The 72,089-nt window shown below is 43.5% G+C and overlaps 2 protein-coding genes across 3 annotated transcripts in view; both read left to right on the top strand.

Moving 5' to 3' along the window:
- The window catches only part of DEPDC1 (DEP domain containing 1), an 18,630-nt gene extending 12,863 nt beyond the window's left edge, over window positions 1-5,767 (top strand). For both annotated transcript variants that reach the window (XM_053592629.1, XM_053592631.1), the window contains 4 exons: window positions 1-103; window positions 1,870-2,046; window positions 3,319-3,504; window positions 4,139-5,767. The exon at window positions 1-103 is cut by the window's left edge and continues 70 nt beyond it. In XM_053592629.1, the coding sequence (XP_053448604.1) occupies window positions 1-103; window positions 1,870-2,046; window positions 3,319-3,504; window positions 4,139-4,279 (607 nt within the window). In that variant the 3' untranslated portion in view covers window positions 4,280-5,767. The remainder of the gene's footprint in view (window positions 104-1,869; window positions 2,047-3,318; window positions 3,505-4,138) is intronic.
- A 20,140-nt stretch (window positions 5,768-25,907) lies between these two features.
- On the top strand, window positions 25,908-49,746 carry RPE65 (retinoid isomerohydrolase RPE65). The gene is made up of 14 exons (XM_053591535.1): window positions 25,908-25,982; window positions 27,477-27,559; window positions 28,887-29,037; window positions 30,744-30,851; window positions 30,956-31,097; window positions 33,415-33,562; window positions 35,443-35,524; window positions 35,746-35,878; window positions 35,987-36,126; window positions 37,092-37,221; window positions 48,081-48,195; window positions 48,286-48,380; window positions 48,493-48,604; window positions 49,263-49,746. Exons 1-14 carry the CDS (start codon window positions 25,972-25,974, stop codon window positions 49,412-49,414), a joined length of 1,602 nt encoding a protein of 533 aa, XP_053447510.1. The 5' UTR covers window positions 25,908-25,971; the 3' UTR covers window positions 49,415-49,746.
- Window positions 49,747-72,089: the final 22,343 nt, after the last annotated feature.

The following is a 72,089-nucleotide window of genomic DNA, read 5'->3' as shown; positions in this document are numbered from 1 at the left end:
ACCAAATCGTAGGAAGCTTCAGCTTTTAATGCGTATGATTTCCCGAATGAGTCAAAATGTGGATCTGCCTAAACTCCATGACGCAATGGGTACAAGGTCACTGGTAAGTTGAATTCTCATTGAAAGAACAAGTCATGGTTCATGAACAAAAAAGAAAAACTAAACCATGTAAAAGTACTACGCGGGTGGTGCCCTGGTTAGGAAGGCTCCTGACCTCTGACCTCTCCTACCAGCACTGACCCTTTGTGCAGTGTGCTAGCGTTCCACTTCTCGGTGTTAATCTTAACGGAGACTTTGCCCCTTACTCATCCTCTGGCACTTCAGTAAGTGGCCAGATAATCAGACGGTGCCATGTTGCCTTGTGCCGACTCCATCCATGGGGAAGGGAAGGAGATGCAGGTGCCGTTGACAACTTAAGGACACTAACTGCAGAAGCAGAGAACTAATGGGACGTCCTACAGTCAGCTAGAGTGTTTTGGAGAGCAGGCTGGTGGGAGTGGGTCCATGTGGGCAGTTTTAGGAGGCACTGCTGCCAAGCAGCCTCAGCCTTAACTGGCAAGAGGTTCTGTGACAGGGACCTGGAGCATGCCTCATTCTCCACTGATTATCAAGGACAGGACGAGAGACCAACACAGAAGGAGAATTCGTCTTCAATTGTTATGGCGCTATTGAAAAACATAGGAAATTTATAGGGGAAGATGTTTAGAGAGAAGAGTGGGAAAGTACTGATTTTCATTTTGAACTTTTTGGATTTGAAGTAATAGGACATCCAAGTGAAACTGATCCAACCAATGGGGGAAATGTGAGCCTGGTGAGAAAGGTCAGGTCAGAAGGCTCCTGTGTTGAGTCATCTAAATGGAGATGACAGTTAAAGCTGTGAGAGCAGGTGAGCTCTTCAAGGCTGAGAAGGTAGGAAAAAAGCAAAAAGCTGAGGACTGAGCCTTAGAAGGAGATAGGAAAACCTGTCTGATATATAAGAATAAAACTGAAATATTTCACTTCTGTAGCTATTTTAATCATCTACTATGTATGAAATACTTAAAATAGATTTCTGATATTCTTAATTATTTTAGAATGAGGAGTGTGTGTGTGTTATAGTTAGTGGCTCATATGGATATGAACCAGAGTAATGAGTTTTGAAACAAAATTTATCCCAGGATTTGAAGACTCATTGTGATGGGATTTAAAAATCAGTGTATTAAATTGCTGTTTGAAGATTAATAAAATAAGCATTAGAAACTGTTTTCCTAAGTTTCAAAAGGTAATGATGCCAACTTTGCAGCCACGTTTGAGTGCAGGCACTCTGTATGTTATACGGGTCTACAGAAGAACCTCCACGGTGACCCCTCCCTAAGGTGACCACCTCTCCAGGGTACCAGACAGCAGCATGCGTGTGCGTGTCCAGCAGGCCCAGGTCCTGACCGCCTCTGCACGTGACCAGTCTGTTATAATCCCTCAGGTGGTCAATTTACGGAGGTTCTACTATGTTCTCCTGGTTTGTATTTTTTGTGGGATTCATATAATGTAATAAGTTATTGTTCTCCAATAATCTTTAAGCTCAAGTATCTATGTTGTGTTAATAGGACCTGTGGTAGTTTACTGATAAAACTGTGGCAAAATTAAAGAAAAACCTAAGTCTTTTTAAAACCTTTAGAATCATATTAAGGAAATACTTCATAAAGGACTTAAGCACAATAGAATCCTTACCTTTCTAACAGTATAAATTATTATCCTCATTTTTAAGCTGAAGTCTGCTTATCATTTTATCTCAATACTTCACATAATGCTGCCTGAAAATTGCTGATATTCCAAAATATACATATAAGAAACCTTAGGTTTTTATATTCATATCTTTTAATGTGTCTCTAGATGATACACACTTTTTCTCGGTGTGTGCTGTGCTGTGCTGAAGAAGTGGATCTTGATGAGCTTCTGGCTGCAAGATTAGTTTCTTTCTTAATGGATCATCATCAGGAAATTCTTCAAGTACCCTCTTACTTACAGACTGCTGTGGAGAAACATCTTGACTACTTAAAAAAGGGACATGTAAGTGTTGTGAGTCTTAAAGTTCTCTGCAAGTCAGATGCAAGTGGAAAACTCTGGAACTAGCTTAATCAAAAAGGGCGACTTTATCAGCTCATGTAAACAGCCTGTGAAGGTCAGGAATGCAGACAGATAGATCATGGTCTTAAATAGCTGGAAGACTTCTTGTCTACCCCTCCATCACCTGTTTCCCTTTTGCTCCTGTGTTTGACAATGGCTCCTCCCTACAATAAGGATTCACAATCTTCCATCTGTAATTCAAGGCAAAGAGCTCTCTGTCCATTTCTAACTTGGAAAGTTTTAAGTACAGACCCTTGACTGGCCCCATCAAGGTTGAATGGATATCCTTTGGGAAGTGGAGAGTCAGTAGAATGGAGGGAGGATCCTTCTCTGTCTCTGCAGAGATTAGAGGAGAATTTGTTCTTTGAAAAAGGTGAGAGTAGAGGGGTAAGTGGGAAGAAAGTGTGGGAGCAGCAGGAGGAGAGGGCCACCTCCAACCCTGCAGCTGTGTTGGGGTTCTCCCTGTACATGCCCTTCTGCCGTCGCCCTGGGTTGCTGGAATTTAGACCGTCCCCGACAATTTCTGTCTTTTATCAACGGATGTCATTGGCTCTGCCTGTGCCTCTAGGCCTCGAATCCAGTATGTGAGAACTAGAAGTGTTCGGGTCCGGGAATGTCCTGGTCGTCTGCTAGAGGCAAAGTGGACATAAATTCACAAGATTAGTATTTTAGGATGAATTAAAATTAAAATGGCACTTAATTTGCTGTTGTATAGTTAGAAGAATAAAATAACTTGCTGAAGGCTACAGAGCTTGTTAGTAACTGGTGTGGAGCTGGGATTTAAATCTTACTGGTTTATTACTGCTCTCCTGCATAATCCGTAGATTTCTTTTTTTTTTTTTAGAGACAGAGTCTCACTTTGTCACCCTCGGTAGAGTGCTGTGGCGTCACACAACTCACAGCAACCTCCAACTCCTGGGCTTAGGCGATTCTCTTGCCTCAGCCTCCCAAAGTAGCTGGGACTACAGGTACCCACCACAATGCTCAGCTTTTTTTTTTGTTGCAGTTTGGCTGGGGCCGGATTTAAACCCACCACCCTCTGTATATGGGGCGGGCGCCCTACTCACTGAGCCACTGGCGCTACCCAATCTGTAGATTTCTTAATGTGCTGAATATTTGATAGCAAAATAATAGGTAGTCGATGTCATCAAAAACACTTAGCTGTGTAAGAACATAACTGGAATTAACAGACTGGAGTCTTTTTGGTCACTACAGATTAAAAATCCTGGAGACGGACAAGTCACTCCTTTGCCAGTTTACTCATACTGTGAGCAGATAAGTGCTCAGGAGTTTGATGAACAGAAAGTTTCTACCTCTCAAGCTGCAATTGCAGAACTCTTAGAAACTATTATTAAAAACAAGAATTTACCTCTAAAGGAGAAAAGAAAAAAACTAAAACAGGTAAAAGAATTAACAAGTTTTCAATCATGTAAATATTTTTTAAAACACTGTTCCTGGTTGTTTCACATACATTAAACTGCTTCCAAATACTTGTCTGCCTGATTTTACTCATCCTGAATTTTAAAATAACAATAATAATAGTAATAGATACTCATCATTACTGCCTGTGTTTTGTATAATTATAGCATAGATTAGCCTGGGAAAGCAATTATAAAATTGGATTATAAGATATATGTTTGACTCAACACTATCCTTTAGAATTTTTAGCTCTAAAAACCCAGCTGACTTGAGATTCTAGAAATCCAATTCCAGTCTAGGACACTCAGATGTAAACTAGACTACATCCTTGCAACCTTCATAGACTTTACCAGTGGGAAAGGAGATGATCTGGAACTGAGGGGGGGTTAGCAGCAGAAGAGGCTCCTGGAATGGCAAGGCTAGCCGCGATCTAAGCGATTGTATAGCGTACTTTGATGTAAGAAAATAGAGACGGAGAGGTGAGGATAGAATTAAAGCATTCTCATTTCTATAATACTTCTTTGAGAAGGCACTGAATTCTAATAAAATGTTAAGCACTGGCTTCAGCTGGGGAAATAATTTTGAATACTCTCTAATTCCTTACCTCATTTTTCAGTTTCAGAAGGAATATCCCTTGATATATCGGAAAAGATTTCCAACTACAGAGAGCGAAGCAGCACTTTTTGGTGACAAGCCTGCAATCAAGCAGCCAATGTTGAACTTAAGGAAGCCGAAGTTCCGGAGTTTGAGATACTAGTGGAGTTAAAGTCTGTTGCCCTCAGGGGGCTCTGGCGAATGGGACTGTGTCTGAGAATCCAGCTACTAGCAGCAAGTCCCTTACTAGCAGGGCTTTCCACATAAACACGTTGTGTAGGGAGGTGCCAAAGTGGGTTCTCAACGTGAGGTTGCTAAGAAGCTCCTGGATCTCCTCCTGGACCCTAACTGACCGCACACAGCAGTGGTGATGCCAAATGCTTCAACTGGACACCATCTTCTGTTTTTAACAGAGCCAGAAGGAAAAGTTATCATGATGTGTAGTACAATTGTATTTACTTGAATTTTGAAAATTGAGCTCTATCCGTCAAGATTAAGCTGTAATTCTCTTTTTAAAAGAAGACTTACCTGTCTGTATGCGTGCAAGTTCATAGATAATCAGCCAGGGACTAGCTGTTCAGGGTCACCTCTTAGTTTCCAAGTGTAAGGATGTGAAGAACACAAGAAAGCCCAGGGAGTTAATCTCACCTGCTAAATATCGCACTCCTTTGCATGTTTTCCTGTCTGCTTTTGATCTATTTATATATGCATGAATTTTTAAAATGTACATATAAGATTTTGGTTTTGCCTTAAACATTATCTTAGCTGTTTCAGTCAGTCATTTGTTCAATATATTTTGAGAATTATTATTTTGTTTTGTGGCAGTTTTTTTGTTTTGTTTTGGCCGGGGCCGGGTTTGAACCCCCCACCTCCGGTATACGAGGCCAGCACCCTACTCTCTGAGCCACAGGTGCTGCCCCTTATTCAATAGATTTTGAATTCTTATTTTCATAATCAACTAGAAGGTGGTGATTTAAAAAGGATAAGGCAATCATGTGTTCACTTAAAAGATATTTATTTAGCACCTGCTGTGTGCCTTTCATCATTCCAAATATGTGGAGATAATGATGAATAAAACAGAAAATATCTTCCCTTATTTATTTTCTAATCAAGGGAGATACGCTTATCTGATGCTTAAAATAACAATACACTCACTGAAGCTGAGACACAAGGAACCCTTCGGCTGAAGACTTACTTCTGTGATTATGGCGTCCTCTCTAGCCTAGCAGTTTTTAACTGGTACACATTAGAATCACCTGGGGAGTTTTAAACAGTCTGTATGCCCACGGACTACCTTTTTTGATATCTATTCCATAAGTGTAAAGAAATATATAATGTCTGGAAAGTAACAAACTCTTTTAATATTTAATGACTTCTGATTTTTAAATGTAATTTCATAGTCTCAGCCTATACAATGACAATATTCCATTTAATCTTATTTTTTATAAACGTGGACAAATTATAAATACTACCTTCAGCCCAGAAACCCTGACTATAAAATTATTAGGCCAAATTAGTATTCTATCTAAGGTGTTTGTATGCAAAAACTTTTCCTGTTTGAAGGTATGTGATAATGTGAATTATATTACAAATTGAGATTAAAAATACTGCAAGTTTGTAACAATTTTTGTATTTATTGACATTAAATATATAAATATAAAGACAGTAAACTTTCATTTTCACTAGTGTGCATGTGATTGAGATTACAAAATACTTGGTTTAACACTTGAACAACGGGAACTCTGAGTCAGGTTTGCAACCTCCTGTGCTCTTAGCCAGTTAGAGACCTCAGATAAGTCAGCTTCTCTAAGCCCCTGTTTTCTTATCCGTAGAATAAAGATTACAACAGTACCCCTCTTTTAAGACGGTTGTGAGGATTAAGTATGATAATGCATGTGAAAGGTTCAGCACGGCGTCTGGCATAGAATGAGCACTCTAAATAGTAGCTATTGTTACTGGAATCTTAGCAAAAATGTAGTCCTCTCAATTGCTTTGACACATGAACCAAAACAAATTATGAAGAGTTGATGAAGCTTAGTAAGCTGTTTTTAGTTTTGAGACAAAGATTCTTGTACATAGTGGTTGAATGTTTTTGATCTAGTAGTGAGGGGAACTTTGATGAGGAAAGAAAGAGTGGGTATCTTCAGAAGCCATGTGCACATGGGGCCCAGTGTGCGAGTACGGACGGCTGAGCCCAGGCTGGGCATGGACAGAGTACCTTCTAACAAGAAAAGCAGAATATCTTAAGTCCAAATGCAGATGGTTGGACTGGTAAATTCAGTGTTAATTGCATGTAGAAATTATTCTGATTGCTTTTGCGTTCTCAGGACGTAAGAATCAAATTCAACTGCGGAGAATAAAGGGCAGTGGGAAGGAGATGGATTTAGAGAGAGGATGGGAAATAGTCTGGCCAGCTGGGGATGCCCAGGCTCCACAAGATCAGATGATGCCTGGTTATTTATAAATTGTAATTCTCTTCACAGAAATTATTTACTATCCCCAGTATTTAGTGCTAATTGGAGAAAAAGAAGATGAGCCTTCCAATTACACCACATTATTGCCTGAAGCCAGTTTACAGGTGAAGGAACCAAAATAAAGCCCAGTGGTCTCGGCGTTCAGAAAAGAGAATAAAAACAAACCCGGAGGTTTGTTGTCAAAGATCTCCTAGAGGTCTTTGCTGAGAATTAATTGGCCTGGTATGAAAGTAATGAGTAGTAATTAATGAGACCAAGAGAAGACTGACCGGGAATCTGTCAGCCAAAGGGTCCCTGGACTGCACAGCTGGGAATAATTCACATCCCCCAGCTGGAACGGAGAGACCGTGTGACATGGGACACTGGGTGGCATCCTCCAAAGAGCGGTGCTTTACTAGCAGGACAAAATTAGTTCTAGAACAAACATTCTATAGATTTACCCTAACATCTTAAAGGCAAACCTTAAAATGTTCAAATTATTCTTCAAATAACCTACTGTATGCCCAAAGTTTCACATTCAAGAAATGAAACAAAATCCAGCATCCAGCTATGTAAACACCACAGTGTTGAGCATCCAGTTAGAAATAACCATGAAAGGAAAAATCTAACCCACAGCCAGGGGAAAATGAATCAATAGAGATACTGGAATAAAAAGACAGCTTTTAGAAGAGTTATAAATTATTATAAATATACTCCAGGATGGAAAGGAAATCAGGAACGTAGTAATATAAATAAAAGATCCAAATAGAAATTTAAGAGATTAAAAATACACTATCCAAAGTGAAAAAAATTAATAAAAATTAAGCTTATAAGCAAATTAGATACAGCAGAAGAAAAATTCTGTGAATTTGGGAACAGCAACAGAAACCAAAGTACAGAAAAAAAAATGAACAGAGCCTCATCTGTGTAAAAGTCTGAAGCTGAATAATGTGCAATTGGGCAATTGGAGGCTGAAAAGAAAGAGGGAGGGCACAAGATTATTGACTAGAATAATAGCAGATTTTTCCAGGTGTGGCCAAGAGCGCAAACACACAGAAGCTCAAGTAACTCGAGCAAAAGAAACACAAAAGCACGCAAGGCAAGCACAATCAACTTGCTGAAAAATAGGGAGAAAAATCTTAAAAAGCAGCCAGAGGAAAAAACTTATACAAAAGAAAAGAATGAAGGTAGATTTATTATCAAAATCTGTGCAAACCAGAAAACCATCAGAAATCATCCTGGAGATTCGCTCTCGGCCGGGAGTTGGTGCCGTCTTCTCAGGACTATGCCGGTGTCACGGCTGTAGGTAGTGTTCCTCACAATACTGAGACAAGTGTTTGTGTTTAGGAGATTTGCTTGGGAACAACACTGGTAAGGGAGTGATGAAGGCGGGGTGGGGCAGAGTAAGAATTTGAACTGCAGTGCAGCTGTGTGAGAGGCCGCAGCTGGTCCCCCGGGCTCCAGAGCAGGGACGACCTTTCAGAATGGTCCCAGTTAAGGAATGGGGCTGGTTTTTGCACCTTCCTGTGAGCCAGTCTCCGGGTGTGAGCTGATCCTGGGGAGTAGATGTAACCTTGGGGAAGGCCAAGCACCGTTCCTAAAGAGAAGTGCAGCCAAAATTTCTGACTCAACACTAAGCGTGGATCTGTGGGAACACCCCTTATTCACCACAACACCCCTAGCAGTAAAACAAACAGGAAAGGGTCCATGTTAATATGCGAGGGACCAAGGAATGACAACAATAGTTTTGGTTATTTTTTAGTTAAGTATTTATTGATTGGTTCTTATTTAAAAGTAATATTTATTTATTATAGATGATTTATAAATGAAAAAAGTTTAAATCTATGATCTTAACATCCAGATACAACCATATGCAAATCTTGGAGTATTTGGTCTCTAGAACTTTGACTCTGAACTACCCAAGAAAAAGTAGCTCTCCTTTTGTCTGCCGAGCTTATATGAGTAGCTAGAGAACAGAAATAACTTACCTTAAAAATTCACAGGATAACACCAAAACTTCAGAGATAAAAGCCCTGCCTGCTGGTCGCCAGCAACAGCTGCTGGCTTTTGTGCTCAGGTGTCTCCATTAGCTTTCGGATTTATAGCCTGGAAATTCCTAAGCCCACATCAGTCTTCAGACCTCACCAGTCTTGATCTGTCTTCTGACTCCCAAGAGGTCTGGTTTGTCAGACAGCACCTTATGCTTAAGCAAAGACACCAAATCTCTTCATTTTCCCAGCGTGAATTGACACTCATGAGTCTGAACCCTCAGAACCACCTTCCACTGCTGGAGTTCTGATCACACTCACTGCTCAGCAAGGTGACAATTAGATGTCAATATCAAATATAAGTTGGAAGAAATCACACACAATTTATAAATCGCTTGAATGTTGGTTGAAATTTAACTCTGGGAATCGGTTATGGACAGTTGCTGAAGTAATTATTTTTTAAGAAGCTGCTGAAGTTGGATTTTAGAGACTCGCGGGCAGCAGTGCCCTCTGCAGGCCTCCCCGACCAAGCTCTTTTTAGCCTGTGCAGGGATTTGACTCTACTAAATATTTATGGCTTTGTAATGTCAAATACAGTGACATTAATCACACGTTTTAAAAGGGTGAATTTGCAGGTAGAGATCCCTATCAGGAATCTTTTAACTGCTAAGCTCCTATTAACTGTCATATCCATATTCATAATAAAAATATTAAACATAACATACGGGATACAGAATATCCACGAAATGAGCATAGATATTGGGTCCTACAGAACTGAGTCCTAATCGTGGCTCCATAACTTTACAGCTGTGAGAGACCTTACAGATTTTAGGACTCTCTCAGGAATACAGTCTTCTCAAAGTCTGGGAATGGCACTCTCTTTAGGACATGAAGAGCTCCCGGGAGACCTAACGTGGGTAGTGGCTAGAACAGAATGTGCCGATAGCACACCCTCAACTAATAATAGTTCCCTTTGCCTTAAAATTAAAATTAAATATCTCAAGGCCACTTGTTTCTTTTGTACTTAGTAAGTTTAAGAACTGTAAGTATACCATTCCCTTTTGGAGAAAATAAAGTTTGAAGGAACTGTCTTCCCAGGAGATTTATTATTCAGCCTATCCTGTCTCTTTTCACTCTGATCTCCTTTAAAATTTAAATAAATGTGTTGATACCTGCAGAGAATATGTCTGCAAGATATTTATAAGATATCGGTAAATAGTGGCTGCTGAATTTTAGAGATATAAGGAGTCTTATGTCTTAATATTAAAATACGTATATATATATAGCCTTGATACTGTTTTAATTTCAATCTTGTACATTACTTTTTAAAAATGAAGACTAATAAATTTTTAATTTATACAAATTAGCATATTTCTAATACATTAAAAATAATAAGTGTAAACACCTAGAAAAGGAAAATATGTGAGATTACCTTTATATTAAAAAAGGATGACAATTACCCGTCCTCTTCCAATCTGTGCTTCTGAGTAAAACAAGACAGAAAAGAAAGTGTTTAACTGAGCAAAATAGATTTTGAATAAACTTTTGCTGAAATTACATTACACTACATATACTCTTAGGGGAATTTGTATACAGTTTTCCTCAAAACTGATAAAAGAACCAACTGCCTACAACCCTCTCAGGAAGCAGGGGCTGAGCTCTACACATTCAGCTGCCAGCTCTGCATTATGTAGCAAGCAGTGATTTCTACCTCTGCAGAGTTTTCTACAAAGCACTTTTTACCTTGGGGAGCGGGGAGTTCACCATTAATGTGAAAGCTAACCTTGGTGAATACTACAAGATGAAATCCTTACCTCTCTAACAAAACATGTAAAACAGGGAATACGCATTCATCATGCTATGAAGTCCAGGGTGGGCTAGAGATGAACAGTAAAGCTGCACTCTCACAAAGATATAGGCTACAATCATCAATAATTAGTCATTTTACCTTATGTTTCCAGAGACTTCTCAATCAAATTAATTAACCTTTGTTAACAGCTGCTGTTCTTGCACATTATTCATAGTAGTAGCGGCCAATTTCTGCCACCCTGCAGCAGACTAAATCAGACTGCTTCCTTAGGACTTAGCCAGCACCACCTTCTTTGCTAAGTGGCTTTCCTCCTCTGCGTGGTCCCCAAAGCCCCTGTGTCTGTGTCCATGACTGAACTTAGCTCATTTTGTTTATGTGCCTGACTCCGTCCCCTGAACCAGGAGCTCCCAGGGAGCAGGAATTGCCTTGTTCATTTTTGTTCTCTGCAATACCCATTGCAGTGCCTAGCATATACTCAGGAGTTACACACGGGATGTTAGATGAAATAAATGGGAGGGTGGAGCCGTGACACACTGGTGCGTGAAAGCCTGTAGGTGGGGAAACTAGCAAATATTTCTGAGACGTCCTCTTCTACAATGCCTGTGATTTTCACAAAACCTATCAGGAGTGCAAATGACTCTTCAGAAGGAAATAGAGTCAATTCGCATTATGCACAATTCCATATTTGCAAATTTGCCTACTTGAAACTCATCGGCAGCCCTCCAATCCACAGCCACACCCAGAGAGGTGTAATATTTGAGTCGCCCAACCTGCACATTTCCAGCTACGGTCAAACAGGGTGACACTTTGCCATTTTGTTTCAGCTCTCCTACTGTAAACAAGTGTCCTTTGGGGATTTGTTAGCGCCACATTTTTCACATTTTCTGCTTTTTGTTTCACTGTTTAAAATGGCCACCAAGCCCAGGGTGAAGGTGCTGTTTCCTGTTGCCTCAGAGATCACGCATGTGTCAGATAAACTTCCTCAGACGAGAGTGATTGTGCTGTTGGCTGTGAGCTCAGTGCGAGTGAATAAACAATATATATTAACTAATGTGTCTTTAAATAGAAATACACATAAAACAAGGCTACATACTGATTGGTTGATTAAAATATTAGACTTACAGGAATCTAATCCTGGGTTTCCACTAGGAACAAAGGTTCCATATTAACTAACGCAATGCTAGTGGTGATTTCAAAGAACATAACTGCTGCAAATAATGAGAATTAATTATATTGGCATAAATTTACGAAATGGTGAAGGTGCCATGGTTGATTTTCTCCAATCTGTTTCTGTACAGTAGAACCACTGTAACAGACTGGTCGACCTACAGAGGTGTCAGTATGAGGAACAAGGCCTGCTGTAGTGATATGTACAGGTGTTAATCACGTCTCCCTTGGGAGGTGGTCGGCTATGGAGGCTCTACTGTATTTCCAGATTTGTAATTAATAAATTATAAATTTATTAATGATAAATATAAATACTTAATTTATATTAATGATATAAATGAGCATGTGCTGATTTTATTACAAGAGTAAAAGTTTTCAAAGTAGATGCATTATTGGAGATAGTTGACATGAGTAAAAAGCAATCATTTTGCAGTCAGATCAGGATTTGAGTTACTGCCCTGCCATTGACTAGCTATGTTACTTGGGAAAAATGGTTTAACTCTTCATAGCCTATTTCTCTGTTTGTAAAACAGGAATAACACGAGTGTCTTGGGGAATGATCCTGAGTATTAGAATACATTTTAGAAATTACCCTAAAAAAAAAAAAAAAAAGAAATTACCCAGCTCAGTATCTGGCATAGAATGGGTACTCAATAAAAATGAATCGATCAGCATTATTAACTTTCTCCTAGGATTAAACCATGGAAGACCAAGCCTCAGAGGTCTTTGCAAAATCATGGTTTTTTATCCCACTTGTTATTCCCATTCACAACCACAATTTTTACAGATTCAATGTCTCACCTTCTGTTCACTTGTGTTCATTCTATCAACCGTTTGAGTGTTTATGATGCGCATGAATTAATCCAGTGGTGAACAAAACAGGCAAGGTTCCTGCCTCTGGTGTCTTACATTGTATAATTTTGGCCTCGGGAGGAGAATTATAATAATTTTGACTCCACTTGTATACTCCTTTGAATACTGAAACGTGATATCAGAACCATTAATTAACAATAAACCATAGCCTATTCTAGACAGTGCTTCTTTTATGATCAAGCCTCATCGGATATTTGCTCCAGTGCCCCCACCTGTTTGTCCTTAGACTATTTTCATCTGTGTGGCTTCAGAGCTCCTGATTCTCCTTCTCACCATAACTCTGTAAAACCTGCTCCCCACGCTCTCTTCTTTCGAAAGTTGATGATAATCTCTCTCTGACAACCTGGGAGGATTACCATAGCCACACATTTATACCATAGGTTAGTACCTTGATCCATCTCTCAGACAAGTTTGATTAGGCTGGTTTAACTCGGACATAATTAATGATAGAATTTATGCTTTCATAACCAAACTGCACGATGGAAGTTCCACCTGACACCCAGAAGGGCAGGGTGGCCATGTGTTTCTGTGTCTCTCCGCCTTCCAGTCGTGACCCATCCACCCGTGCTGCCCCATCCCTCAGTGCAGGACACATGAAGTGCCACGCCCTGTGTGGCCATTGCTGTCCAAGAGGCAGACAAATAATCCATCCACAGATGGTCAGTGTCCCCTGGTCAGTGTCCCCTGGTCAGTGTTCCCTGGTCAGTGTCCCCTGGTCAGTGTCCCCTGGTCAGGGCCCCCGGTCAGCGCCCCTGGTCAGTACCCTCTGGCCCCCCTAACAGAACAGTTTGCTCCCTCACCCATGGGCTGCAGCCCTTTGCATCCTTCTATTTTGTCTCTTCTCAGTTTTTGTGTTACGTTCAGTTTCTCCGCCTATCATTCCCAAGTCCTCCTCTACAGCTTCTCTTCTTCAGCTTCAGCTCTCAACCATGTTGCAGAGACTATTTACCTCTGGGAAGCAATCTTAGTTTGCCCCCCAAAATCCCCTCCCCGTCCAAGGGCCTCTTCTCTAGCACACCCCAGATCCTGGGAATAGGATACAGTAGGTAGCTTTGCTTAGCTGCAGAACATCCTGGGCCACATGCACAGCAGGGATCAGAGCCAGCCCTTCAAAACTCCCACACCCCACCCAGAGGAGCAGAAGCGTCTGGAGCATCAGGCTCTGCGGGCTCCTCGAGGCCACTGCCCGCAGTCAACGATCTTAGCTCATCTTCCCGGCTCTGCCCGCGGTCAGTGGTCTCAGCTCCTATTCCTGACTCTGCTCTTCCCACTCAGCAAATACACCTACTTCCCACCAAACTTTCTTAACAACTCCGGGGAAAAACTCCTTCAACTTGTCCTCCTTCCCTCCTTTCTCTCCTCCATAGCTAACAGATAATCAATGTCAGTGACACTTGTTCATTTACCGTTCCTTAAGCCACCGCTGTACACGGGGTGCCATGCTCAGTGAGGACATGCTTGCTGTTCTCAGAGCATTTTTGATTAATGGAGCAGGACAGACCGCACGTGGTGTGACGGTGTGGATAGCAGAGGTGGCCCAGCGTCTCTGAGAGTGGTTGGGAAAGTACCACTTCTCAGACAGAAGAGGCCCTCGCTGAGGATTCTGCCAGACATGGGGTCCAGGGATGTAGAGAATGGATTTGGGGGAGCAGGGCCTCCCAGACAGATGCAAATTGGGGTGGGGGTGAGAAATAGCAGATGTGCTCTGAGGGGGAGAGTGACCGAAGAAGGGCAGGACTGCTGGACCTCGCATTGCAGCGGGGAGTGCAGAGAGACAGGGCTGGAATGAAGAAGCTCACAGAAGTGTCTCTGCATCTATCCGAGAGCTCAGACCTGATCCTATAAAGATGAACTTTATTGAAGTTCATAAAGTTTCTGTAACCTTGTGACAGGTTGAATAACGGGCCCCCAAGTCAGCCCCCATCCCAATGCCCTAAACCTTTCATATGTTACACTACGTGATAAAAGAGGGCTTTGCAGATGTGCTTAAAGTAAGGATCTGGGGATGAGATGATCCTGGATTATCTGGGCTGACTCTACATAATCACAAGTGTCCTTACAAGAGGAGGCAGGAGGGTCAGAATCAAAGGGACGAGCCGTGCAGATGCAGGCAGAGGTCGGAGAGGAGAGAAGCTGCTTGTGCTCATGGCTGCAAAGACAAGGCAGGGCCCAGGGCCCCAGGCCGAGGAGCACAGCAGCCTTCGGAGGCTTTAGAAACTGGAAAGGGCAAGGGAACAGCTTCTCCCCCAGAGAAGGAACCAGCCCTTTTAGACATCTGCCCTCTAGACCTATTAGATACACTTGTAGCGGGTGGTAATTCTGTCACAGCAACAGTTGGAGACGCGCACCCTCGCTGGGAGCAGGAGTTTTTGTTTAGTTGATCTGTTTAGTTGTTTAGTTGATTGCCCCAGTGCCCAGGAAGTGTCTGGCATGTGGAAGGTCCTCAGCAGGCATTCGTGGGGCAGGGAAGCCCAGGAGACTCACAAGGAGGCACCTCAGGGGAAGGAGGCCTCAGTGCGTGGAAGATGCTGTACATCCCCACCACGTGGGCGTGATGTGCCTGCCCAACAGCACTCAGGCTCACGTGCCAGGGCGCACCTGCAGACACAGGACAAATAGGACCCATCTTTCTGCATGAACTTTTGGAGACGAAAATGTACTTATCTAAACATGCTATTTTATGTGGTAGGGTATTTTTAGGAAACGTCAAAGAAATTTTGTTCCTCAGGCAGTGGCCTCTGGTTATGCCCTTAGACATGGAGAACATTTTGGGGGGTGGATGGAGACCCACTTGAGTGCTGCTAATGATGGGAGCCCCCTACCCCGTCATGGGTCATGTGGGACTGCTCTCCTGAGCACTCGAGGTGGCATTCTCACACTCTCTCTCTCTCTAGACAGAGTCTCTCTCTGTTGTCCCAGGCTACAGTGCTATGGAGTCAAAGCTCTCAGCAACCTCAAATTCCCAGGTTAAGAAGATACTCCTGCCTCAAACTCCAGAGTAGCTGGAACTACAGGCACCTGCCACAACACCCAGCTAATTGTTTTATTTTTAGTAAAGACAGGGTCTGGATCTTACTCAGGCTGGTCTCAAACTCCTGAACTCAAGGCATCCACTCGCCTCCTTCTTCCAGAGTGCTGGGATTACAGACGTGAGCCACGGCGCCCAGCCTAGAGTTCTCTTCTTGCGAGCATTTCTGAGCACTTTTCTTGGCTGCATTTCCCAAATCAATCACATTTGCTGTGGTTCTGCTGTTTCATTACTTTATGAATCCAGGTTTACAATTGCTTATGTGACCTTTCCAAACCACTTAACCTTTTTGGGTCTCAGTTTCCATAAACTGAAGAGTTTCCACTGAGAGATTTGTAAGGCCCAAAGTTTAAAATTCTAGGATAGTGTATTCTACAGAATGAGCCAACTGCCAGTAGGCAGCTCAGAGCAGCAAATAAGCAAGAATCGATCACTTAATTAACCCTGAATGTCTGTCCCTTGTCTTTAGTTATAGTTTTTATCGGGAAGTTATTTTTCCACTAAACAACCATCCCCGATTTAGAGGCTGGAAACAGTGACCATTTATGTAGCTCACTGTTCTACAGGTCGCCAATTTTATCTTGACTCAGAAGGACAGGTTTTCTGGTCTGGGCTGATACAGAGTACCCTCAACTGGGAGATTCATCTCGGAGTCATTCTCCAGCAGGCAGCCAGGGCTTTTTCTCAAGGCAAAGCGCTGAGAGACAGAGTGAGTTGGGCAAGGCCTACCGAAAATTCAGCCAGGAAATGGCTCATTATCCCATCTACTGTGTTCTCTGGTCACCAGCCCAGCCCAGATTCAAGGATTTGAAAAACCAGGCTCCATCTCTTGGTAGGAGGAGTTGCCAAGACACGTTGCAGAGAGCATGGAAATGGGGAGAATATAAATCAGGGCCACCATAGTCACCTGTCTTCTACAGAGTCTAATGATTATTTTTTTACCCCTAGCATCACACCTGTTCTCATTCTTAACTGACGATAATAACAGTAGCTAACGATTTACTGAACGTTTGTTGCCAGGCACTGTTCTGCACACTTTACATTAACAATTCATGTTTTTTACAAGAACACTTTGAGGTAAGTACAATTATTATTGCTACATTACAATGAGGAAACTGAGGCACAAGAAGGTTAAAATAATTTATCAGGTCCTTTCCACCAGGAAACCAAAGGCAACCAAAGGTGCCCTCTGTGATTCTGACGAGAGTTTAGTAGCTAGCCAGGCTCATCTGAGAGCACCACCCCCGGCAGAGCTCCCCCCACACCTGAGGCATTTCCTGCCCACAAGATTCAGAGACTGTGCACTCGAGAAAATGAGGTTGTCCTCACATTATTAAAGACATATTTGTACATTTACTATCGCAGACAATGACAAAAAAAAAATCTGTACATCTTTAATGGAAAGCATTTCTCTGTTTAAGATTTCCTCCCTGCGGACCCATCTTATCTTAATTCCAGCAATATGGACCAAGCAACAGTGACAACAGGCAGTGGGATGCGAGGACCCACCCGGACTTGTAGTTTGACAGAAGAAAGTGAGCCTCAGCTGGATAGCTCTGGAGGAGGCTCCAACCAGGGGTTCTAGAGCAGTGACCCTGCCCTCAAAGCCGCTAACATCACTCAGTGACCTCGCCTTGGAAGCACACTCCAACCAGTAAGACCAAGATCCTCCGCCTTCACGTCTGACCTGCTTCTGTCCAGATCTTGCCTTTTAAACGTTTCTGTCCTGACGCAGCCGGCCACGCTCCACCATGCCTGCCTTGTCTGGGATCCCACACTGTATCACAGTATTTCTCAGCCCCGCCTAAGGATCAGAGTCTTCAGACGGAGAAGCTGTATCTCTAACGAGCAGCTCTGATGATTCTTATGACCACGTAGGTTTGGTAAATGCTGCCATATCTCTTAACTGGATTGATTTTAACTATAGTCTAATTCTGATTGGCTTGAGTCCTAAAAGCCAGATTCATGAAAATCAGCTCCCATGGGGAGAAGGAAACTTTGCCTGGGACTCCCGCTGGGCATTCTGTTTCAGAGTTTGTTATCACCCAACCGGGAGGCCAGACCTAGACCCCCACCCTGCTAATGACAAGTGATGTGGAAAAGCGCTATCTTACATTCGTAGGGGGTATATGTGGACTGTTGGAAATAAACATTCTCTGGTGAGGAAGAAAGAATAAGACTAACAAATACCAAAAACTAATATTTTAATAGCTTGAAATCTAGCTGCTATTTTCTGTAACCCCACCATTCCAATTTTGACTGACTTGAAAGTGAAAATAATGAGCCTCCCTCAGGCTTTTATGAACAGGTCAGATAATGAACAGTTTTGAAGTTTAATTTCCCAACATGTAAAATAGGAAGTTTGGACTAGATTATCTTATGCTCCTTTAAAGATAAGAATCTTGGATTCTAAGAGTCAGTTTAGTCCAACAAAATACAATAAAACACTGGTATGACTGAAGTGTTTATTGAGTTGACTGCAGTTTTACTCTGCTGATCAGTTAATTTAATAGAGACCAGTAAGTCCATTTACTTCTGTAAACCCAGCTAATGGTTCAAATTTGGATCTGGGGAGGGAGGAGGACGGAACCCCTTATCATCCCTTCAATCTACTACTTTTCTTCCCAGAACTGGTGAAAGGGTCAGTGGTCCAATGATTGGTTGAAATAGTTTTCACCAGTTCCAAAGTAGAGACATTTCTTGAATGCCCTTCAGAAAAGCGAGGGCCACCCTATTTTTTCTACCCCATGTCAAATTTTAACTTTACCAATTCTTTTTTTTTGCAGATTTTGGCCAGGGCTGGGTTTGAACCCACCACCTCTGGCATATGGGGCCAGTGCCCTACTCCTTTGAGCCACAGGCGCCGCCCAACTTTACCAATTCTTTCAAATCCACTAGAATCTGCTAATTATGAATTTTGCAGCCACAATAATCTGAGGTAGGTCTTTTGAATATTATGTTAAAAATGTAACTTCAGTGCAATTAAAACATTTCTAAATCTAGTTGTTAAAAGAATTCCTACTTAAAAGAAACATCTTTAATTAATAAATGCCAAACATAATACTTTAGGTACTCAAAACTTGTTTTCACAAAAAATAATGAAATAGGAATTTGACTCAACAGTAAATGATTCAGACAAAAAAATGAAATAAAAGTATTCATTTAGAAGTATGAACTCCACAGATGAAAGTGTGCTTTAAGGCCAAGATTCTTTGGATAAGTTCCTCAGCTGCACACAGCTGGGCAGATATGATTAACTTAGCTAGAGAAAGATTATGAGGGATTTATAGTGGTAAAAAAAAATTGCTAGCAAATCTGATTAAATGTAAATTTCTGCATTTACGGATTGAAGCTGAGAAAAGGCCTGGTAGCAGTTTCATGGGCAATTCCACAGCTTTAACGAACATTTTTGTGCCATTATCAGCAGCTGCAAACTCATCAGCACAGCTCACGTGGTGAGCTATTGGAGAGAACTAATCTGCACCCCGCCCCCAACACACACACACACACACACACACACACACACACACGGCTTTTTTTTTTCATATGCAAGATAAGCAGATTCTGGAAATAACTAATTTAGCAAATCTGATTTGGGCATTGTTAATGGATTACTTTCTGTTATTTTATCTTTTCATAATTTCGTTTGATGTCTTATCAAATGTTTGGCCAAATGTTTAATTATAAAATAACATTAAACGTTATGGCTGGAAGTGACCTTGGCCGGGTTTCCTTTCATGCGTGGCTTTTCTCCTTGTTCCCCTGTGTCCCTGTCATCTTCTGCTGGTTACATACAAGGACCTTCAGAGAAGCAACAAATTCCAACAGAGGTTTCCAAACTGACCTCTCTTTTGCAAACTTAATTGGAATTCAGGGTATCTAATCATGGCTTGAATAGTTTGACCTGCCTGAGCTAAAACATTGCATTCTACAGATATTGTAAAAAACAAGCTGCTCGCCCATTTTCTATAGTGGCCCACGTTCGTTTGGTTATAAAATAGCCACATTGTGGAACAGGCAGCTTTAGAGGACACCATTTGGGAAATGGGAATTCTCTCTGTGAGCCATAATGACAGCATCACCTCAGATGCGGCTCTTCCTGTGGGAAATGGTTTATCTTCTCCTCTTAGGGGCTGTGCTTATAGACTTATTTATTGATACTGAATTTGCCTCACAAAAGCTACATGAGATGTCATTAATTCATCTGTTTATTCTTTCATTTCTAAGCATTATTCTAAATCTAAATATAGATACAGCATCCCCGCGGCCGTGGGCCTGCTGTGTGATGGGCTGTGGCTATTCTTTGCCTTACGCTATGAGGTCCCGGAGCCGTCTTCACCGCGTAGTGAGGTGAGTGATGCCCATGTGGACACGCACCTGACTCCTCTCTCTTCTGCATTTTGTGAATCCAAACAAGTGAATTACTGTTCACTTGTTTAAATGTAAAAGTGAAAACTTTAAAAATGTGACACTGTCATTAGAATATTAGTGTTAAAACTTTAGAAATCATACACTGAGACTTAACCTACTGTTATTCTCACACGCCACGCTCAGTAGGGCTTGAAAATAAATGTGTTGGCCACTGTGATTTATAGGTGTCAGGGAAATGATCCAAAAGTAACCAAAGGACTCCTCTGTGCAAAACAACTCCCTTGACACTCAATCCTGGTACACAGAATTCATACCATCCATTCATTTCTTCACTCACTGACAGCTGCTATAAGCAGTATGCTGCAGAATGGAGATAAACATGTAAATAAGGCCCTCCAGTCCTGATCTGGGAGAAGTTTACAGACGGGCTGGAGAAAAAGATGCATAAGTAGCCCCTTATATTACTGTATAACAAGTGCTATAATGGGGGAGTATAAAGCTATGATGTTTATCAGGGGTCCCCAACCTTTTTCAAACCAGGGATCAGTTTCATGGAAGACCATTTTTCCAGGAGAGGAGAAGGATTTAGCAAGAATTCTCATGGAGAATTTAGTAAGAAGACAGAGAAGAGTATTGCCTCAGCCTTGGGCAGTAATAATGTATAATATAGTGCTGAAAAAGAAATTATCCTTACATGGAACATTTCTTCAGTCTCATCTAACAAATCTTAAAGGAAAAACCCAAAAGGATCAAACGGTTTTTAGTAACATCAAATCCCAGAACAAAGCTCAAAAGTATTTGAAGGAATGCAAATAAACCAGCACCCAAGGAGGTAAAAAGTAAAATTCTGACATCCAATCAAAAACCACCAAGCATTCAAAGAAGCAGAATCATGTAATCCATCAATGAAGAGAAAAATCAATTGACAATGACCAGAACTGAAACACTTGTTATAATCACACAAAAAGTACATCAAAACACTTACTATAACTGCGTATATGTTTACAAAGTAGAGACATGAAAGATATTTTTTAAAACCCCAGTCAAAATTTTAGAAATAAAAATGACAGTGTTTGGTATACAAAATATACTAGATGGGTTTAACAGAAAAAAAATTTAACAGGCCGGGCACAGTGGCTCATACCTATAATCCTAGCACTCTGGGAGACTGAGGACGATGGATAGCTTGAGCTCATGGGTTCAAGACTAGCCTTAGAAAAAAAGTGAGACCTTCATCTCTATTAAAAATTTAAAAACTGAGGCAAGAGGATTGCTTGAGCCCAAGCATTGGAGATTGCTGTGAGTTACGACACCATGGCACTCTACCCAGAGTGACAGCTTGAGGCTCTGTCTCAAAAAAAAAAAAAAAAAAGACGATTAATATAAAAGAAAACAAAGGAAGAGGAAAAAGGAAACAAAATACAGAAGGAATAAACAGAAAATAAATGAGATAATATACACAGCTTTAACCATATCAGCATTCACATTAAATATAAATGGTCTACACATTCCAATTGAAAGACACTACTGTCAGATTGGATTAAACAAGAAAGATCAAACTATATTCTGCCTACTTTAAACATAAAGACACAAATAGGTTGCAAATAAGAGGATGGTTGTTTGAGAGGATCAATGAAATTGTTAAACTTGTAACTAGAATGATTAATAGAAAAGGAAGAAGGTGGCCAGGCGTGGTGGCTCACGCCTGTAGTCCCAGTGCTGCGGGAGGCCGAGGAGGGTGGATTGCCTGAGCTCAGAGGCTCGAGACCAGTATGAGCAACAGTGAGCCAGAGTAAGACCCCGTCTCTACTAACATCAAAAACAGCCGGACATTGTGGTGGGCATCTGTAATCCCAGCTACTGGGGAGGCAACGGGAAAGAGAATCGCCAGAGGAAGAACATTAAAAAAAGAAGAAGAAAGAAAATGAACAAAAAAAGAATACTTCAAACAAAGAAGAATGAACAAGCAAGCTGAAATTTAAAAAAAAATTTTTTTAAATAAATTTTTATAAAAATAAAAAAAAAAGGAAGAAGGTAAAAATTACCCTACCAGTAAGGAAAGATGTAATGTATATATAACTACAGATTCTACAAATATTAAAAGGATAGTATAGAATGATTACTAACAGCTTCATACCAGTAGTTATTAAAACTTAGGTGAAATGGATATATCATTTGAAAGAAAAAAAAACTATCAAATCTTAAAGAAACATTAACATACAAAGTCCTTTAAAGAAATAGAAATTACAGTTAAAAATGAAAGGTTAAAAACCTTTCATTCAAAAAAAAAAAAAAACACATGCAAGGCAAACTGGCTTCACCTGTTATTTCTGCCAAACATTCAAGGAAGACATAATAGTGATTCTACACAAACTCCTCCAGAAAAATTTAGAGAAGATAGTTTCTAAGTCATTCTTTGAAGCCAGCATTACCTTGACATTAATACTAGACAGAAGCATTTCAATAAAAAACTATAGACCATAAATATATAAATAGAAAAAACAGAAGCAAAAACTCTTAAAAATTTGGTAGATAGAACCAAAAGTTATTAAAATGATAATACATATTTCTGGTTTATCTAGAAATGCAAATCTGGTTTAATATTCCAGATCAATTCAATTCACCATTTTAACAAACTAAAGAATACCCACATGATTATCTTAAAGGATATAGAAAAAGCATTTGAGATAATCTAACATTTATTCCTGATTTATAACCCTCAACCAGTAGGAGATTTCCTCAACCTGATAAAGGGTATCTATGAAAAACCTACAGCCAACATCCTACTGAGCAGTAAAAGATTCAATGCTGCTTGGGAAAAAGACAAAGATGTTCTCTCTTACGACTTCTAGTCAATGTTGTACTGGAGTTCTAGCCAGTGCAATAAGATAAGAAAACACAAAGAATAAAACATACCCAGACAGGAGAGGGAAAAGCAAAACTGTCTTTGTTTGTAGACAGCATGATTACTTATGAAAAAATATGATAGGAACCTATTTACAAAAGCTAATAAATGAGTTTAGAAATATTGAGGATGTAAGATCAATCTACAAAAATTAAATTTATCTCTTAAAAAAACAGCGGCCTAAATATTTACTAACTACTTAGTAAGTAATATAGCGACAAATTAAACAAGGGTGCTGCCCCCAAGGGACTCTCTAAATGAGAAAACAAACACAAAAATAGATAATAGGTGACTCTGGTAAGACAAGGAATAGAGGTAAGTGTGAATATTCAGTCAATTATATTAACAATTTTCTCCTGGTAGGAGAAAGATCTACCAAGCAATCTACTAATTCCATGAACTGGGTCAGCACCACCAGATTCTTCATGCTGTTGGCATAGCTCTTTGTCTGATACCTAGGTAAGAGAGTAAGTGGTTTTCATCTACACTTTTGTCTAATAAGCCATTCTCTGGCCCAAAGAGTGGGGCAAGGAATCTCTGTTCAACGTCCCATTCTATTTGCATTTGCCCCAGTTAGCAGGATCTGAGAACTTACAAGCAAGACCACATGCCTTCAATAGCTGAGCCACTGTAATCCAACAGGGCTGACCTGGAATCCTCTTTTGTGCTTTTCTTGGTGTGTGTAAATCAAGAGCCGATTAAATAAAATCAGAGGATAATCAAGATTTTAAGTAAAATATTTCAAATTCCTTGTTTATAAATAACATTTTCACTCTTGCTGCTCTGTCCATTAAGGCTGTTCTTCCAGTAGCTTCTGCCGTCTTGGTTCAACAAGTTTTGAGTTTTGTACTGATGTCCTGAGCACAATGGTGCCTAAATATTGTCGCAAGCCTGTTGTCAGGCTCTGCCTTTTTAAGGTATCAGAGGTTAAAGCATATCATACCAGGCCAGGTGTGGTGGCTCAGGCCTGTAATCCCAGCACTCTGACAACACGGAGGCAGGTGGATTGCTTACGCTCAGGAGTTCAAGACCAGCCTGAGCAAAAAAAGCAAGACCCTGTCTCTAAAAACTGGCCAGGTGTTGTGGCAGGTACCTATAGTCCCAGCTACTGCAGAGGCTAAGGCAGGAGGATCCCTTGAGCCCAAGAGTTTGAGGTTGCTATAAGCTATGATGCCACAGCACTCTACCAAGGGTGATAAAGTAAGACTCTGTATCATAAAAAGAAAGAAAGAAAAGAAAAGGGTGGTGCCTGTGGCTCAAGGAGTAGGGTGCCAGCCCCATATACTGGGGGTGGCAGGTTCAAACCCGGCCCCAGCCAAAAACTGCAAAAAAAAAGACTATCATACCCAAGCCAGTAACTACAAGCAATTTTAATGATTATTACTCATACAAGGGTGCAGAAAGCAAGGCGGCTTCCCTACATGAGGGGCAGAACCCACCAGCAAGAAGCACTTGTGCCCCATTCTCAAGCTGTGTGTCTGGATCTTCTTCCATGGTGGATATAAGATCTGGCCTCTGGTTCTCTATAGTCCAGTGTCATCTCTTGCTATTTCCCCACATTACGTTCACCTCTAGGCATGCCCAAGCTCTCTTCTACCTGCCCTTTGGCTGGCCAACTTTAACTCCACATTCTTCCCATCTTAGCTTAGATGCTTTCCCTTCTGTCCAGGTCTTTCTAATAGCAGAGGTGTCCTTTCTGGCTGACACTACAGGGTCCTATACTACCATCACTTTACAGAGATATGACTCTTGGTCACAAACAATGAAACCTACTCTTGCTAATTAAAGCAGAACATAACTATTTTGCATATTAGGTAGCTAAAAGAATCTCTGAGATACCTAAAGGATGGAGTTTGAGGACTGGTACTAATGTTTCAGGCTCCACTGGAGAATGGTTCTGACTCCCTTGGATGGGCAAAGATACCACTGGTGCTGGGCTCTATTTCCTGCCACTAAAATGTCCATCTCTGCTTCTGACAGACGGACCCCCCCCAACCCCCACGCCTGTGCCCTCACTGCGGGGACAGTAAATGCCTGTTGTCTATCTTGGAGAATGGTCCAATTAGCTGTTCAACAGTTTTGTTGAAGAAGAGCTCTAAGGTAAGCAATCAAAACCACTTATTAAGTATCAATAATACATTTTAAGGCCAGGCACGGTGGCTCACGGCTGTAATCCTAGCACTCTGGGAGGCCGAGGTAGGCGGATGGCCTGAGCTCAAGAGTTCCAGACCAGCCTAAGCTAGAGCAAGATATTAGTAGCTGTAGTCCCAGCTACTCAGAAGGCTGAGGCAAGATCACTTGAGCCCAAGGGCTTGAGGTTGCTGTGAGCTATGACACCACAGCACTCTACCTGGGGCAATAAAGTGAGACTTTGTTTCAGAAAATAATAATAATGATACATTTTTTAAACAAAAAATAATTTTAAAACATTTATTCAATTTAAAATTGTTAATGAGTTTCTCAAAAAACGTTAAAGTCATTGGCTGTTATAGTAAATATCTGGTCTGTTTTCCAGGGACTCCTTTGGGCCAGACCATGCCTGTTGCTGTCAAGCAACTAGGGTTTAATAAAAGAACGAAAATACAACAAATTAGTGTTTCAGCTCTCTGAGCGCTGGACACGTACCAGTGGACAGGAAGATGAGGCACAGAGTGCCAGCATTAGGGACAAGGACCACAGCCATGATTAAATTTTACTGAATAATTTGTAAATTTCCTATTACTCTTGCAGAGTGATATGACCTGTGAAGGCAGGGCCATAACCAACTTTGTCTGGTTTTGAAGGGGACGTCATAGGTATTTTGGGGAATAAGTAAATGAAGAAAAGAATCAGTAAGTAACCAAGGGTGAGGAGGAAGCTGCACCACAGTGGTGGAGGAGGAGAGGCGGGTGCGGGCAGCAGTGCCAGGCTCCTGCGGGGCGGCTGGGATCTGGAATCAGCTGGGGCCTGACGCTGGCCTCTCCCACACGACTGCTTGCTTTCTAATCTGCTGCAGATGCTCTTCGGGAAGGATTGAGTTCTCTGGCAAACAGCCAAAAAACTGTTATAGGAACAGCAAGTCCCAGGAATGCACGGGCATCAGGAGGATGTGGGCAGTGAAAGCCACTTCTGTTCCCCGCTCACAGCTGAAGGGCTGGGGAAGGGCCCCCGAAGCCACCTCCCTCAGGGGAGATTTAGAAGGTACATAAAGGCCCCTGGCCCAGGATGTGCCTCTTCACTCTGCAGTTGGTGCCAGAACTCTCCATCTTTCACGAAAGAAAATGTCTATGCAGTAAGTGTCTGTAGGAGACAAAAAGAATGCCTTAGTGGGTTCGTGTGCATGGGGGCTCCTACAGAGAGGACTGATGACTTGGGTAGGGAAGATTCTGAGATTTTGTGGGGGAATTTTTCCCTATTTATGTAATGAAGCAAGTGTCTGGACTTCAAGCCTAAATTATGGTGGGGTTTGTGTGACTGAGACTGCGGCTGGGGAAGAGTCACGACCAAGAGCTCTGAGGCGGACTTGGGCTCCAGCTCTTGCCTGGTATTTCCCAGCTGACGTGGGCAGATGGCCTAACTTCTTTAAGTCTGGGTTTAGGATGCTATCACAATCCAACTTACCCCATTGTGCTCTTGTGAGATTTAAATGATCTAATACCAAGCAAAGTTCGTTTCACAGTGTGCAGCACATGGTTCAGGTCTTTAAAAAAGGTAATTATTGTGATTTGGAGTCTGGTCAGAGATTCCACTCTCAGACATTATGACATGGAGCCGAAGCCAGGTGAGAAACCAGCAGCAGAGAAGCTGATGTCCGGGTCTGACCAGCTGGTGAAAGTGCCCTGGCTCCTGGGAAGGGAGATGCGCAGTACAGTGAACAGCGCAGGGTGAGGCACCTGACCGAACCCAAGAATGGTCCCCACGCTCAGGGAACTGAGCCTCTTCACCAGGCAAAAGAAATCCAAGAGCAGAGAGCTGAGAGAGCCAAGGGGGGATGCGAGGAGAGGAGCCGTCCAGGACCAGGGCTCAGGAAGCCAGGTGACAGCAGTGGGAGCAGAGAGCTGAGAGAGCCAAGGGGGGGAATGCGAGGAGAGGAGCTGTCCAGAGCCAGGTGACAGCAGTGGGAGCAGAGAGCTGAGAGAGCCAAGGGGGGGAATGCGAGGAGAGGAACCGTCCAGAGCCAGGTGACAGCAGTGGGAGGAGAGAGCTGAGAGAGCCAGAGGGGGATGCGAGGAGAGGAGCCGTCCAAGACCAGGGCTCAGGAAGCCAGGTGACAGCAGTGGGAGCAGCTGATTTGTCGTGGGATCAATCCACTGAGACCACTGGCATTAAAAGAGGTCATTTCCCCTGGCCTGGGAGAAGTGCTGCCAGGGCTCTCAGACAAGGTGGGCCCACAGTGGGGAGGCCTCAGACAGGTGGGCTGACAGAGGTGAGCCCCCCGCACGAGATGGACCCACAGGGATAAGTGCCCCCAGATCAGGTGGGCTGGCAGAGGTGAGCCCCCCGGACGAGATGGGCCCACAGTGTGGTGAGCCCCCAAGACCGGGTGGGCTGGCAGAGGTGAGCCAAGGTGGGCCCACAGTGGTAAGCCCCAGACTGGGTGGGCCAGCAGAGGTGAGCCCCAGGATGAGGTGGGCCCACAGTGGTGAGCCCTCCAGACGTGGGCCCCCCCTACCCCGTGTGGGCCGGTGGTGCTGAGCCCACATGGTGCCGAGAGGCCTGGTCTCCTGGAGCCTCCGTCCCTGCCACTCTGAACACACAAGCTCTTCCCTGTCCTGTGCTGTTTCAGAGTCGAGCACCCTGCTGCTGGTTACAAGAAACTGTTCGAAACCGTGGAGGAGCTGTCCTCGCCACTGACAGCTCACGTCACAGGTTGGTCTGGCCTTCTCGAAGCCGCCCTCTGCTCTGCCGGGCCCGTCCTCTCTCTCTTCTTGTCTCCTGGCAGCTCTCTTGGGGTACAGGGTGGGGATCAGGTGGCTTCCTCTCACGGGCCTTCACCTCATTTCTCTACTGTAGAAACGGGCCACTTAACCGGGGTTCCCTGAGCATGGGGACTATACCTGGTCACTGTCATCAGTGCCTGGCACAGAGTAAATGTTCTATTATGTAAATGACTGTCCCCCAGTGTCTGAACAAATGGAGGCCCCATAACAAGCACCTGTCAACACCCCATTACAGGGAGGTGGACCTTGTGCTGTCTGTACCGTGAGAGCTGGGGCAGAGTGGGCAAGTGTTAGTTCTGGAGCCAGGAAGAGGCAGGTGCTAATCACGGCTCAGCCATCTCAGTGTCTGAGGATCCCGTATGGCATTTAACCTTCTAAGCCTCAGTTCCCTTAAATACCAGAAATCCAAATCTACCTCATGCAGATGTTTGAAGATGAAATGAGGCGCTGTCCATAGGATGACTTGCCCACCATGCAGCACACGGTGACGGACAGATGACAGTTACTGTAGCTGCAGAAAACACCCCATTGGCTTAGAGAGAATATTGGCAGAGTAGGCAAACGCTGCCAACACCACACTTCTCAAAGGACGATAGGGCACAAACCTAACCTAACTTGGAGGCCTTAACGACTGACTACTTCAGGTACCCTCGCTTTGCAGATGAGGAAACTGAGGCGCAAAGGTGGCAGGTGGCAAACCTCAAGCCAGACTAAGTCCTGACACCCCGCCCCGTGCACTTGCTGCTACAGCAGACTGACCTCTCCCAGCCAGTGGCTCACCTCCTCAGGGGAAGATAGCTCTACACTGCAAAAAGCCAGCGTTCCTGTTGTTTCATTTAAATAATTTATTCTACAGACTTATCTTTTTAAAATATTTTGCCCTGCTTCTAATCCATCTCTCTACCCCTCACTCTACCAGGAAATTAGAAAATCTTCTTAAACCTGGATTGGCTCTGGGGAAAACTATTAGCTGCAGAATCCCACTCCCCTCAAGAGGCTTCTCTCCCCCCTCATCCAGCCTCATCCACGTTCTGGGGCTTTGCCACATTTCCCACCAGGTAGTCTCCCAGTGAAAGAGAAGTCAAGTCAGCAGATGTTTTCTAAGCACTGTCCCACACGAGAGCTGGGCTGAACATCTCTGCCAGCTATATAAGGAAGAGGCTGCCCAACTGGGCTACTGACAAAGCCCACCTTCCCAGAGAGAACCCAGCCCAAGAGCAGGGTGAGAAGCAGTGTCCCCTCTCCCTTCACTGTAGGCAGGATCCCCCTGTGGCTCGCCGGCAGCCTCCTACGATGCGGGCCAGGGCTCTTTGAAGTTGGATCCGAGCCATTTTACCACCTGTTTGATGGGCAGGCCCTCCTGCACAAGTTCGACTTCAAAGAAGGACACGTCACGTACCACAGAAGGTAAAGGGCCCTGAGGTCCAGCTCCCCGTCCAGGAGTAAGGCCCAGATCAGCTCCTCCCAGAGCCTCTGAACCCCCTGCACCCAGGAAGAGACCCTCATACCCACTTGCTTCTCAGAATCCATGGGGCTTAGTACATCTGCACAGACCCCCAGGGACGCTACCATGAGATAAAGGACAAGCTAAGAACTAGAGCTTTGGGGTCCACCAGGCCTGGCTTTAAGTCCTGCAGTCAACAGATACTCCTTGAATGTCTGGGTGGGTGACCTCATTCTTTATAATCCGTAACAATAGAATCTACTTCATGGGTTCATCACGTGGATTGCAGGAGAGTACAGCGCCCAGCACAGGGGAAGCCCTCAACAATGGCAGCTACCGCGCCCACTAGGATTAGTAGTAAGTCACTGGCTATGCTGACTTCTTTCCATGTTTTAGAATCAGAAAGGCCACAAGGAAGGAGAGGGAGGTGCTGCCAAGTAGGAAAGGACCAAGTTTTTCCCAGTGATACCAGAAAGAGAAGTCTTCTCAAAACAAGAGATTATTGCTAAGCGCTTGAAGACCTGAACGTCTCCCAGGAAGCCCCCTTAGCACCACAGTGAATACACAGCCTCTGCTTTAACAATCAGTCCTATAAGTGGCTTTGTTGATCCCCATAGATTTCAGACTATGGGAAAGTGAACAGGTTAACCTGGGCTGGAATAGAAGGGAAACAGATCATGTCACCAGAAACGCAGCTACCACAGCACAGGCTAGAGTTCAGAAAAAGCCTTCACATGCCTTCCATAGACCTAGGCACTTCATCCTCTTTGTAAAAGTACAAAATCAGATTTTATTTTATTTATTTATTTTGAGATAGAGTCTCACTATGTCACCCTTGGTAGAGTGCTATGGCGTCACAGCTCACAGCAACCTCAAACTCTTGGGCTCAAGTGATTCTCTTGCCTCAGTCTCCCAAGTAGCCGGGAGTATGGGTGCCTGCCACAATGCCCGGCTATTTTTTGTTGCAGTTATCATTGTTGTTTAGCAGGCCCGGGCCGGGTTCAAACCTGCTACCCTCTGTGTATGTAGCCAGCACCCTAACCACTGAGCTACAGGCGCCAAGTCACAAAATCAGATTTTAATTAGCTGTCCACTCAAGAAATCCTGCCCACCATATGCCATTTAATCGTGGACACAGTTCAGCAGACCTGCCTGGGCAGGAAATTAAATTCAAAAACACCTGCTTTTTAAAGTAGCAAAATCAATTTTAAAATGGAAGAAAAACATAAAAGGGACAGAGAGGGATGGGAAGGCATGTAATTCAGCATGCCGTGTTCTGTGTTTCCCCAGTCAGTGCCGTTACAGGCACAGGGAGCGGCCGTGTGAACTACCCAGGCCTGCAGAGTGCCACGTGGAAAGGTCATGGTGTCCGGCGCGGCCGGCCTGGGCTCTAATTCAGCTTGGCCAGATATGCCAGTCACTTAGCTTCTCTGGACCTCAGCCGCCTCATCTCTGAGGCTTAGAAGATATAAATTTAAGCTCATGGTACATTGTCTCTTTTTCCTGTGGTCACCCCAAGAAAGTGAGCTGACAATATTCTTTATTCCTGGTGCTGGGAATTCGTGCTTCTGACTTGGTGAGGCCACAGAGAGTGACCGTTCTAAGTTCCATGTGGCTCGAAGTGACCACCCCTGTCCATGGCCCTCCCCTGTGTCTCAACGTCCTGCAGGTTCATTCGCACCGATGCCTACGTCCGGGCAATGACCGAGAAAAGGATTGTTATCACGGAATTTGGCACCTGCGCCTTCCCGGATCCCTGCAGGAATATATTTTCCAGGTGGGTGAGACCGAGCTGCATATTCCCCTAGACGTTTTGCGTTAGCCCCTTTTTCACTCGTGACTTGAAAGTTGCTGGACTGAAACACTTAGTCCCTTCTGCAGGTTTTTTTCTTACTTCCGAGGAGTGGAGGTTACTGACAATGCCCTTGTTAACATCTACCCAGTGGGGGAAGATTACTACGCCTGCACGGAGACCAACTTCATCACAAGGATTAATCCGGAGACCCTGGAGACGATTAAGCAGGTGAGACACAGAGCTCAGGAGACGCCACTCTGGAGCTTAGAAATTAGAACTCAGGATCAAATGAATGTGAACGGTGCAATCTGGTGGAGAGAACAGGAGAGCCAGCAAATCCCCAATTTTTCACGGACTACTAGCTATGTGACATAGGGCAAAACTGGTTTCTTCATCTGTGAAGTTTTGAACATGTCGATCGATTCAAAGAAAACCATAGAAAATGCCCAACTTATTCACCGTGACACAAATTCTTACTGAGGGCTTTCCAAGTTCCAGAATGCGTGCTAGATGCAAGGAGTGGGTCATGGCTAAGACATTCATGCTTTTCCAGGCCAGCATGGACATCATTCATACTGGGTGCTCAACACATTATAGCTGTTGATATTAAAAACCATGCTATTCACGGTTCCATGTGTAGTAGCTCAGACAATCACTAAGTCTTACACACGCTTTCCCCAGCTCTTTGTGGTTTGTGATGTGTGTGTTGCCTGTGCAGGGTGCGTGTCGATCATGTAGAGAAGGACGGGGGCTGTCGTCCGAAACCATTCCCTGGACTCTGCGGGGGATGCTGTATTGCAATTGCAGGCTCTCTAATTAAAAATGTAGAAGCTGGAGTTTGACCCCAGTATAGACCTTCCCAGTATAGACCTTCTTAGAGATCATATTCCATTGGAACTAGTATGATAGATACCCTGGCTTCACAGAAAAAAATGTAGTTTTAGAAATTTGAGATTTTCTTTTTGGCAGTTTTTGGCTGGGGCTGGGCTTGAACCCGCCACTTCCAGCATATGGGGCTGGCGCCCTACTCCTTTGAGCCACAGGCACCACCCAAAATTTGAGATTTTCTTTTGCTTGCTCCAACTGAAACAGCCTCTGCCTCCAGCCTGACTCCCTTAAATACTGTTTCCTTAGTATGGGAGACACAAATCTAAACATGTTCTGCTTCTAGGGAGCCCCACGAAGGCGTTTGTGGCTGGGTGGTCCTCACGCCCCCTCAGCCCACCCACCGCTGCCCCCACACAGCAGGCTGCAGGTCACAGAACTCTGTGTCCTAACGTTAGGACTCTCAGCTCACGAAACAATGTCCTCCCACCACCTGGCCAACTTCTACCCACCTCTCCCGAGTGAGGGAAAGGCAGTCTGGGCCCACGGCCTTTCTCTGCAGATACTGTTTTGTGCTCACCTGACTTCATGCAGCTCATTGGTCTAACGTGGAGCTGCCCAGCAGAACTTTCCACAGAGATGGTAGATTCTCCGCTGCTCTGTCCTAGTGCTGTAGAGAACTTGAAATATGACTGACGTGACTGAGAACTGAATGTGACCTAGTGCCTACTATTTTGAACAGTACAGGTCCAAACGAAAGTTCTTGAAAGCAAGAACCTTCTCATTTCCCAGGCCTGGCCCAGCACCTGTCACACACCAGCAGCTCAGGCTGCCTACTGAACGAACAAATGAATGAAGAAATGAATGTGTTGCCTATCATTTAAGTAACGGTTCTAAAAACACCTATGCCTTCAAAATATTCTTATTAAATAAAAAGAATGTTGGCTGGTTAAATATAATCTCCATTCGTTATTCATCCAATAATTGCAAAGGTTTCAAGCAGAAATCTGGTGTTGATTTGCCAGCACCTGCCTCTGTGTTCTCGAATGGGACACCTGGTCTCTCTGGGAACACAGTTTCTCCTGTACACTGAGAGGTTTATGCTAGATTTGTGGATATGAATTTCTGATGAGACTCCAGATTGAATTAAATGTCTGAACCCTCTCCTCAGAAGTGTTTACATTTAATTCCAAGAGAGTCACGGTTCTCCTCAAGTCTATTTAGGTTAAGACTTTCTGTGCTGGATGAATCTGAGGTCAGTCTCAGTGACAAACTCACACAGTACACCTGCAGGCCCTGGCTCTGGTATCTCGGTTGCACCATATGAAATTGTCATTTTTGTAAACTGAGAATTATTGAATACCAGCAATTTTATATAGTTCAATCAAATACAATGAGAGAAGTATGAAGAAGTCACGGGTTTCAGGTTAATCCTGTGTGAGGTCCACCGGCACATGTAGAAAGGAAACATGCGGCGTACATCAAGTGAAGGGCAGGGTCACAGCTGCAGACACACGGGCGTCCGCGTGGGCGTCCCAGGAGAACTCTGCACTACAGGTGGGAGCTGAGGGTGGAAAGACTGCAGGATCCAGAGAGATGGAGAGAAAGACAAAATGCCATTAGAGTGAGAGTGCCGGCAGCAGCAGGGGGTGGACTTGGGGGCAAAGGTGCGAGGGCTCTTCTTTGTCTCTGATGGGTGACGCTCACTTTCCTTCTGTAGGTCGATCTTTGCAACTACGTCTCTGTCAATGGAGCCACTGCTCACCCCCACATCGAAAGCGATGGAACTGTTTACAACATCGGTAACTGCTTTGGGAAAAATTTTTCGATTGCCTACAATATTGTAAAGATCCCTCCACTACAGGCAGGTAAGTTTGCGGATCTTCCCTCTATATTGTGAGAGAGTTACTAGAAATACACAATGCTGTATCAGAATATCAAGATAGCATTATTTGCAGAGTTAAATTACTTGCAGACTTTAGAACAATTGTCTTTACTCCTGCCCTATCAGGGGACTACTGCCCAGGGGCACCACAGCAGGAGATGACAACTTGAAAATACAGAAAGCAGGTGGAGCGTGGTGGCTCCTGCCTATAATCCTACCATTCTGGGAGGCTCAGGAGTTGAAGACCTGCCTGAGCAAGAGCAAGACCTGCCTCTACTAAAAATAGAAAAAAACCTAGCCTGGTGTGGTTGCACCTATTTGTAGTCCCAGCTACTCAGGAGGCTGATGCAAAAGGATTGCTTGAGCCCAGGAGTTTGAAGTTGCTGTGAGCTATGACTCCATGACTCTCTACCCAGGGCAACAGAGTGCGACTCTTGTCCAAAAAAGGAAGAAAGAAGGGAGGGAGGAGCAGAGGAAAGAAGGAAGAAAGGATAGAAGGAAGGGAGGGAAGGAGGGAGGGAAGGAGGGAGGAAGGGAGGGAAGGAGGGAGACACAGAAAACAAGTGTCCAAGATCTGTTGTACAATGTTTTGAAATGTTATCTATATATGGATTTGATCCCGTATAACTTAGATTCAAATCTAGCAAACACTTTTTGAGCACTTATTCATGTGCCAGGCAAAATCAAATTAAATAAACATGTGTCTGTTCATCACAGCATGTGTCTATACATAGAAGAGTTACTAAGTATTTTGTGTTTAACTTCTAAAATAATCAAATCAATTAACTCATTAAAACTATAGAAAAAGAATTAAAGAAGAGGAGAGAGGACTCCAGAATTCTCCATTCACCCTCCTTTCATTGTCAGTTCATGGATAAACATCCTGATGATAGAACTATGTGACTTTATATGGACTTTTCTGTAGAATTACTTACTACAGTTCTCAAAGTGCAGCTCCTGAATGAACAGAATCTCCTGGAAAACTGTTAAAAATACAACTCTTGCCAGGCGCGGTGGCTCACGCCTGTGATCCCAGCACTGTGGGAGGCTGAGGAGGGAGAATCGCTTGAGCTCAGGAGTTCGAGACTCGCCTGAGCGACAGTGAGACCCCGACTCGTGAAAAAAATGGAAAAACCCAGCCGGGTGCCGCGGCGAGCACCTGTAATCCCAGCGGCTTCCGGAGGCTGAGGCAGCGGGGTGCCCGCAGCCCCCGAGTCTGAGGTTGTGGTGAGCTACCACGCCCACTGCACTCTGCTCAGGGGCATAGGGTGGGACCCTGTCTCAACAAAAAAAAAAAAAAAAAAAAAGAAATACAACTCTTGAGCCCAACTTCAAGCAGATTAAATAAAGAAATCTGGGAGTGCAGCCTGGAATCAGCATTTTAAGAAGCCCGTTATGTGATCCGGATGTACATTAAGTTCTGAAGACCATTTAGCAAATAAATTAAAATGTAATGTAGATTACTGTACAGGGTTATTGAAAAAAAACACCCATGCTATACATTTTGGGCATCCTAAGATATTGCAAAAGACATTTTGGCCATACTAAAGTTTTACCTTATTATCAGGACTTAAAACCCCCATCTAGTCGCTACGAGATGTGACTCCCCTACTCCCGCCTCCCACAGCCCTACCTGAGCACACTTCTCCAAACCTGCTGCTATTTGGTTGTCCTGGGTGATTGCCGCCTCACGTGAAATTTCACTAAGCAACGCCAATGACAGAGAAAATGAAAATAAGCTCTGAAAAAGAAAAATCAGGATCTGAACATGTATTTCTTTGCTTGTATAAGCTGTTCTAAATGCTTTGTGTTTAAAACAAAAAAGAGGCTGTTCAGACACCTTTTAAAACCACTTTATTTCAGACAAGGAAGATCCCATAAGCAAGTCTGAGGTTGTTGTCCAGTTTCCCTGCAGTGACCGGTTCAAGCCATCCTATGTCCACAGGTAACTTGAAGGCCTGCTATAGATCTGCAGGAAAACTCAGGTTTAAAGATTTGCTTTGCCTACCTTTGATACCCATCCTGATCACAACTAAATTTAAACATAATTAACTTCACGTGGGCACTGTGGATTCATGCAGCCAGGCTCACCTCCCGGATGCAGACTTCTTTGCCTCTAGAGCATCAGCCCCTTCCATTCATAAGCACATTTGTGTTCCTAAACAGTTTCGGTCTGACCCCCAACTACATCGTTTTTGTGGAGACACCAGTCAAAATCAACCTGTTCAAGTTCCTTTCCTCCTGGAGTCTTTGGGGAGCCAACTACATGGATTGTTTCGAGTCCAATGAAAGGATGGGTGTAAGTCTTAATCTATTTGTCAAGTTGTGATTCTGAAAGAAAATGAGATTCATAATGGACACTTTTTTCCATCTCAAAGGCATCAAAGTATCTTACTCACTTTTCAAGGTTTGGCTTCATGTTGCTGACAAAAAAAGGAGGAAGTACATCAATAATAAATACCGGGCGTCTCCCTTCAACCTCTTCCATCACATCAACACCTACGAAGACAGTGGGTTTCTGATTGTGGATCTCTGTTGTTGGAAAGGGTAAGAGCGCACAGGGCAAATGGTACATCTCCTGTTGTTCCTGGAAGTTAGGAGGTGTGTACAGAGAGGCTGCTCTCGATGTCTGATCCGAATCACATCTAAGACTGCAAGAGAAGGCCGGCGCGGTGGCTCAGGCTGTTCCCAGCACTCCTGGAGGCCAAGGCAGGTGGATTGCCTGAGCTCAGGAGTTCAAGGCCAGCCCGAGCAAGAGTGAGACTCCATCTCTAAAAACCGCCAGGCGTTGTGGCAGGTGCCTGTAGTCCCAGCTACTCAGGAGGTTGAGGCAAGAGAATCACTTGAGCCCAAGAGTTTGAGGTTGCTGTGAGCAGGGACACCATGGCACTCTACCAAGAGTGACAAAGTGAGACTCTGTCTCAAAAAATAAATAAGTATATTTATAATAATATATAAATAAATTTATTTATTATTTTAGACATATATGTGCATAAAGTGCAAGAGGTATGTGAGAGTCAAAAATGTAATTGAAAAGGCAACAGGAAGTTTAGGTAGTCTGAACGTCCAAGCCGTGATTAAGGGTTGAAAACCAATTGGGTCTGCAGACCAGACCTGAAAATAAAAAGACCTCAGGAACAAACTTAAACTTTACAAAATCTCTGAGGAATCTTGAACCCCAGCTACTCCAGGATTGGGAGAAGAAGGTATGCTTTCATTCAGACTAGCCAAGTCCCTAAAAAGAAAGAAAAATAGCCCCTAAAGACATAAACAGAGTAGTGACCCAGGAGCAGGCAGCTGTGGTCACATAAACATGTCCATGAGGTAGGTTTCTTTTTTTCACCCTGTGTGGGCAGAAGGAAACGGCTTTACTATACACGTACCTGGGTCGTTAGCAGTTTCTGGGTTGTGGAATAAAAACAGGCAGGCTCTTAGGCTTCTACAAGGCATGAATCATCCCTCGAAAATGACTTGTAATTACCTGTGCTCATGTTCGACTTCTTATTTTGCAGATTTGAATTTGTTTATAATTACTTATATTTAGCCAATTTACGTGGGAACTGGGAAGAGGTGAAAAAAAGTGCCAGAAAGGCTCCCCAGCCTGAAGTGAGGAGATATGTCCTTCCCCTGAGCATGGACAAGGTAACCGCCTCCCACGCGGCCCTCAGCTGCAACCAAGCGTCTCACCTCTGAGGAGCCCACACTAAAGCCCTGCAGCTTCAGAGCTGGAAGGAACTTTAAAAATAAACTCGTTAAGCTCCCCTCACTTTGCAAATGAGGAAACCAAAGCTCAGAAGGGTGCTGTGGCTCCACAAAAGCGGGAGGTGGCCTCAGCAGAACCAGGCCGAGAACCCAGTCCCAACATTCTACATTTGCTAATTACAAAATCCTCTCAGAAACAGACTTCCTCTGTGAAGCATGCAGCCCCACCAAGTCCTGGGTCCTTTGTCAATCATATAAATACCTTAAATAATTTCAAATTCTGGAGAGATGAAGCGTCAAAAGGACCCTTGTGGGGAAACCAGCCCATTATTTTGGCTTTTGATTAATCTTCTAAAAATATCACTAGAGTTTAAAAATCATGAATAGCATTAGTCAATCATCTCTTTATTTCTACATTTTCTTCCCTGGACTCAGTGACTGTCTGTTTAGAATGAGCAGAGTGACATCTAGAATTTGTAGTGTGATGGAAATGCCAGTCAAAATCAAGAAAAATCATTTTCGTGTAGACACCTGAGCGCACACTCTTTCATGTCGCGCTCCCCAGTCACACAAAAGGTGCTGAGGGGGCCACATGGACTGTCAAACACAATACCCAGGCCTCTATCTGCTGCTGTAGAAAATTAGCCCAACCCAGAACCAGATACCACAGTTCTTAAGCAAGTTCGTGAGCTCTAGGATGAGAAACAGGGAGGAGGTTGAGATTAGGCAAAAGGTGAAATGATTATGATTAGCAAGCTTAACATGGAGACGTGGAGTGGTTGCTGGAGCTACTTGGTTGGGCACATAGGGAGGTGAGTTTGGGGAGAGGGGCTGCAGAGATGGGCTGGAGTGACACCATCAGGGGCTCATAAGCCTGTGGGCATCCCATAAGGATAGGGAGCCGCTGCGGTAATGTGAGTGCGCGGGGTGGTCTGTGAGATTTGTTCCAGAAAGGTCCCTGGGAGCATCATAGAAGGCAGCCCAGGAGGTGGAGAGCCTCAAGGCGAGAAGCCTGTGAGAGGATTAATGCAGTGGAGTGAATACAAGAGGATGTACCTGAATAAAGAACATGGCAACTGAGCGACAGAAGACAGGACACAGGGCTGAGAAATCTGTAGGCAGCAGGATGGGCAGTTGGTGTCTAACTGTGTGACAGGTGAGGGACAGGAAGGAGCTCAGGACCTTCCTCAGGTCTGCCCTCTGCAGGTGAGTGCGTGATGGTACAATCTGCTGAGTCCAAAGCACAGAGGAGTTGCTGGTTTGTAGGAGTGAGATTTCTGTCATACATGGTAAGTCGAAAGTAGTCACCGGTCAGCTCATCAAAATATTCAACAGGCAGCTGGTGGACAGGGGTCTGGAGCTCAGAAGAGAGATCAGTTGGGGGCCCCAGACGCTCTGCTTTCCCCCTGGGAAGCGTATCTCTGGCACATATGTGGGTGCCCGTAAATAAATACTTAGCCAGTGAATGAGTCAGTTGATTCTGGTAAACTCTTGTGTTGCTGAAAACAGTAAAATCACAATTGTCTTTAAATGAAGGACATAAATGAGGATCATTTAACTTTAAAATCCACATTCCAAAACAAAGAAAAAGGAAGGATTTTTCTAAATGGAAAAAGTCACTGAAGACTGTGGAATTTCACCCACTTGTAGAATGGGGAAATTCAGTAATGATCAAAAGTGTCTAACATCACCTAATCCCCACCCTGTCTTTCTTGAAGTCGTTGCTGAGTCACCCCCGCAGCAGGCATCCCAGTAGCGGTTTCAGTGGCTATGCGGGAGGGACACACTTCCAGTCCTTGTGGAACCCGTGAGCTAGTGTGGTAGGGGAGGAAGAGGAAAGGGGAATGATAATGTGGGTCAGGAGGAACAGGAGGCCTTCTCTGAGGGAGGGTGACCAGCAGTCCGAGGATGGAGTCCCCTCACACTTGTTTGGGGACTGGAACTGTGTTCATGGAACACCGCTGTTTGTAGTGAGCACTATTTGGGCAGGTGGAGATGAACTTGAAGCAAAAAAGTTGAGGACAGAGGGCGGCGCCTGTGGCTCAAGGAGTAGGGCGCCTGTCCCATATGCCGGAGGTGGCGGGTTCAAACCCAGCCCCGGCCAAAAACCACAAAAAAAAAAAAACAAAAAAAAAGTTGAGGACAGAAAGAACAGCTTAAGGAAAACCAGAGAAGTGGGGAACAGATTGTCAGAGAGAGTTGGCTGATATACGACTGTCTGGATCAGAGGCGCAGGTTGAATCTCCATTTTACAAAAGCTCATAAAAGGTACCGTCTACTTACTCCCCACCGCCCATCCCTTCCCTATCCTGAAACTTTTCTGCTATTTAGTCATAATTCATAATCTCAGAAAAATTCCTCTCTTCAGACGTTCCCTCCACCTTCTGTCTTCGATCAAATGTAGCTTTTTCTGAGAACACTGGTCTTCTCCAGCAGCAATCTCGAGTGGAAACACTTTACCCTCTGCACAGCCCTCTGCCCCCCGGGGAGGTCGTTCCTCTCTGCTCAGACCACTGTTCCCTCCATCAGCCCTGAAAATACCTCAAGTTTTCTCCTTTTGGCCAACCCTCTAGCCGAGCAGTGTGTGTACAGGCGCCCTCCTCACTGTCATCAGCCACTGAACTCCACTTACTCTCCCTCCTGGCCCCACATCACACTCCTTCCATTTCTACTCTTCCCCGTCTCTCAGTTTCTGGTGATTTCACCACATACAGCAAAGGGGATTCTTCCAACAGCCTACCCTCTCAGCTCCTCTTCCACCGACCTTCAGCCACGCCCTCTCCGCTCATACCCTTGACCTTCACATAGCCTGTGACTCTGCTCCTCCCATGATCTTGCAGCATCCTTGCCGCTGCCGTTCCCTCCAGGAACTTTCACTCTCACTCTCTCTGGCTCCCTTGAGGACTTACCTTCCCTCCTCCCTCACTTTAAATTTTGTGGCCAACAACTGTAACCACCCTCTCACTCTCACTCTCCTTAGATTCTCATTTTTCTTGCCTCTTTCTGACTTTATCAAATTCATTTGTCAAAACCACACCCTCGTGAAATTCAGCTCTCTACCCACACCATGCTGATGCCTCCAAGGCTGACTTTAGGTGTTGAAAACACAGAATTGTGCTAATTGGGCCGATTTTAAATGCATGACCACAAACCTGACTCCACTCCCTCTCCCACTTTGCTGGTTAAATATCCCACACCCTTCTCTCCTCAAACTTTTAACACCTCCCACCTCCCGCCCCCACACTCATATGCAGCTGGTGACTAGGGTTCCTGTTTCTCTGAAACAAATGAAAGAAATCAGGAAAGAATCAGAGGCTCCTGCTACCACATCTACCCACCCACGGGTGTCTGTACATGTACTCAAGTCTCCATCTTCCTATCCAGACCTAATCTCTTCATCCTCCCTTACCCACCCGAGGACATCCCTTGGCAATTCTCCCCTAGACCTGGATCACCATTTCCCTACCCTTGTCAAGGGACCACTCACATCATGCTCTTACAAAATCCCTCTCTTAACTTCTTTTGTCCTAAACAGTTCCTCCCCTTCTTGTTGTGGTTGGAGGGCATCAAAACCCAGGCCTTGATCCCCCATTTCCCCGTGGCATACTCATCCCTATTTATTTATTTTAGAGATGGGGTCTTGCTATGTGGCCCAGGCTTGCCTCTAATTCCTGGATTCAGGTGATCCTACAGCCTCAGCCTCCTGAGTAGCTGGGACCACAGGTGTGTGCCACCAGGTCAGGCAACTAACACCTCTTTAAAGATTCACGCTTTAAAGCAGCTACACTGACATTTTTTTTTTTCTCTCTTTTTTTTTTTTATTGTTGGGGATTCATTCAGGGTACAATAAGCCAGGTTACACTGATTGCAATTGTTAGGTAAAGTCCCTCTTGCAATCATGTCTTGCCCCCATAAAGTGTGACACACACTAAGATGCCACCCCCCTCCCTCCATCCCTCTTTCTGCTTCTCCCCCCATAAACTTAATTGTCATTAATTGTCCTCATATCAAGATTGAGTACATAGGATTCATGCTTCTCCATTCTTGTGATGCTTTACTAAGAATAATGTCTTCCACTTCCATCCAGGTTAATACGAAGGATGTAAAGTCTCCATTTTTTTTAATGGCTGAATAGTATTCCATGGTATACATATACCACAGCTTGTTAATCCATTCCTAGGTTGGTGGGCATTTAGGCTCTTTCCACATTTTGGCGATTGTAAATTGAGCTGCAATAAACAGTCTAGTACAAGTGTCCTTATGATAAAAGGATTTTTTTCCTTCTGGGTAGATGCCCAGTAATGGGATTGCAGCATCGAATGGGAGGTCTAGGTTGAGTGCTTTGAGGTTTCTCCATACTTCCTTCCAGAAGGGTTGTACTAGTTTGCAGTCCCACCAGCAGTGTAAAAGCGTTCCCTTCTCTCCACATCCACGCCAGCATCTGCAGTTTTGAGATTTTGTGATGTGGGCCATTCTCACTGGGGTTAAATGATATCTCAGGGATGTTTTGATTTGCATTTCTCTAATATATAGAGATGATGAACATTTTTTCATGTGTTTGTTAGCCATTCGTCTGTCGTCTTTAGAGAAAGTTCTATTCATGTCTCTTGCCCATTGATATAAGGGATTGTTGGCTTTTTTCATGTGGATTAATTTGAGTTCTCTATAGATCCTGGTTATCAAGCTTTTGTCTGATTGAAAATATGCAAATATCCTTTCCCATTGTGTGGGTTGTCTCTTTGCTTTGGTTATTGTCTCCTTGGCTGTACAGAAGCTTGTCAGTTTAATGAAGTCCCATTTGTTTATTTTTGTTGTTGTTGCAATTGCCATGGCAGTCTTCTTCATGAAGTCTTCCCCCAGGCCAATATCTTCCAGTGTTTTTCCTATGCTTTCTTTGAGGATTTTTATTGTTTCATGCCTTAAATTTAAGTCCTTTATCCATCTTGAGTCAATTTTTGTGAGTGGGGAAAGGTGTGGGTCCAGTTTCAGTCTTTTACATGTAGACATCCAGTTCTCCCAACACCATTTATTGAATAGGGAGTCTTTCCCACAAGGTAAGTTCTTGTTTGGTTTATCGAAGATTAGGTGGTTGTAAGATGTTAGTTTCATTTCTTGGTGTTCAATTCGATTCCAAGTGTCTATGTCTCTGTTTTTGTGCCAGTACCATGTTGTCTTGAGCACTATGGCTTTGTAGTACAGACTAAAATCTGGTATGCTGATGCCCCCAGCTTTATTTTTGTTACTAAGAACTGCCTTAGCTATACGGGGTTTTTTCCGGTTCCATACAAAACGCAGAATTATTTTCTCCAAATCTTGAAAGTACGATGTAGGTACTTCGATAGGAATGGCATTGAATAGGTAGATAGCTTTGGGAAGTATAGACATTTTAACAATGTTGATTCTTCCCATCCATGAGCATGGTATGTTCTTCCATTTGTTAATATCCTCTGCTATTTCCTTTCTGAGGAGTTCATAGTTTTCTTTATAGAGGTCCTTCACCTCCTTCGTTAGGTATATTCCTAGGTATTTCATTTTCTTTGAAACTATGGTGAAGGGAGTTGTGTCCTTAATTAGCTTCTCATCTTGACTGTTATTGGTGTATACAAAGGCTACTGACTTGTGGACATTGATTTTATATCCTGAAACATTACTGTATTTTTTGATGACTTCTAGGAGTCTTGTGGTTGAGTCTTTGGGGTTCTCTAAGTATAAGATCATGTCGTCAGCAAAGAGGGAGAGTTTGACCTTCTCTGCTCCCATTTGGATTCCCTTTATTTCCTTGTCTTGCCTAATTGTATTGGCTAGAACTTCCAGCACTATGTTGAATAGTAAAGGTGACAGAGGACAACCTTGTCTGGTTCCAGTTCTAAGAGAAAAAGCTTTCAGTTTTACTCCATTCAGTAAAATATTGGCTGTGGGTTTGTCATAGATAGCTTCAATCAGTTTTAGAAATGTGCCACCTCTGCCTATACTCTTCAGTGTTCTAATTAGAAAAGGATGCTGGATTTTATCAAATGCTTTTTCTGCATCTATTGAGAGGATCATGTGATCTTTATTTTTGCCTCTGTTAATATGGTGGATAACGTTTATGGACTTGCGTATGTTAAACCAGCCTTGCATCCCTGGGATGAAGCCTAATTGATCATGATGAATGACTTTTTTGATGATAAGCTGTAATCTATTGGCTAGGATTTTGTTGAGAATTTTTCCAACTATATTCATGAGTGAGATTGGTCTGAAATTCTCCTTTTTGTTTGGGTCTTTTCCTGGTTTTGGTATCAGGGTGATGTTTGCTTCATAGAATGTGTTGGGGAAGATTCCTTCTTCCTCAGTTTTTTGGAATAATTTCTGCAGTACAGGAATAAGCTCTTCCTTGAAGGTTTGATAGAATTCTGGAGTGAAGCCATCTGGACCAGGGCATTTTTTAGTTGGAAGCTTTTTTATTGTTTCTTTGATCTCAGTGCTTGAAATTGGTCTGTTCAGGAGGTCTATTTCTTCCTGGCTAAGTCTAGGGAGAGGGTGTGATTCCAAATATTGATCCATTTCCTTCACATTGTCAAATTTCTGGGCATAGAGTTTCTGGTAGTATTCAGAGATGATCTCTTGTATCTCTGTGGGATCAGTTGTTATTTCCCCTTTACCGTTTCTGATTGAGGTTACTAGAGATTTTACTTTTCTATTTCTCGTTAGTCTGGCCAATGGTTTATCTATTTTATTTATTTTTTCAAAAAACCAACTCCTTGTTTCATTAATTTTCTGAATGATTCTTTTGTTTTCAATTTCATTGATCTCTGATTTGATTTTGGATATTTCGTTTCTTCTACTGAGTTTAGGCTTAGATTGTTCTTCTTTTTCCAATTCCATAAGATCTCTTGTGAGATTGTTGATGTGCTCTCTTTCTGTTTTTCGAATGTAGGCATCTAAAGCGATGAATTTTCCTCTCAAAACTGCTTTTGCAGTATCCCACAGGTTTTGGTAGCTTGTGTCTTCATTGTTGTTATGCTCAAGGAAGTTAAGGATTTCCTGTTTTATTTCTTCCTGCACCCATCTGTTATTCAACAGAAGATTGTTTAATTTCCATGCCTTTGGGTGGGGTTGAGCATTTTTGTTAGAGTTGAGTTCCACCTTTAGTGCCTTATGGTCTGGAAAGATACAAGGTAAAATTTCAATTCTTTTGATTCTGTTGATATTTGTTTTGTGTCCCAGGATATGATCAATTTTGGAGAATGTTCCATGGGGTGATGAGAAGAATGTATATTCTTTGTCTTTGGGGTGGAGTGTTCTATATGCGTCTATCAAGCATAGTTGTTCTAGGGTCTCATTTAAATCTCTTATATCTTTGTTTAATTTCTGTTTAGAGGATCTGTCCAGCTCTGTAAGAGGTGTGTTAAAGTCCCCTGTTGGTATTATCAGATATCATATTGCTCAGACTGAGTAAGGTCTGCTTCAAGAATCTGGGAGCATTTAAATTGGGTGCATAAATATTTAGAATTGAAATGTCTTCTTGTTGTAGTTTTCCCTTGACCAATATAAAGTGACCATCTTTGTCTTTTTTGACTTTAGTTGCTTTAAATCCACATGTATCTGAAAATAAGATTGCAACTCCTCTTTTCTTCTGAATTCCATTTGCCTGAAAAATTGTCTTCCAACCCTTGACTCGTAGCTTTAATTTGTCTTTTGAAGCCAGGTGTGTTTCTTGCAGACAGCAAATGGATGGCTTGTGTTTTTTAATCCAGTCAGCCAATCTATGTCTCTTCAGTGGGGAATTCAAGCCATTAACATTTATGGAGATAATTGATAAGTGTGGTAGTATTCTATTCGTCTTATTTGGTGAGAGCCCATTGCTTAGTTTTATCTTTTGCATCAGTGTGGAGGTTAGGTTCTGTCCTTTGATTTCTGAGTTCTTACTTTGCTGCTGATCCATTGTGGTGGTCAGTGTGCAGAATAGGTTGAAGTATTTCCTGTAGAGCTGGTCTTGTTGTGGCGAATTTCCTCAATGTTTGTATATCCGTAAATGATTTGATTTCTCCATCAATTTTGAAGCTTAGCTTAGCAGGATACAGAATTCTGGGCTGAAAATTGTTCTGTTTAAGTGGATTAAAGGTAGATGACCATTGTCTTCTTGCTTGGAAAGTTTCATTAGAGAAGTCTGCGGTCACTCTGATGGATTTGCCCCTGTAGGTCAACTGGCGCTTACTCCTGGCAGCTTGCAGAATCTTTTCTTTTGTCTTGACTTTGGACAGGTTCATCACAATGTGTCTTGGAGAAGCTCGGTTAGAGTTGAGGCGACCTGGGGTCCGATATCCCTCTGAAAGCAGTGTGTCAGAATCTTTGGTGATGTTTGGGAAATTTTCTTTTATAATATTCTCTAGTATGGCTTCCATTCCTCTGGGGCATTCTTCTTCCCCTTCTGGAATTCCTATAACTCGTATGTTGGAACGCTTCATAAAGTCCCATAATTCTGACAGTGAACGTTCTGCTTTCTCTCTCTTCATTTCTGCCTCTTTTACTATCTGAGTTATCTCAAAAACTTTGTCTTCTATCTCTGAAATTCTTTCTTCTGCATGGTCTAACCTGTTGCTGATACTTTTCATTGCATCTTTACGTTCCCTGATTGACTGTTTCATTTCCTTCAGCTCTGCTATATCCTTTTTATATTCTTCATATCGTTCATCTCTGATTTGATTCTGTTTTTGGATTTCCTTTTGGTTATTTTCCACTTTATTAGCAGTTTCCTTCATTGTTTCCATCATTTCTTTCATTGTTTTCAACATGTGTATTCTAAATTCCCTTTCTGTCATTCCTAACATTTCTGTATAGGTGGAATCCTCTGCAGTAGCTACCTCATGGTCCCTTGGCGGGGTTGTTCTGGACTGGTTCTTCATGTTGCCTGGAGTTTTCTGCTGATTCTTCCTCATGAGTGATTTCTTTTATCTGTTTCCTTGCCCTAATTTTCCTTTCACTTCCTCTTGCTCTTTAAGTTCTTGTGCCTGTGGAAGTTGTGGGCGGGTTTAGACGGATTGAACACACGCGACCACTTGCCGGTTTTCCACTGTTTTAGTCCTCCTCTTGGGGTCCAGAAGTCTCTCGCTGACTCCCTGTATCCTCATAGGAGTGATGCTAGGCAGTTCCCACCAGCCAGAGATGCCTGGAGTCCTATCTTCCCAGACTCACGGTGCCCAGATGCAAGGAAGCTGTTACTCGGCTGCCATCTTGCTCCACCTCCCTACACTGACATTTTTAACTTTCCCTTAAGCTCTTACACTAGACTGCCAATTCCAATCTGCATTTGAATATTCAGTAAACATCTCAGGCAAAATAAGAGCTGATCTCATCAGCTTTCCCAACAAAATTCCTGCTCCACCTGCCACAGTCCTCCCCATGTTGGTTGGTACACAGCCTCTAATGGCTCAGACCGATCACCGTGGGGTCCTGCTGAACACCCCTCCTTCCGTGCCTCTCCCCAGCCCATGCCCCATGCATCAGAAGACCTCCCTGACTCTGCCTTCCACTTCTCACCGACTTCAGTGCTATGGGCCTGTCTGAGCCACTGCTTTCTTTTGACTACACCACTACAAGATGAGCAGGCTTTCCTGAGCCCACTCTTGCATCCCCCCTAGTCCAAGGGTTGTCTCAAGGCAGCAGCCAGGGGAATTTGCTTAAAAATAAATCACAGCTTAGCACTCCTGGGCTCAGCCCCCTGCGGTATTTTCCCGCAGCTCATCCACGTAGAAGCCCACCAGCTCCCAATGACCCAGGGTCTGTCCCTGCTGTCTCAGCCCCCGCCTGCTCTTCCCTGCAGCTCAGTCGGCTGCCGCCACACTTTGAACTTCTCAAACCCGTCTGGCCTCCTCCTTCCTTGAGCCTTTGCACGGTTTGTCTTCTGGCCTTGAATCGTCTTCCCCAGACATCCACGCTATTTCTCTCACCTCCTAAGTTTTGTCTCAAAGGCAGCCTTTTCAAAGATGCCCACCTGCCCACCTATCCAAATGTTAACCTGCCCACTTCCAGTCCCCCCTCCAGGCTGCTTCTCCTCCACACGTGTATGGCGTGTCCTGCAATTTACCCATTAGTTATATTTATGGCCTATCTCCTCAAACTGGAATGTACCCTGAGGAGGACAGGGACTTTCCCCAAGTGCCTAGAATAGAGTCTAGAACAAATCCCATGGTCAAGTGTTCAAGGAAAGTACTAAGTGGATGTGGGCTCGGAAAGAGAGCAAGGTATTTGTTGTTTCCACAAAACAATCGGGAAAATCGCTTATGTGTGGCAAGAGATCTTACCAAAAATCTGCTCCAGCGGTTTGATACTATTTTTTTCTTTTTGACAACATAATTGTATGGCTTTTTTTTTTCCAAATAAAATAAAAATTCATCCTAACTAAAAGAGATAAACACTCTTATATCTCACAGTCAACTGAAGTCTGTTGTTCTTGTTGTTCCAACAACAACAACAACAACAAAAATTTATTCTTTTTATTTTTTGCCAAGGCCCCTCCTCAGAATCTTAAATTTTTCTCAAGGGGGGCATTATTTTACAGATGAGAAAACTGATTGAGGGCCTGAGAGGTTCTGCAACTGTCCCAGCGACACTGTCCTGGTGACACACAGCCAGCGAGTGACACAGGCTGGGCAGCCTGCCCAGCCACCTTCCCTGGACTCCATCAGCTATGTCCCGGCCCTGATCCTTCCTGAGTGTTGATCTAAGCAAGAGCTGCAGAGGGGACGCGTGGGAAGTCTGCATTTATGGGGCCTTGAAATGCCTTCCTGCTCACAGGTGTCTGTCATTTTCTTTCTTAGGCTGACACAGGCAAGAATTTAGTCACGCTCCCCCACACTACAGCCACTGCAGTCCTGTGCAGTGATGACACCATCTGGCTGGAGCCCGAGGTTCTCTTCTCAGGGCCTCGCCAAGGTCAGATCTAGAGACAGCCTCATGCGGGAGGGGAGAAATGTTCCACTGGGGATTGACAGAGTCTCCCTAAGGGCCTGCTCTGTTTTGCAGCTTTTGAGTTTCCTCAGATCAATTACCAGAAGTATGGAGGGAGACCTTACACATACGCGTACGGACTCGGCTTGAATCACTTTGTTCCAGACAGGGTAATTAATCCATCTAACTAATATGAGAACAGAGCCTGAGTCTTACGCTAGTCTCGGAAAGCACGTTAACCAATCAATTGGTTGACAGCCGTTTTTTCTTTCTTACGGGCAGCTCTGTAAATTGAACGTCAGAACAAAAGAAACTTGGGTGTGGCAAGAGCCCGATTCCTACCCATCGGAGCCCATCTTTGTGTCACACCCAGATGCCTTGGAAGAGGATGACGGTAATGAGTGCGATGCCTGTGTCTGAACCACCTCTGTTTACTGGAGCTCTGGGCCCAGTTCATTACGAGAAGAGTTCGGTTGATTGTTCCTCAATGTTCAGAAGTGATCTGTAATACTACAAATAGGACAGCAGGAAAGAAATTGAACTTCCTTCATCTTTTAGCCAGGCCTGGTTGGTTACTAGTGGAAAAAAGATGTTCAAGCACCTCTGCTGTCCCAATGAAGCATCAGTGTCTGCTCCAGGCCAGGGAGAAGCATGAATTCTAGGTTTTTGCCTTTCCCAGCCAAGATATATTTCTGAGAAAGAACAGCAGGTGCAGCCGGTGTCACATTTTTATGGTTCAGATCAGCACAGACTCATTCATTCAGTAGCATTTAGTGAGCACCTACTGTATTCCAGTCATTGTCACGGGGTATTGGGACATATTAATGAGCAAGTCAGGTCTGGTCATTGCCTTCTGGAAGCTTCCAGTCCAGGGGACAGGAATATTTTGAAAGACCTCTTCAGGGGATTTCACAGCCAGGTGGGAGAAGAGTCAGAACAAGATTCAAGTCTATGGTTTTCTTGTCTTACCTCCTGTGTCATCTCAATGACATTTAATCTATGGCCCGGGCTCTTCTAAATTGAGTAGCACCTTGCTTTCTTCTGATTGACAGGTGTGATTCTGAGTGTGGTGGTGAGCCCTGGTCCGGGGCAGAAGCCTGCCTACCTCCTGGTCCTGAATGCCAAGGACTTGAGTGAAGTCGCCCGGGCTGAAGTGGAGATCAACATCCCTGTCACCTTTCACGGACTGTTCAAAAAATCCTGAGCATATTCTTCTAACAAGATGAGTTTTTGGTGACACACCGAAAACACAGGGTTCAGGTCTACAATCAAATTCTGTTCAATTTCAGCCTGGCCTTAACTTCCAGACGGGCACCATTTGTCCGTGTTTTACAGACAGCACTGAGTTCAGCAAGCAATTCCTTAAAAAAAGTCCATCCTCGGATGCTCACACTTCCTCTGGAGACTCTGTATGTGCTTAGCAATCAAATAGGAAAGGAATGTGGACGTACAAACAACTTTTATTTCTATTATAAAAATCACTTCAGGTACCTATCTGCTCCAATTATTTTTTTAACATTTAAAAACCAAAGTCCTTCTTCTTGATCGATGTGGTGATGTCACGCTCTCCTGGGCCCCTAAGCCATGCGCGCCAGGCGAGGGACGAAAAAATAAAATAAAATAAAATAAAAACCAAAGTCCTCTACACCTAATTTTATGTGGCTTTGCTGAGTCCAGGCAGTGTCATGTCAGAAGGCCTAATTTCTAAATGTCAACTGAACTTTTTCTCAAACCAGGGACTATTTTCTAAGAGTAATCATCATATTTTGCATATACATATGTAACGACTCAATGATTTTTCAAGTCTGTGAACTTTAACCTGTGTGTTGAATATAGACCATTACTATTATGGCCGATTTCACAATGCGAAAACCAATGTCCAATCAACTGAGCTTCTCAACCAAATAACGTCTCGGAGATCATATTAAAAGCTTAGGTAACATAAAAGCAAATACATGGAGTAGTGACTGTATTTTTTTAAAAAATCACAAAATACTTACAATATCTATTTAAAATCAAACCACGGGACAATGTTGGGGGGTATACCTTTTGCCTCATTTGTTTAATTATATTTAAGTGCTGTGCTATCATCTGAGACAGAAAAAATATTAAATTATTAACATTCAGACATGAATACATTTTAAGCACTTTGTTTTTAAATTACTTTCTTCTATGCTACAGATTACAAAAAGAAGAAATTGATAAAAAATTGCATTATTTGTCTTAATCCTAGCATCTATTTTATGCATAAGAGCATTACCTATCATCACATTTAAAGTGACCAGCGCCATGTTTGACCAGGGAAAAACAGCTTGAAGGAGCAGACTGACCAGGGTCCTGGATGCATCTTTTTGATTTCTTTGTCTAAAGTACAAACTCATTTTTAAATTACAAATACTCATTAAAACGTACTTTTCAAAGAAAATCCAAAAATACAGAAAAGTGAAAGCTATAAATCAAAATGACACAGAGCTCATCTAAATTCAGCTACTCTTAAGTTTTGGGAACTTGGTATTGAAGGACAAGAAGATTTGAATCAATAGAAATATTTACCATAAAAAATAGAAATACTTACCATGTCCCATGGCAGGAACACTCATCAATAGGTTTATCATCCTTAAATCACTCTAAAAATTTAACAACCTTCAAATTAAAATGCTAAACATTTTTTTAATTAGACAAATTGATTTGAAAGTTCATATAAAAAAATAAATTAGCATGCCAGGGAAACTTTGTAGAAGCAAAGCAATTAGGACTCGCTGTTCTAGATATTAAAATAAGTACACAGTTTCCATAATTAGACAGTGTGGTGCTGGCACGAATCCGCAGGTAACCCGGTGCAGCGGAATATAATTCTAGAATTAGCATAAATATATACAGCACTTTCTAAAAATTTTAACCCAGCAGAGAAAATTTGAACTATTCAAAAACAGTATTACGACAAATAGATATCATTTGTCAAAAACAAAAGCTGGATCCGCACCACTAGCTGTCCACCAGGACATGCTTTAAATATATTAATTATTTACATGTACAAAAATCATAAAAGTACTCAAAGAAAAAATGAGAAGTTCTTTATAACTTACAGTGGGGAAGGACTTTCTAATTATAACTTATAAAAATACATGATAAATTTAGCTCTTAAAAAATACTCTGCATGTCTAAAAAAATCACCATTAATGAAATCACAGAAATATATTCGTAACTCATACCAGAGACGGAGAGATAAAATATAAACCCTTCTGGGAATTGATTATCAAATGACCACCACCCAGTAGAAAAATGGATGAAGAGAAACTCACAGGCAACCGTACACAAATGACTCTCAAACGTATTTTTTAACAATGGTCAACCTCACCCATACTAAGCAAAATAAAAATTAAAAGCATACCAAAAGCACCGTTTCTCACCTACCAGATTCAGTGTGCTACACACTCTCCTAGTGTCCCACAGAGGGCGAACCAGCACTCTCAGACAGGGCTGATGAGGACACTAAGCCTCGGCCTGGGAGGGCAGCTCAGCGGTAGCTACGACACTCCACTGTGTAAAAGCACGATGCATCTTACAGTCAGTAACATCACACAGTTAGAATAGATAGTACATTTTTTTTGCAGTTTTTCACCAGGGCTGGGTTTGAACCCACCACCTCCGGCATATGGGGCCAGTGCCCTACTCCTTTGATCCACAGGCGCCACCCTACATAGTTCATTTTTTTAATCAAAGAGAGAGAAATATGCTTCTTGAGATGACATCTTAGATTTAATGACATACGGTATCAAAATTATAAATGCATATGCTCATTAACTGAGCAACTCTATTCCAGAAATTTATCCTTCAGATATATTTGCATATCTGTAAAATGATACATAGAGACAGAGAGAGATAATCATAATAATACTACTTGAAGTTTTTTTAATATGCCCAGAGAAATTGATTTTTAATAGTATGAATTTCCATTCATTTCTTTTATGCATCATGTTAAATTTCATCAGAAAAGAGAACACACTATTTGAAATTTTTTAAAAATCAAAAATAACAAATATCCGTTAATATGAAGCTGGTGAAATAAACTGTAATGTATACATACAGGAGAATGCTGTGTAACTATGAAAACGTGGGATAGAAAATGGAAAAGTAAATTACAGAAAAATAAAGAGACAGAGAAGCTTTTTTTTTTTTTCGAGACCAAGTCTCACCATGTCACCCTCAGTAGAGTGCTGTGGCATCACAGCTCACAGCAACCTCAAACCCTTGGGCTTAAGTGATTCTCTTGTCTCAGCCTCCCAAGTAGTTGGGACTACAGGCACCCTCACAACAGCTGGATATTTTTTGGTTGTAGCTGTCGTTGTTTGGCAGACCCGGGCTGGGTTCGAACCCACCAGCTCAGCTGTATGTGGCTCAGGCGTATGTGCTACGGGCGCCGAGCCCAGAGAAGCTTTTAAAGTTAAGAAACAGTGAAGAATGACAACCATATGTATATTGTGTGCTTATGGGTAAGGGAACTAGAAGGATACATACTAACGACTCTTATTAATTGGGAATCGGGCAGATGGAAGATGGACAGGAAGGATATTTATATTTTTCATCGTGTAACTTTACCCATTTTTTAATTTTGTCTTTTTGAAGTGAATGCATTATTATGCATTTAAAACTAAAAATAAAATCCTTCATATCAGTTACAAAAGCTACATGCTAAAGTTCACAGGTCAGAACTGAAATAAACATGTGGCCCCAGGTCAAAAAAAATAGAAGTAGCCACATTATCTATATTAATCCGTGTGGTCCACGGATTCATGGCTTCTCCAAAGATCTCCACATCCTAATCCCCCAAACCTTGTGAAGAGGCAAATTATATGGCAAAAGAGATTTGCCAAAGTGACTTAAGAGCTTAAAATAGGGAGATTGTCCTGGATGATCTGGGACAACGTAATCACGGGACCATGGGCCCAAAGTAATCGCAGGATCTTAACAAGAGGAAGGCAAGAGGGTCAGAATCAGAAAAAAAGGTGACGTAGAGAGAGAAGGGAAGACGATGTGATGGGGACATGAGCAGGGAAAAGCAGGTGGCCTCGAGATCAGCGATTTTCAACCCGTGTGCCGTGAGAAGATCTCAGGTGTGCGTGAAAATGTCTAAAGATCACTAATTAAATTATTTTTGAAAGACATTCAAAGCGCAGTAAGTATATTCTTTTTTCTTACTCTTTTTTTTTTTTGGATCAACATAATTTAAGTGTAATAAGGAAGTTCAACAACAAGTTCAAGTGTCCCGTGAGGTGAAAAAGGTTGAAAAACACTGCTCTAGATGCTGGAAACATCAGAGAACGGTTTCTCCCTGGAGCCTTCAGAAGGAATGCGGCATCCCCAACACCCTAACTTTGCCCCAATGAGACCTTCAGAACTGTTAAGACAATACATTTGTATTGTTTTAAAGCACTACATTTGTGATAATGTAACCGAAAAATAAAAGCTCATATACTGTGCCGCTTTTATTAAATTTTAAAAAGGAATTGAGATTAAATGTCCTGCCTGTGGTAACAAACTTGTCCTTGAGAGAGACATGCTAGCTGCACACCTCACACCATCTGACTTCAGAATACAATGCACAGGGACAGGAGCCAGGGCAGCACGCTGACACAGAAATGCACACAGAGAAATTGGCACAGAAATGCACACGGAGATGATGGAGCAGAGGAGAGGACTCTGAAGTCAACACACACACTCACAGTCAACCCATTGTCAGCAAAAGTGCCAAGAACACACACTGGATAAAGAATAGTCTCGCCAGTAAACAGTGCTGGAAAAACAGGATACCCACCCGCAGATGGATGAAACCACATCTATCTCTTCATATTCAAAAATTGACTCAAAACAGATCGAAGATTCAAAAGTAAGACTCAAAATTATAACACTACTAAAAGAAAGCATTAGAGAAATGCTTCATGACATTGGTCTGGGCACAAATTTTTGGGGTAAGAATTCAGATTGTGTCGACATAAAATGTTTCTGTAAACAAACAACCAGAGTTAAGAGACAAGCAGAGGGGAGGAAATATTTGCAAACTATGTGTCCGACAAGGGGTCAATATCCAGAATATGCATAGACTGCAAACAACTCAATAGCAAAATAATCATGATAATACAATTTAAAATGAGCATGAGCAAAAGACCTGCATGGACATTTCTGAAAAGAAAGCATAAGATGAAAACCTGCTCAACATCATTAATCGTCGGGGAAATGCAGATCAAACCACAGTGAGATACCACCTCATCCCAATTAGAATGGCTGTTATCAAAAAGACAAAAAATAACAAACGTTGCCATGGATGCGGAAGAACAGGAACCCTTACACACTGTTGGTGGGAATATAAATTAGTACAGCCACAGTGGAAAACAGTGTGGAGGCTCCTCGAGAAATTAAAAATAGAACTATCATGATCCAGAAATCCCACTACAGGGTATATATCCAAAGAAAATGAAAGCAGGATGTCCAAGAGGTATCTGTCCTCCCATATTTATTGTAGTAATATTCCTAAAAGCCTAGCTATGGAGTCAACCTGAGTGGTCATCAATGGATAATTCAATAAAGAAAATGTGATACACACACACACAAACACACAGAGACACAGACACACACACACAGAGACACACACACAGACACACACAGACACACACACACACACACACAGAGACACAGACAATGGAATACTATTCCAGCATAAAAAAGAATAACGCCCTGTCATTTGCAGCAACATGGATGAACCTAGAGTACGTTAGGTGAAGTGAGCTAAGCCAGGCCTCGAAGGATAAACACTCACTCACTCGTGAACCGTAAGAAGCTGACCTCATAGAAGCACACAGTAGATAGTGGTTACCAGAGGCTGGGCAGGGTGTGGGGGAGGGACAGATGAAGAGAGATTGGTCAATAGGCACAAAATTATAAGCAGGAGGGATGCTTTCTGGTGTTCTGTGGCCTAATAGGATGACTGTAGTTAACAATATCATAATGTATATCTCAAACTAACAGGCGGAGAGATTGTCAATGGTCTCACCACAAAAATGGTAAGTGTCTGATGCGTAAGCTAAATGGCCTAATTTGGTCATCTCATACTATGTACATGGTTCAGACCATCACATTGCACACTCAAAATATATACAGTTTTATGTGTCCATTAAAAATAAAATGAAACTTTTCTAAAAAGAAGAGATGATGAATAATTAAGGGGTAAAGTGTCACAATCTTTGTAAATGATTCCCAAATGATTCAGTAAGAAATTTTTTAAGGAGGAGGATTACTGTGCTCTCACCTAATAAGCACAATGCGGGGATACAGGGCACGCCTCCTGGGTGAAGGGCTCGGGGATACAGGGCACGCCTCCTGGGTGAAGGGCTCAGGGATACAGGGCACGCCTCCTGGGTGAAGGGCTCGGGGATACAGGGCACGCCTCCTGGGTGAAGGGCTCGGGGATACAGGGCACGCCTCCTGGGTGAAGGGCTCGGGGATACAGGGCACACCTCCTGGGTGAAGGGCTCGGGGATACAGGGCACGCCTCCTGGGTGAAGGGCTCGGGGATACAGGGCACACCTCCTAGGTGAAGGGCTCAAGTACAACTTGGACTTCACCTAACAAATGCAAATAATGTACCCTAATTGTATGTACCCTTATATTAATCTGAAATTTAAAAAATGTTAAAAATAGCATTTACTTGTGGGTCTGCAATCTCAGCTACTCAGGGGGCTGGGGTAGGAAGATTGCTTTAGCCTGGAAGTTGGAGGCCAGCCCAGGCAGCCCAGCGAGTCCTGGAGCAGTCATGAGGGGCCGAAGCTCTGGGAAGAACACCTCAGAGTAGGACCATTTTGCCCTAGTTTTGAAGAAGGGGGAAAGAGAGTTTCTGAGAAATAAGAAAGGACACTCAAACAAAACCAGTTGGGGCCTGGTCTGGGTCTCTGGATGCTGAGGATAAAGGGATCATGACAGAGAAACGTGGTGGGTATGTTTGGATCACGTCAGAGGGGCCTGGGAGAGGATTTTGGGTTTCATCTACTAGGACAGGGGAGCTATTATTGCTCCTTCAACACAAGGATCAAATTATTTTATACGCATAGTGTTGGGCCAAATTATTTTTTATTAATTGGTCAACATACAGAAGGGGTTGATGTAAGGAACTAGGCCTGCTATACTGATATCTACAAGGGGGCTTGTCTGGTCTATGAAGACAGGTTAACTTAAGGAGGTCGTCACTGTAGGGAGGGGTCAGCCATGGAGCTTCTACTGTCATTTATTCCCAAAAGAAAAACTACAAATGATATTTTACAACAGAATCTCTCCTATAGCCATAAATTAACATTGAAAATCTCCATTTCCATAAAATAAAAAGCGTACATACATAATTAAAGCATGGGTAGGAAGCAAACATTGCCTCACTTGATGGTGATACGGACTTTGATCATATGTAAAAGGAATTACTGGCTTTATTTCGAACGCTTTGATCAGCTGCATAATTTAAATCTCCTGGGTCATTGCTACAAATAGCCTGCACTGGTTATCTGAAGGAATAAACTCTGAAATTTAACTATAGGAGTCATTATTCCCACAGAGTGAGCTGGAGCGTGAAGGAGCTGTCTTTGCACAAGGGTGGATGGTGGAAGACTGGGGCAGCTTCTCAACCAGAGAATGACGGGCGGGTGTGGACTCGGGTTTGAATCCGGCCTCTCTGCCACTCATCTGCTAATTCCAGTCCTCCCTTGGTAGAAGGGGGCTGAGAGGATGGAAGGAGAGAAAGCTGTGAAGGGCTGCACACAGCCTGGCGCCCGGTGAAAGCTGATGCCTGCAGTCAGCTGCAGGCACATACCTGCAGCCCAGCGAGTCAGGAGGCCGACACGTGGGGATCACTTGAGGCCAGGACGCCAGCCTGAGCAACACAGTGAGAACCCCATCTCTAAAAAACTAAAAAACTAACTAGATGTGGTGGCATACACTTTGGTCCCAGCTACTCAGCAGGCAGAGGCAGAGGGGGGTCCCTTGAGTGATCTGAGGCTGCAGTGAACTACGATGGCACCCCTGCACTCCACCCTAAGCGACAAAGCAAGAACGTATTCTAAAAAAATTAAATTAAACCAAATTAAAAATACATTGACTATGGTGTTGAAGGGGTTCCTAGTGATGGCAGTTGAGTATCAGATCGGATTTTCTCTTAAGCAGAAAGGTACACCTGACTCTGAGAATCCATGTTCTTCCACCTACAATTTTTGTAAAATTTGATGGTTCTTTTAATACATATCATCATTCTAATACATCTTCATATAAGAATGGTAAATACCTTATTTCCTTCTTAGAAAGTAAATATCGTAAAGCTAAAGGCCCTCTCTTATCCACTTCACATCCTTCTTGACACACTTCCAAACCCCTCCGTGCTCAGTAAGCAGGTTCCTTCACCAATCGACAACTACACCAGAAAGAACGGGAGTGCGAAGGCCGCACCCGAGAAGCCCGGCAGAGCACATCTCCAAGCACAGGGCAGATGCTTAATAAACAAGTATTGATTTCAATGAAATTTCACTCGTTCTACATATGGACTCTGTAAGATCATCCCAAGCACATGGAGAGCCAAGACGTGATCCGAACTCTGCCGTTCACTGTTTAGTTGTAACTCGGTGAAACAACTGCACATCTCTCAAGTGCTTGCTGGATGTCAAAACATAGTAACTTGTCACAAGACAGGGAAAGTAGTTTCCTGATTTCCTTGTTTGCTTCTTAGTGTTTTTTTAAAGAATACTACTAAAGTTCAGAAAATGGAAGTAACTTACCCAAATAGTCTCATCTAATAAGTAGTGAAAGAGAGATCAGAACTCAATTCTGTCTAAACTCAAAGTCCCTCCTTTCCCACCACGGTTCACTGCATCTAAGTTAAGCAAAGACAGAAGAGAGACAAAAACACACTACGTTTAAAGGGGTATTAGGAGAAGCTGTAGCGGCTCACGGCAACCTCTGTGACTATTACTACCCACCAGTGATGCAGCAGGGTCACGGCGACCTCTGTGACTATTACTACCCACCAGTGATGCAGCAGGCTCACGGTGACCTCTGTGACTGTTACCACCCACCAGTGATGCAGCAGGCTCACAGCGACCTCTGTGACTATTACTACCCACCAGTGATGCAGCAGGCTCACGGTGACCTCTGTGACTATTACTACCCACCAGTGATGCAGCAGGCTCACAGAGACCTCTGTGACTATTACTACCCACCAATGATGTGGTGGACTCATGGTGACATCTGTGACTGTTACTACCCACCAATGACTTCATCCTGCAAAGTGACTTAGCGGAGTGTGAAGAATCAGTCCGGAACCCTGGATTCTACCGTAGTCTGCTTCTCGTAGCTATGCAATCTCACATGAGCCACTTATACAGACTCTCTGATTTGCAGTGTGTCCATGGGTCGGGGGGTGACACCTGCTCTAGCAGCCTCCCAAGACTATTGTACAAGACACGAAATGAACATAAACATTTTGGTAAACTGAGAGGGACCCTAACACAGGGCACTCATTTCAATAATGTAACTTTTAGTTATGAGAGAAATAAATGGATCAATTCCAGCAAAATTTAAAAATCAAAAACTTAAGAAACACATCAGGGAGGGACTTTGCCTAACAAATGCAATCAGTGTTTCTTGTACCCTCAATGAATCCCCAACAATAAAAAAAAAAAAAAAAGAAAAGAAACACATCAGGAACAGATGCCAAGGAAGAAGTGAGGTCACTCTTACTTCTGTTACTGAAAGCTGATTTTCGTCATGCAGGCAGGCTGCTTGGGAAACTAGTGCCAGTAAAGTTCAAATCCCTTGAGTACAGCTCTGCTCATGACCACGTGCTCACTTCACGGTGTTTCTGTAACACAGATTCACTGCACAGAATGTTCCTAGGAGTCGTCCCAAAGCGATTTTGAAACAGAGAATCTAAAGTTTGAGAGGTCTCTTGGAAAAAAGGGGAAAGCACCAACAGGGTCATGAATCATGTCAGGTTCTCCCTGTCTCCCACAGTCAGAAGGGAAATTGTGCCAGGGACTGGGGCTCACCTCTGTGATCCCAGCACTCTGGGAGGCTGTGGCAGGTAGATCACCTGAGCTCAGGCATTGGAGACCACCCTGAGCCAGAGCAAGACCCCATCTCTAAAAATAACTGGGCATCAGGGTGGGCACCTGCAGTCCCAGCTACTCAGGAGGCTGAGGCAGGAAGATCACTTGAGCCCAAGAGTTTGAGGTTGCTGTGAGCTGTGACACCACAGCACTCTACCCAGGGCAACAAAGTGAGACTCTGCTCAAAAGAGCAAGAAAGAAAAAGAAAAAAGGGGAAGTTATGGGTATCTGAAGAAAGAGAAGCTGTGAAGAAACGCCATCTCTGAAGCATGACCACCAGAAAAAATCAACTGTGCAGCCATGGAACAAAGGTCCTCCCTCCCTGGGACTGGAAGCCACTGGAAAGGAAAGCCCTGCAATGTCCCCAAGCCCTTCACCATCTAAAAAGAGCATTTGATTCTCAAAAAATGCCATGAGGTGGGCAAGGCAAATACTGTTTGTTCTTCCAATCTTTTTTCTCATCTGATCCTTACTTTGTCACTCCAAATTAGTAAAAATAATGAAACATACCAATAATAATACTGGGGTTATTAGGCCCATTGTTCTCACATCTCTAGAAACTCAAAATGTACAAAATGCCCAGCACGTTTAAACATACCCAGTGGATATCCATCAACTATCTGTGAGAATGACTCATGGTCTAGTATGATCTGCATCTTGATTACTTTGAAAAGTTTTCACTCAAGTACTAAACGATGTGCTGGAGATGAATTATGCAAAGTAAAAGTAGCTTAAAGCAAACGGCATAGCACTCATTTTTATTTTGAGCTGTTGAGGGTTTGAGTACTGAGGAGAGATGTTCCCTGCAGAACTCTCTCAGCCATTCAGATTGAGACTAACATTCACATCACAGCATCCCATCCCAGGGGTGCCCAACCTGTGGCCACGGAACACCTGAGGCCCAGGATGGCTACGAGCGCAACCCAGAATAAAATCACAAACTTACTTACAATGTTGAGATGTTTTTGGTGGAACTCAAGCATGCGGTTCTCGAGTGTGAACTTTGTAGATGACAATATCATGTCATTTGAGTACTGAGACGAGATTTTCGCTGCACAACACTCTGTATAAAAACAGGGATAATAATAGTAAGAACTTGCCATCCGAGGTTATCATAAAGACTAAAGGAGTTATCACATGTTTAGTGTTTCAATCGGCTCCTAGAACGAGGTTTTGTTAGTTAGAAGCCTTGTAAATGTGGGACAGGATGGCAGATGTACCGGAGGGTGCTAGGATTGGTAAGAGCGTGATGTTATTAGCTCTTTTCAATCCAATTTTTCTGCCATGAGCATCCTCCCCAGCAGTTATGTATGTTGGGTGGGAAAGAGATTGGTGGATTACTTATAATTATCCTACAGTTTTAAAATAGGAAAACATAAATGTGGATTCACCTGGTGACTCTATTATCTATTTTAGGTTATATGAAATAACTAAAGTGCTTTTGTTTATAGAAAAATAAAAATCATTGTGTCAGACAAGTCTGACCGAGGATGGGGTCTAGGGAACAAGGTTGAACAAGGTTCTAGGGAAGCTCACAGGAGCTTCTGCCTCACAGTGGGAGGTCAGCATAGTGGTTGAGCGCACATTAGGTGCAAAAATAAATGATCCATTCAAATTATACAGCCTCACCATTTCATGTAGATCTTTTGGTTATCTGTTTTTATTTCCAAGCAGTATCAGTATAGAAGAATCTCTGGGTTTCTCTGTCACAGTAGAAATCCTCTTCTTATTTTTTTTTAGAGAGAGTCTCAGTTTGTTGCCCTCGGTAGAGTGCTGTGGCGTCACAGCTCACAGCAACCTCCAGCTCTTGGGCTTAGCCAATTCTCTTGCCTCAGCCTCCTGAGTAGCTGGGACTACAGGTGCCCAGCGCAACACCTGGCTATTTTTTGTTGCAGTTTGGAAGGGACTGGGTTTGAACCCACCACCCTCGGTATATGGGGCCGGCACCCTGCCCACTGAGCCACAGGTTCCACCCAGAGTCCTCTTCACTTTAACTACTTTTTTAACTAGTATTTCCTCTAACTATCATATAAAAGTCATTGAAGCCCCATTTTTCTTCTAAGAAAAAGTGCACCCCTTGATAAATACATGACAGAATTGCAATTCCATAGCAAATGCCTGGACGTGTGCTCACCTGTGGTCTGAAAGCACCACCGAGTCCTCTGGTTTATTAGCTGTGAGTCATTACAGCACAAGGGCATTTTATGGATTGGAGATGGGAATAAAATGAACTAAAGGAAATGCCCTTGTTAAAAAAAATGCACTGACTAACTCTGTGTAGTTACTAAAATACCACCACAGAAGGGCCCAGTGTCTTTCCTTGAAATTGATGGGTTCTTCAGAAAAACAGCCACTGAGCCTGGTGCCTCCAAGGACGCACAGAAAGGAGGTGACTCACTCTCCAGCTCATCAGAATCTCTGCTGAGATCACCACTCCTTAATGTGAGCTTTTCAAAGGATGAGTCACCACCCGAGTCCCTGCATTCTAAATGAGAATGAGAACAGATTCCGTGATCGGTCAAGTTGCTCCTTAGGTGGCTTTCTTCAGCAACCAGGGCGGTTTTCCTGGGTGCAAAAACAGAAACACACCCTCCCCAAGGGTCCCCCAAATGGCCAGCTCAGGCCTGACTGCACCTGTCAGCTCTCCAGTAACTGCTGCCCTAAAGTCACCCCCAGGACTTAGAGGCTAGAGAGAGCTCTGACAAGGGTCTAAAGGAGGCACAGAATATTTCTGCAAAAACCACAGGACCCAGAGACACTCACAGCATGGAGACCCCACCAACAGAGATTCAGGTATTTCCTTCTTTATTAAAGACAGCAGCACTCAACAGTTGCCTTCTGTAATCCAAGTCATGCTGTCATCCTGGGAGAGCTCCAAATCCGTGGGGATGCCCAGATGACCTCCATCCAATGACATGGCCTGTCTGGTGCTGAAAGACTTGGGGCAGGACCCCCCACTCTGTCCTGAATGACGACGACCCCAATCAACCGCAAGAGATGGCACTTGATGCAATCAGCAAGAGGATTTTATTCCAGCATGCTGGGGCTTAACTCGCAACTCTTTTAGGAGCAGCAGAGTCAAGCCCCGAACAGCAGGTTTTACAAGCTTATAAAGGCAAAAACCACAAAGTAGGGAGGGGTAGCAGACATAGCAGGGGCTTTTCCAGATAAGAAGAACTCTGGTTCATTACTCATCTGTCTTAAGACAAGATCAGCAGTTAAACATTTGCTTAGCTTTTTTCTTTTTTTCTCAGAACCAGTTACGGGTAATCTGCTTCAGCTCGGGGCTATTTCCTAGGACAGTTACAAAAGGTCACATTCTTATGGTAGGGGGCGAGAGGTGCTGCTACATGGCTGGTCCCCCCCCACCCCTTTTTTGGATTTGGTAGTACTTTCCTTCAGTGCCAATGACCTTCCTCTCGCATGTCTCACTCCACGTCACCCCCACACCCACCCTAGCGCTCCCTATTTCTGTCATTACTTGGAACTATTCCACCTCTTAAACATTACATTCAAATTCTCCCCTCGCTAACTGCAACGTGCCCTCCAATGTTCGCATTCTTCACGCCCATTCTGTTATCAGCCGTGTCACGACTTACAGATCCCCCACCTTTCTCCAAATAGCAGCCCCTCTTGTCTTCACTTCTTTTGCAATAGCCGTCGTTACAGTAACAGCAATAACAAGTAAGTAACAGCAATTAACAGGAGTAGCGACTGACATGTATCGAGTTATGAGCCAATGCCAAGCACTATATTAAGTATTTACAATATTTAATTTGTTGACAAAAAAGAAGCCATAGTCAGTAAAATAATTTAAGGAGGTTTATTCTGAGGGAAATTTGTGGACCATGACCCAGAACCACACCCAAGAAGCCTAGAGCGAGTGGACCTGCTGTGATGCGCTTATCATTTGGTTTTATACATTTAAGGGAGACAAGAATTACAGATGAGCTCATAAATCAGTATGTGGAAAACATACATTGGTTTGACCCCAAAAGATGGGACATCTGGAAGTTGGGTGGGCTTGCAGGTTATAACAGGTGGGTTTAAAGATCCTTTAGCTGACAATTGGCTGAAAGACCAGGAGTCAGAGAAAAGGAATGCTTAAGATAAAAGGTCTGTTAATTAAAGACAAAAGTAGGAAGAGACAAGTGGTTTGTTGTGTATATTGAGGACCTGCAGGTAGGTCTTGCCTAGCCTTAGGCCTGTTAAAAGGCCTGTTAGTGAGTCACAGAGGACATCTCTAGGAAGTGGGCGGGCGGGGGGGGGGGATGACGAGGCCTGTCTGAGCTCCTTTCTCATGGCCAGCAGCTCAGTTTAGGTATCCTCTTGGCCAAGAGAGAGGGCCAGTCAGCCAGCTGCCTAAGGGGAGCCTTAAGATTTTACTTTAGTTCACAAATTGATTCCTCACATCACCTAATTCTCAGGACTGCTCTGTGAAGGAGGTGTTGAGGGCCTCAGTCAAGCCTTCCACACTAAGTGAGGCTTCCAGATCTCCGCCCATTTTTCACTGTTCATCATTACAATGAAACTACTCATATGAGACGCTTAGTCATCATTCTAAAACCTGGGACCACATTGCAGCTACCACCAGTGACATGAGAAAGAATTGGACCTGGAATCTATGCTGGCTCCGTCCAGGAAATAAGTTTGCCAAAGGCAGTTTTTGCAGCCTTACAGACTAGTTATACTGGCAGTTGGGGTGACTATTTGGGGGTGGAAGAGATGTGGTAAGTTCCTACTTTCATGGCTTTCTGCAGGACCTCATTCTGGACAGGAAAAGCTCCATCACCACAGCCAGGGCAGCTGCACTGTGAGGAACTGGGGAAAGCTGAGAAGCTGTGTGCACCCACCTCCCTGAGGGGCAGGGTCTGGATGTCCTGCTGAGAACACATCCTTTGCTCTTAAAACACCTGTCTTAGTGCAGCTCAGCTTCTATAACAAAATATCATAGGCTGAGTAGTTTATAAACAACAGAATTTATTTCTCACAGTTCTGGAGGCTGGGAATTCCAAGATCAAGTCACCAGCAGATTTCCTGTATGGTGAGGGCTGATTTCCTTCTTTATAGTGATGACTTCTGTCTGTATCCTGGGCCACTTTTCTTCATGAGGGCTCCATTCATGACGCAGCCACCTCCTATATTTCTCACCTCCTGATATCTTCACATTAGGTGTTGGGATTTTAACATCTGCATCTTCGGGGAGCTTGTACGATCAAGTTACAGCAGTGTCTGTATAGACATCTATGCAGCAGACAGCCAACCCCCCAGCCTGATGTTCTGAGGAATTACTACAGAGATTATTGTCCTCATTTTATTTTGTAAATAAACAGCAAAGATTTGATCACGTCTTCATTCTCTTGCCAATAACTTCAACCACTTCTTCCAAAAGTGATCTCATTGTATCCACCTGCCCAAGCCTCTCTCTAGACCAGATTTTTATTCTTCCTTGTAGAACCACGTAAGCTACTTCCTATTTGTCATTTTCCCTTGGTTATCCTACATATACCCAATCTCAGCATGTCTCAAACTGAATTCCTCTCCTCCCCAGAACTGTTCTTCCCTCCCTTGTCCCTTCTTGTTGACAGATGCAGCCGGTTACCCAGCCTCACAAGCATGAAATCTGAGCGTTCAGCTTCGCTCTTCCCTTTCCTCGTTGTCTACATCCAAACACACACGGTCAGACCGTACCCCAGGTTTCTCTCCAGTCCACACCCTTTTCTCTGTTGTCTCTGTCTCCACCGTAACTCAGTTCAGGTCATCATTATCTTTAATGCGGAAGACTTTGATCTGAGCATCCTGCCACCAGTGTGGTCCCCCAGAATTCATCCTACCTAGCAAACATGTTAGATTTTTTTCTGAAAAGAATGCTTTATGACACCCCTCTTATGCTTAATACTTTTGATGATTTTTCCCATTGTTCTCAGGATAATGTTCACATTTTCCTTCAGACTCTATTTGCTGGTGCTCATCCCCCCCCCCCACCTTCTTCTGACCACTTATAGTCTAGTTTCAGGCTCACTGAACTACTTGAAGATTTACTGACGTCCTTTTACCCTCAGACTTTTTATCTGTATTTCCTGTGTGTTCAACATATTCCTTCCCACACACACCTGACTCCTGCCCCACCCCCCGCACACACGTGTATGTACCACCAGCTCCATGTGGTCCCTTCTCCCTTGCTCCGCAGATCTGGAGATGTCGCTATCAATACCCGCCCCCCAAGTTTGGATTGGGTAACTTCTTACGGACTTCTGTATTACTTGATTACAGTAGTTAATGTACCATATCACTTTAAAATACTATTTACTTAACTGTTTCACCTACACAACATAAAGCTTCTAGAGGGCAAGAAATATTTATCATTCACTGCCCAGCACTAAGCTTTTTCATGCATACGAGGCGCTCAGCGTTTATGTGTTGAACTTACTTGGTTATGTTGAGATCTCAGTCCTCTGAGAGTGCATACTAATCAAGTGTCCGCCTCACAGAATCTTCAAAAAGATAAAGCTATAAGAAGTTTGAACCTAAAACTATTCCTCTTTATTAAGGACTTTTTAAAAATTAGAATGTAAGGCCAGGCACAGTGGCTCACACATCTACTCCCAGCACTCTGGAAGGCCGAGGTGAGTGGTTTGCTTGAGCTCAGAAGTTCAAGAACAGCCTGAGCAACTGTGAGACCCTGTCTCTACTGAAAATAGAAAAACTAGCCAGGCATGGTGACAACCACCTGTAGTCCCAGCCACTCAGCCAGCTGAGGCAGGAAAAATGATTGAACCCAGGTGTTTGATGTTTCTGTGAGCTATGATGCCACAGCACTCTAGTCTAGGTAACAAGAGTGAGACCCTGTCTCAAAAAAAAAAAAAAATTGGAATTCTATGTACACTATAAAATTCATTTCATTATTTACTTATGAAAGATTATTCTATATGTTAGGCCTACGCTAAAGTAGAAAAATACCAGTTAACTCCTGGCAAATTTCTGGGCCGCAAGCCCTCAACAAAATGGACTAAGTCTGGTTCACTCCCAAGATAGATGGGAAAGTGCTCACTGACTTCTCGCTTGACTAACTCCCTGAGAAATGGACCAGGAAGTACCAAAGGAAGTCCCCAGACTGAGCTTTAAGAAATATTAGGTGGCGAAAATATTAGAACAAAGATGTATGACGTGTAGCTAACTAACCACAAAATTCTGCTTCTGTACGATGCTTGCTTGCCACCCCACCGGACGCACCTGGACAGCCTGCGTGCCAACCAGGATGCAGACCAAGCCTTAAAAACCTGACCCCTTCAGCACCCGGGACTGCTCTCAGAAAGCCCCCATTGGGACGTGGAGGCAGTTGCCAGCCAGCTCTTCAATAAAGAGACTCTCTATGATTTCAGCTTGTTTGGCTGTGTGGTCTTTCTAGAACCTCTGGGCACAACATATAGAACTCTGATTAGACTGATTTTAGGTAGTTTAGTAAAATTTTGATCTCTTTTGTTTAAAAGAATAAATAAGCATAGAATGATATAGGGAAATATACACACGCATTAGTTTTCGGTTGTTTCATAACGTATTATCACAGACTTACAGCTGTAAACAACACCAATTCATTGTGTATGTTTCCACAGCTCAGGTACCCAACATATTTCATCTGAGCCCTCTGTTCAGGGTCTCTTAAATAAAATCAAGATGTCTGCGGAGCCAGGTTCTCATCAGGAGGCTCTCGGGAAGAATCTTTTCCTGAGCTCATGCAGGTTGTTGGCAGAAGTCCATTCTCGTGGTGATAGTCCTAAAGGTCTCCACTCTCTTCTAGCAGCTTCTGGCCACGAGTCAGTCTCAGCTCCTAGAGGTCACTCACATCCCTCTGTCGGCAAGCCAGTAGTGACCCAGGGAATTTCTCTCATACTTCGAATCTTTGACTTCTGATTCTCCAACAAGCCAGAGGAAACTTTCTTTAGTTTTAAAGGGTTCGTGTGATCAAAGTAGGTCCACCTGTACAGCTAGCCAGAGAACGCTCTCTGCTTTTGAAGAGTCCCTGTGACTAGGTTAGGCCTACCTGAAAAATCTTATCTTAAGGGTAAGTGATCAGTAACTTGATTATCTCTGCAAACTCTTATTTGCCAAGTAGCGACTTAATGACAGGACTAACGAGAGGCAGAGGTCATGCAGAGCCAGCTTAGAATTCTGACTATCACACGTCCTTACGATGAAAATACTCTAGAAATAGATTAATAGTGATGCCTCTGACTTTTTGTCCCTTTCCGCTTTTTCATTTTGTATAACTAAAAAAATCATATAACTGTGCACTCAGGAAAAATCCAGAATTATACCATTATTAGTATAGTTGAAACCATAGTGGCTTTAGACTCTTGGAGCTCTGAGCTTGTTCACTTGCAGCAACTACCACTATAGGAATTACTGATGGCAAAAGATAGGATAGTAAATTCTTAGAAAACTCGTTCCCTTACACTACAAGGTTTTTCCACAAATACACAGGCAGACACACATGCACATATACACATAATAGATTTATTGTTAATGACAACGTTTGAAAATAGGTGGTTTAAAGGCACATCTGGATTCTCACTCTACCTGGCTCTATGGCAAAAAAAGTTGCAATACCCAGGGCCCAAGAGCTATCTGCCCAGACGCTTCCAAGGAAACAGCAGAGCAGGATCTCACAGTAGAAGTGAATTTTGGCTTTCCCAGTCTTTGCCAAATGTTTACTGAGCTCCTGCCACACACAGAGCACTTGGGTACAGAGATACAGATGGCACCAGTCTGGACCCATGTGAAGATCCCCAATTTTTCATTTTGCCCAGCAGAAACAGTTTCTTACTTTCATTTAAATAAATCAAAATTATACTTTAAATGTCAACTGCCAAATTTCAGAGGGCATTTGAGAGACCCTAAGAGTATTTTCATGATGGAATAAAAAGAAACCTGCATTCCAGTGTTTATTCCCTGCTTCTTAAAAAAGCATTTTCAAGAAAGAAAGTGACAAGTTGTAATTTTTCTTAAATCACGACCCTTGGCCAGACCTGTTGGCTATTTTGACAAATAAGAATCAGGCAAAGACGGAGGTCACTTTCTCTGAAGGTCACATCTCTTTGTCATGATCATCTCTGCTTTGGAAATGTACAGTAGTTACTCCCAAATGCCACTTACTTTGAAGAGATCTTGGCGTAACCTTAGTCTAATCCAGCCAACCCTGCAAATCCGCCCAGCAGCCATCCTGGCAAACGCTGGAAAAATGGAACATGGGGCTGTTGGTGGGCTGTTTCCACTAGCACACGCCAGGTGGTATAGGGAAGGACCATTAGTCATCTGGAAGGCCTGCCTCTTGGGGAGGGAGGCGCCACACTGCAGCTGGCATTTCAACATCTCTTGAGTTTCTTGGCTTAAAGAATTCCTGACCTTTCCATTCAGTTGCTGTCCTCCACCTGTTTATAATTCTTCATCCTGCCCAGCAACTCATCTGAGCAGAACAGGAGCAAGTAAGAAAGGACCACAGAGGGGATCCCTGACAGGAGGGCAGGGGGAGAGTCCAGGCAACAGACGGCCTTTCTCCCCTCCTCCTCTTTTCTGTTCCCCTGCCCTTGAACTTCTTTTCCTTTTTAATCATCTTTCACCGTCTTCCTTCCCTTCCGTCTTTACAAAGATCTTCCCTAGGAGCACCGCTAGTGACCAAAGGTTGCCCGCATGTACCAGCTCCTCCTCCCCTACCCCACTAGCCTTCAGGTGCTACACGTAGTCAGGCTGCTTCCCAGGGCTCACCTTGTTGGAAGCCACAGCCTTTTGTTAACCTGTTCATCCATTCATTCATTCAAAAGACATTGGCCAAGTACCTTCTAGGCGCCAGGCCCAGGGCAAGCTGCCGGGGACGGGGAGGGGGGCTAGACTTGGTCTCCACCCCAGGGATGGACACAAACTGAACTGAGTCACAGAACTGCACTAAGTTTTTACATAACATCCTGGAGAAAGGACGGGTTCCTCCTCACTTGGTGCATCAAGGCCAGGCCAGATTTTAACCCTCCTCTCTCAAAAACATTCTATCACAAAAGAGCAAACCAAGGAACATCACCAGTCCAACCCCACTGGGGCAGGGCTGTGTGCCAGGAAAGGAAGGCAACGGAACAAGTATATTTCTAGGAAGGACGTGTGGAGAAGCTGCATTGGAGGAGGACTCAGGATTTACAACATCTCTGGGTATTACTTATCCAGTCATCTCTTTATGTCAATATGGAGTCGGGATATTTCCTTTATAAGTAAACAAATTCTTTGTTCAGAATGAAGAAGAAAGTATGAAATCAAGTTCATAAACATGGGGGCAGGATATCACCAATGCATTATTTTTTAAAGCTCTTAAAAATCATGCAGCATGTCCTCTTTGCAAGTCAGTAAATAGAACCATAAAGACAGAAAGACAGAGAAGCCATCCCCTCCCCAGTATCCGTGCAAAACATCTGAAAAAAATGCAGTGCATTTTTTCCGTGCATTCCCCTGCAGTGCTATAAAGACTACAATCTACACAACTCTTCCCACAGAAGAAGCTCTTCAAATAGTTTTTACTACTAGTAACCGAAGGCATGTACCCTGCTAGCAACCTAATTCTAGGCTTGAAGGCCATGTATTTCAAGATTGTACTTGAAAGATTGAGTTCAAAGTTGCATGCTCCAACCCATAGTAGAAATATTCAGGATGGGGTGGGAGGCTTGGAACAGCACAGATCCCATAAAGGAACTGGAAATACATGTCCTAAGCTAGTGTCCCTAACCCCCGGTGACGGAGAATGTGACACCTACCATTGGCAGAGGCCCAGGGGCCCTTCCAATGTGCCAGTCACAGATCAACAGGGGTGATCTTCCAGATTGCCCTGCATTCTGGGGGCTCTATTTCCAGAATAAGAAGCTTAAATTCAATCTCTGGTACAAAACTGACACTGCATAATTCTTTGTTGAATAAATGATATTTATCATTTTTATTTTAAAAGGTAATTGTCATAACAGTAGCAGAATTGAGCATGGTGTGCCTGGGGCTTTCTCAATACCAGTTCTGCTGTGACTGTATTTTATAATAAAGGGACTTGCCTAAGGTCCCATTAGCATTAGTGAAGCCTGGGTTAACTTGAGCCAGGTTGGGCCAGTTCCCTGCACTGTGTCAAGCTGCCAACCCTTTGCAGTCTAGTGTCAGAGGGCAATGATGAACTTCATTCAGGAATTTTGTTCAAAGAGTTTGCTAAATAGGGAGTGAAAACCAAGGATGTGAGGTTGGCCGTGCTGCTGGCACGGGCTGAGATGACCAGGAGGAATGGGCAGGGGGTAGGGAATGGGCACCCAGGGGAGGAGGTGGGGGTGGCACAGAGCCAAAACCAGGGAAGGTTGGGGACCGAGGCTGCAGAGCCCTGAGCTTCCCTCACAGAGCAGGTGGCCCTCGAAACAGAGGTGCTCTGCTAGCGCAAGTGCAAAGGGGCTACTGGTGCCATAACATCCTACCTGCTCAGGGTGGGATGAGGCTGGGGCGGGCGCCAGGGTCACATGGGCCCCACCCAAAGGAGGTGTGTGTGCAGGTGTATGTGAGCGCACTTGTATTAGCAAACCATAACCATAAAAAGTGACTTATGTCAGCGCCCATCACCCATCTCCCTTCAGTGAGTTTGTCTTACACATTTGTAACATACACATTCGTGGTTTCATCACAGTCTGGATTTAATCCTGGAATTCCCTCAACCTCCTTCATGATTTGCTTACACTTGTACCCTTGACATTCAGTCTTTTTTTGCTCTGAAGTGTTAACATATCCTCTGTTACATGATCATACAGAATCATTTCAATATCCTAAAAAATTCTCTGCCCTTCACTTCTTTTTTTTTTTTTTATAGAGACAGAGTCTCACTTTATGGCCCTTGGTAGAGTGCCATGGCCTCGCACAGCTCACAGCAACCTCCAACTCCTGGGCTTAAGCAATTCTCTTGCCTCAGCCTCCCAAGTAGCTGGGACTACAGGCGCCCGCCACAACGCCCGGCTATTTTTTGGTTGCAGTTAAGCCGAGTCCGGGTTTGAACCCGCCACCCTCGGTATATGGGGCCGGCGCCCTACCGACTGAGCCCCCATCATCTCCATCTGTGCCAAATCCAGAACGCTGGTCTCTGTAGCTTGTTTTGTTGAGATTGTCACGTGATTGGGATCACAGCATGGGTAGCCTATTTGGACGGGCTTATTTCACTTAGAAACATACATTTAAGATTCACTGTGCCTTCTGTGTCTTGCTAGCTCATTTCTGTTTACACTGAACAATATTCCATTCTGCGGATAGACCAGGTGTTTATCCATCCACCTACTAAGGGGTGTCCTGGCTATTTCCAGTTGTGTATGATTATAAATGAGGCTACTATAAACTTTTATTTGTGACATTGTGTGTGGACATAAGTTCTCAAATCAGTGGAGTAAATACCTAGCAGCACGACCACTGGATCACAGGGTCAGATGTGATTGTTTAGCTTTGTGAGATGCCACCTGCCTTCCCACAAGCAGGGACTGAGAACCCCTGCTACAATCTCACCAGCAGTTGACACTGTTGGGTTTTTCTAGATTTTGGCCATTCTAACACGTATTTTTTCTATGCTCTTACTTTGAACATATTTGTTGAAATCTTACTTAGATTTATTTCTGGTCAAATTACTGAAAAGCAGAGCTGGGAAAGGGGATGGAAAAAAACCCAGGACAAAATGCCACAACTCCCACGATTCCTGTCGTTGCTTAG

The sequence above is a fragment of the Nycticebus coucang genome, chromosome 5 (genome assembly GCF_027406575.1).
Source record: "Nycticebus coucang isolate mNycCou1 chromosome 5, mNycCou1.pri, whole genome shotgun sequence".
Classification (NCBI taxonomy): Eukaryota; Metazoa; Chordata; class Mammalia; order Primates; family Lorisidae; genus Nycticebus; species Nycticebus coucang.
The sequence above is the reverse complement of the archived record's forward strand: the minus strand, read 5'-3'. Positions and strand labels throughout refer to the sequence as shown.

What these genes read in the sequence shown, in the direction of transcription:
- RPE65 (XM_053591535.1), top strand. An exon ending in AGTCCAATGAAAGGATGGGT is followed by an intron (nt 35,879 to 35,986) that starts GTAAGTCTTAAT and finishes TCACTTTTCAAG; the next exon opens with GTTTGGCTTCATGTTGCTGA. An exon ending in GATCTCTGTTGTTGGAAAGG is followed by an intron (nt 36,127 to 37,091) that starts GTAAGAGCGCAC and finishes CTTATTTTGCAG; the next exon opens with ATTTGAATTTGTTTATAATT.